We start from the raw sequence: 60948 nt of genomic DNA, 5'->3' as shown, positions 1-60948 counted from the left end.
CACGTCCAGTATCTGGATTTATATAAAGTTCCTTTTGTTTTGGGCCCGATTTGGGTGTTGGGGCGTCGAAAATCGGATCTTGCAACTTTGGAGGAACAGTTTTAGGTTTCAGCACCGAGGATTTCGGTGCCGGGGTAGAATGACATTTCGGCACAGAATGTTTTGGAACTGAAGGAGGCTTCGTTTTCGGTGTCAATGATTTCAGCTCCAAAGCGGTTTTCGACTTTGAGACTAAAGGTTTCGGCTTGGTGCCAGACTTTGGCCAACTCGATCCTGAGCCGGAAGGCTGGGTGATGTGTTTCGGTGCAAAGCCAGAGGGCAGGGCGTCAAACATCTTGTCGGTGCCGACCGTGGCCCGAAGGCGGAGGTGGGACCGAAGCCTTTTGTTTCGGCTGATTTGGAGTTTTGGTTAAGGGGCGTTCGGTACTCATGGGACGTTGAAATTGTGGCAAGTTTTCTTCCATCTCAGAGTCCGATTCTGGAATGGAGACAAGTACTCTTGTTCATCCTCGAACCCTTGTGCTTTGAATTGGTGCACGGATCCTGTTCCAAAGATGTCTGGCATGTATTCGATGTTTTGACTCTACATTTCGCGATGTCGAGCTCGACGATCACAAGTGTTTTCTTCAGTCAGAACTATCTGCACGCATCGCAGTCCTGTTCATTGTGCTCCGGAGACAAGCACAAGTTGCACACTTCGTGCGAGTCGGTGCGTGGATACTTGACGTGGCACCGAGGGCAGAATTTGAATCGAGTCTGTTCCAACAACTGCGAAGTGAACCAACGCGGTTAGGCCGGGCGACTTTCCTGAAGATCTTCGAATAGAGGTTTTCTTCAATGGATACGATACGCGGAGAAGTGGAATACGCGTTCGAAACAATACTGACGTGGGTAGAGTGGATTGGTGGCAAAAAACAATCTAACAATGGAGTCGACATTCATGCGCACTATCACCGAAAGGAGGAGTCACAAAGGGGGAGTCACCTACCTTGTGACTGGAAGGACTTCTTTGAAGAAAAACAACTTGAAAACATCCAGACCCAACACTAGATGGCAGGAGTATGCAAAGCATGTGATCTACAGCTCACATGCCTCGAACACTAAGTTTCAGAGCATGCTTCAATAGTATTTATTGCATAACTGTAATTAGTTTAACTTTGTCTTTTCAAATAGGGGGAACATCTTGTTCCTATGGAACTTCTAGTCCATTCTACCATGCGCAAGTCAGCATGAACGTGGAACTGATGTCTGTTTCTGCGCAAGTCTACAAAGCAGAAGGCATATTCAAACACCAACTCATGGGACAAACTCACACAAGACACATTGGTTTTGTCTTTTAATAATGAGGTATTTAGACTATTTACAATGAAACAATACTTACAAGGCAGTAACAAAATAGAAAAAAAATCACGTCTCCACAACTAACCTTTTCACTGCTGGAATATTGTCCTTGGGGATACCTGTACTATTGCTCTGAAGCTTCCTTCGCTCACGCTGGCCCCCAGGGCTATGCACATTTATGTGGCAACTGGTTTTAGGATACAGGTTGCAGTGGTGGGTTTTGCAGTTTAGGGATAGCTGTGGCCGGAAGCTTCATGAGACGTGACCCAGTGATCGGTTCAGCCGGACCATGCAACCCAAATCCATCCGCACATTGTCAATAAAGAGGTCGAAAAGCACTCTTGGAAGATCTGTAAACCTAGCCACCATGCGCCCTGTCAATCACTCGCCTGTTCAAACTGCATTTGGAAACACTTCAAAAGAAGCAGCAAATAATGTCCTTGTCTGCCACCAGAGGTTGTGTCCACACCCAAGTGCTTCCTAAAGACGGGTTTGACTGATGTAGCCTGAAAATATCCTGGTCTTGTTCCTGCACCGATGTACCCACAAAAAGCTTTATTGGTCGTACTCTAGGTAACAGGTGGTACCAATATCCAACTTGACAGAACTTACTTTTCCAACCTCAGATGGATCTGGATCTCTGGCCTGCACATTGCACACAGAATTCTACAGCAAATCCATTATTCTTCTGAACAACATATTGCAGCGAGTCGCAATGCACCTATGGTCACCAGCCTCTGCTAAAACTACTCATCTTGTGCGTACTATTAGGTTCTTGCATATAAGCCTTTGTGCCACAAGTCCACGCAGAGGGTCCCGCCCACACCCAACTAAATTTGCAGCTGTACCCATGTGCACGTGAGTAATATACTCATTATATAGCTTATCTTGGACAACAGTGTGTAGTGACTCTACTGTGTGCAAGTAAACGCTCCCTGCTACAGCCGTAGACGTTCTTGCCCAGTGTCTCCCTTACAGTCAGTGTTTCTTTCATTTTTAGTTTTTGCTTTTTCTTTACCTTATCTATTAATGCCCATCCTGTCTCCGAACACCTGTACCTAAAATGGAAAGAACTGAGCTGCCGCTACCACGCTGCATGTACTTGCCACAATTTCTGGATAGCCCTACTTCTATAAAGGTTACGGTAGTCTTGTTGCGAAGCACTGGTTCTCCCCCTCTCCCCTCTCTTAAAACAATAAAAAGCACAATTATTAAGGGCACCTTGACAATGATGAGCACTGCAACGTGTGACGAGGGCAGACATCCTGACTAAACCTCCAGGACAGAGCCCATGTTCTGCCAAGCAGCTGCCACAACCTGGACGCCCGGCACGTTCCACTGTGTCGTGTGGCTTCTGTGGATTACGTCAATGACTCCCATTTCCCTCCCTGGACACAATGATGAACATAACACAGAACTGACCGGTCAGACGGGTCTGAAGTGACAAATACACGGATGGTGACCACGCACCATGGGGTTTCCCGCCAGGCTCAGGTACCTCGGATCTTAAGGTCACCAGTGGATCAGTCCGCCTTTGCTCCTTACAAGTTGCACCTTAGAACATCCAATTGAGGCTATTGTGACCAGTGTCCCTGAGCCCCTCCAAGCCCTCTCTGGAAGTCACGACCAAGGGGGAAAAACAAAATAAGACATAGCAAGACGCACGCTCTAAAATGGAGGTCGGGCGTGCGCTGTGCTGCATGTCCCAATAGCCGCGTTCACGCACTGTGATTTTCATGCCCCTGGGGTGCCAGTCTGACCCATCAAGGGGACATCTCCTTCTTGGAGACCCTCCTCCACAGGCGTCTGACTGGCATGCACCACAATGGTGTTCTCGTCCACAATCTCACAGGAAGGGTTGGTGAAGGCGGACAGCGGTAGGGTGATGCGCTGCATCTCTCGCTCATACACCGTCTGCTCGTGCTGCTTCTTCAAGTCCCTGCCCCTAGGGAGAGGAAGGTTTGAGGGACTCAGTTAGTCAGTCAGAATAATCTTTATTATGTTAATAATAAAAACCATAAAAGATACAAAAGAATTTAAGACAAATAGTTACATACCAATAATAATGGATGTATGTAAAAAACTTTATTTCGGCCGTTCAGGCCATAAAAGTGCAAAAAAAAAAAAAAAACAATTCCCAAGTTTATACAACAATTACATTTTCATAGTGTATGCACAATTAAAAACACATACTACCAAGTTCAATTTTTTAAGAAAAAAGGAGCCGGACAATCATCAAATACACTTTAAAAATAGAGGGTGCCTCCAGTTGATCCTCCCCTATAGATGCTTTAGAAGTCCTCTCCTAATATGCCACATGGCATTTAAAAACCGAGATACCGAGAATACAATTGGAGGATCAGTATCATATTTTAAAACTCTAAAAGCCTCGGCACAACGAATAAATCCTAAGTTTTTACATAATTGGGTTACCCAGCGTTTGCGGGGTAGCACATATGCCGGGCAGAAAAACAGCACATGCAGATCAGTTTCAGCCGTTAGTTTACAACTAGGGCACTCACTCGAATTCTCCGGATCCCATGAACTAGTGTACTATGCCAAAGGTAAATTCCCCCATCTAAATTGCCCGTACAGTTTCCTCGCCATAGGTGGCTGGATTGCATCCAGAAAGGGTTCCTTCATGTACACCTCCTTTACTTGCAAAAACTCTCTTGTCAACCTGCCCTCTTTAGCGTTCTCCTGTAAAGACAGCAGGTTGGATTGCCTAAAATGTTTTATAAGGTCCACCCTAGAAATCATGGGACAGGATAGCTCAGGTGATGACCAAAGCTCTGGTCTCCCAAGCCTATTCGAAAGGCTTCTAATATGGGCAAACCAAGGTGTTTTACTAGGATTGAGTCTGGGGAGGAGCTCCTTCAGCTCTTCTTTAAACGCATTCAGCTCGGGAGTTACCCATAGCCTCTGCCAAAATGTCAAGGGCCTGAGGGCAATCTCTTGATCGATTGGCCTCTTACCCAAGTCCATGCGGAGGGGAACCAGTGGGGTGCTGCGTGGTAGACATAAGAGCTGTCTCATGAAGTTATTTTCTAGCTACCAATTATTCTACCAATATTAATAATAATAGTAAACACTCACGGAGAGAAATGCGTCTTGACAAAATAAAAATCAATTCAGTTAAAATTATATAAAGATCCCAGGGCTCAAAAAACATAATGAGCGTCATCAGGATAAAAAAAACCAACATAAAACTGGTAAACCATGTATTCCAAATGTAAATTAACCCCTTCTTTTTCTAAGTCTAACAGCGGACATTAAACATCTGGCAGCAAAAAACACAAATTCATTGGGTAACCTTTGTAAAAAGATGAAAGTGGATCTAGCCTGAATGGTCTCCCCTCTTAGTAAAGGTACAATAAATTATCTTCGAGCGACACAGTAAAGGATGCAAAACAGCACAAAGTGGAAAGTATTGTGATCTGAAAAATTGTTGCAAGTTCATGGATTTAAATTATTCTTTATTCCACTCAATAGGATCTGCTAGAAACCAATGCAGCTGGTTAATAAGCCTAAAATGCGTTAACATAAAATCGATGCGGAGGGTTAGTAACAGAAATAAGGTATGGTTCCGCATGCCCAAAAGTAGAGATCGAAGCATGCATCCGAACAGGTTTTGTCAATTCTGTACACTCCCTGGTAGCTGTGCTCTAGCACAGAAATGTTTATTGCCAACAATAAATCTACCTCACTAATGATCTCAGGGTGGGTATACAGGTCAGGCCGGCCCATCTCATGGCAAATATGAATAACATAATTAAGCCATGGTATACATTTGGCCTTGTCCAAGGACATACAATCCCTTAGGATAGTCCTCTTGAGTTCAGGTCAGGGTTAGACCATATTGTGATGATCCATCTTAACAAGGCCGTATTTTCAAAAAATCCGAAATGTAGCCCACCGCTAGTTCATGAACCACATAGGAGGCAGTGGATTGAGGCACTGCCAAAAGGCGCCTTAAAAATTCATTCTCTACTATTTGCACCTCTTGCGTATTTTTGTAGCCCCAAATGTCACTCGTATAAGAAGGTAAAGAGATGCATTTCTCCTGATAAATTTGAATCAGAGCCTTAAATGGCTTAGCCCCTAAGCTGCTAGCAAAATAGAAAACTGAGGCCACTGACCTGGCAAAAACATTTCTTTGAGGGACTCATTAATACAAGAACCTAAAGGTCAAAGAAGCAATACAAAGGGCTTGCACTGCTCACACACTCAATGAGTATTAGTAAAAAAACCTTCATAAATCGATATATAATATGTATTACAAATCATTCAGGGCAGAAGAGATATGGAATCCGCACGAGCTTGGGAGACTCTTCGGACCACCTTATGTATTTACTGGGGCACCTTGGCGCTGGTGGGACCTTGGTAAGTGGTCGTGGTGGACTTGGGTGCTTGTCTTACCTACACTTGTTTCCTTTAACCAACTTTATAGGGAGAGAGAGCGGACACCACAGGAGTTGGGGGACGGATGGGGGAAGTTGAGGACACACCCGAGCAATAATGTGAAACCAACCCCCTTTTCTATTAGGGCGACCACTGGGTAAACTTACTGCATCCCAAGAGCGATTGTTCTTTCCTAATAGGTGTACCCCGACTTGGGTTTCCAAGATGGCTTCTGTTTGTTATTAATCACCATGGAGTTGGCATATACACGTTGATGGTTATGTAATTCTGACTCTCTGTGTGCATATTACTGGGTGCCCTCTGCCACCATACTGAATGCTAATAAAGTTTGTTTACAAAAAATAATATGGATTACAAAGAGGGAGCGATACGTTTGCAAACCAGCAGCAGGTCGCAGGAGAGTGCATAGCACGCGATCTACAATGACACATGCTGCAAACAGTGTATTACGAAGCACCAGGAGAGAGACCAGTAAGTCTAAGTGTGAGGTTATGGGAAGAGTGTAAATCTTCTGGTGTGACTCTGTGAGGAATATGGGATACTGTTATTCCGGTAAGAGCAGTGTCATGTTGTGAGGGAAAGACGTGATATTCTGGTGCGGACAGGATAATGTGAGGGAAGCACGTGATATTCAGGTGAGAGCAGTGCGATACGTATTGTGAGGGAAGCACGTGATATTCAGGTGAGAGCAGTGCGATACGTATTGTGAGGGAAGCACGTGATATTCTGGTGAGAGCAGTGCGATACGTATTGTGAGGGAAGCACAGGATATTCTGGTGAGAACAGTGCGATATGTATTGTGAGGGAAGCACATGATATTCAGGTGAGAGCAGTGTGATACGTATTATGAGGGAACCACGTGATATTCAGGTGAGAGCATGCGATACGTATTGTGAGGGAAGCACATGATATTCAGGTGAGAGCAGTGCGATACGTATTGTGAGGGAAGCACGTGATATTCAGGTGAGAGCATGCGATACGTATTGTGAGGGAAGCACGTGATATTCAGGTGAGAGCAGTGCGATACGTAATGTGAGGGAAGCACATGATATTCAGGTGAGAGCAGTGCGATACCTATTGTGAGGGGAGCACGTGATATTCTGGTGAGAGCATGCGATACGTATTGTGAGGGAAGCACAGGATATTCTGGTGAGAGCATGCGATACGTATTGTGAGGGAAGCACATGATATTCAGGTGAGAGCAGTGCGATACGTATTATGAGGGAACCACGTGATATTCAGGTGAGAGCATGCGATACGTATTGTGAGGGAAGCACGTGATATTCTGGTGAGAGCAGTGCGATACGTATTGTGAGGGAAGCACAGGATATTCAGGTGAGAGCAGTGCGATATGTAATGTGAGGGAAGCACAGGATATTCAGGTGAGAGCAGTGTGATACGTATTATGAGGGAACCACGTGATATTCAGGTGAGAGCATGCGATACGTATTGTGAGGGAAGCACGTGATATTCAGGTGAGAGCAGTGCGATACGTATTGTGAGGGAAGCACGTGATATTCAGGTGAGAGCAGTGCGATACGTATTGTGAGGGAAGCACATGATATTCAGGTGAGAGCAGTGCGATACCTATTGTGAGGGGAGCACGTGATATTCTGGTGAGAGCAGTGCGATACGTATTGTGAGGGGAGCACGTGATATTCTGGTGAGAGCAGTGCGATACGTATTGTGAGGGGAGCACGTGATATTCTGGTGAGAGCAGTGCGATACGTATTGTGAGGGGAGCACGTGATATTCTGGTGAGAGCAGTGCGATACGTATTGTGAGGGAAGCACGTGATACTGCTAATGAGAGGGCAAAGAGGTCAATAGTTTCAGCATAAAGGTAGAATGTCATAGGTATAGCCTGAGAGCGGATTGTGAGTGCACAGTGGTGCTAGTGCAAGAACATTGTGATTCTGAGGGAAATATGCAATCTTGTTGGTGCGAGGGCAGTGTTAGATTTCTAGTGTAAAGGCAGTGTGCTATTGAAAAGGGGATATGTCATAATGCTAGTGTGAGGGTAGAATGTGATATTTCGAGGGCAGTATGTAATATTACTAATGCAAATGCAGGGGTGTGTTACTCAAATGTGTGTTGGCTCCAATGGTAGAACAGTGTGATATTGCAAGGTAAGCATGCATTACTGCTTATGTGACTCCACAGTATGACACTGCAAGATCAGAGTTTCGTATTATAAGGGGAAAATGTGATATTACGGATGCATGGGCAGAAGTGTAATACAACCCATGCTTAAGCAGATGTGTGATATTTTCAAAATAAGAACAGAAGGCTTAGAGTTCAGTGGACAGGATACTCGGTCATAAATATGGCGGACAGCCCGTTTACTAATGGGCAGTCGGTCACAGTGCCTAAGACCATACGCGCTATTTAGGGCTGACGTTCCAACACACATTTTCCCAGTACTTAATTTGTAAAAATAAAAATCCTGCCAGAGCCCTCATCAAGAGCACACTGCAGCTAGCTCCACCCATTGCCCTGCCAGCCCTTCCAATAACAGCACTAACACAACTACTAACCATGACACGCCAACAAGTGTGACAACTGAGACTATTTCAGTCCCCCAAAACTATAAGAATGGCTTGGGCTGCAGGTATCAGTCATTTTTAATGGATATTGAATTAATAATTGAATTAATCAACTGTTGTTGTGCTAATCTCTAAATTAGACAAACAGCCCCACCATGTGCCAAACCGTCATACGTGCCAGTGCTGGTATGCAGTGATTTTTCCCCATTATGAACCGCCAGGGAAAACCTAGCGGCACCGAATAGAAAACCAAGGAAATGACCCCCACATGTTAGGCAAGAACTAGTGTGTCAGGGGTAGGTATTCCTTAATTACCGCCTCCTCCGCCTTACTGTCCCTTTCCTTACACATGAGCTGCTCATGTGTACGACATGGAACGGGAAGACCAGGGCACAGAGTAATGAAGGTTACCGGTGAGTAACCTGGCATTCCCCAATTCTAACCACCCTCTGCTGAGCGGGCACCGTTATGGTGGCTTCAAAGTAGCCACTGCAAAAGGATGCTTTCTAAAGGTCTCCATCTGCCTGGCAGGGATCTCTCTGTATTGCACTGCATTGTATTTTAACATGTATACAGCGCTTACTACGCCTATGGTGGCTTCTCTTCCGCCGAGGCCGCGGAGTACCTCTCCCTGCTGCCTTGGAAGGCGGATGGATTTGCTTCCATACTTGAAATGAGGGCAAACGTCTGTCAGTGTCATTGCAACCTCAGTGTGCCAAGTGTGGGTGCACAGTGTGTTATTGCAAACTGGAGCGCAGTGTGTGAAACTGGTCCAGCTATTTTCAGATCTTTGTGATATCACGAATACCTGGGAGAATGTCATGTTGCTATTCCAGTAATGCCAGCATCAGGACAGAAGTGTGATATGTGTAGTGTGGGTGTCAAGTGTGATATTGCGAAGGCACCAGCAGTATCACATTGCCAGTGGTAGGGAATCACTGTGATGTTTCTAGTATGGTGACAAATGTTGATATCGCCAGTATGGCGCATTATGACACAGTTCCCGTGCAAGCATAGTCAAGTCATATTTCTAGTTTGGTGACTCTGCTGGGTAGTGCCTGTTTGCCCGCAGTATACTATGGTGCCAGGGCAAGCAGAGTATGGCATTGTCAGTAAGTGGGCAGGAACGGTGAGGCCCGAATGGGATATGAATAGTGGAAAAGCAGAAGACAACATTGCTAGAGCAGTGTGCCACACTGCTTGTCTGGGGGTACAGAGTAAGTGTGCAAGTGAAAGGGCAGACTGCAGTGTTGCTGATGCAGGGGCAGGGAACGACAGTGCCAGATAGTAGAGGGCGAGATTTCCATTCTGAGAGCAGTGTGGTCAGGGACATCTTACGGATTTTGGGAGCCCCTGTTCTTATATGTGAGGTCCTGTTTTGTTTTAAAAGAAACTTTTAATGGGTGTTACACGAAACAAAAACATTTCTTTGCAGAATGACTGTAATAGACTCTCACACACAACTCACATTAAAAATAAATTAAAGGGAAGGGGAAACAGTATTTTAAACAATCTGTTTAAGAGCAATTAAGTTCATCAGGGAAAGACTCTCTGCAGAACAGAGCTGGCTCTATCAGGAGGGCCCTTGAAAGGCTGGGGCCCTGGGCCAGAGCCTACTTTGCCCATGCCTTAAAACGTCTCTGGTAGTGCCAGTGCAAGGATCTTATAATGAGAGCACAAGGCACCATAGTGCTGGCCTGAAGGAGGCCGGAGGGTAAAAGACGGCTGGGGAATGGAGAGGTCCCTTGACTACGAGGAGGGTCAGCCCCAGTGGTATGTAGACCCGGGTAGAGGATGTCTCAGGGGTCCAGAGACACTCTCGAGGTATCTGAAGTGTGGCAAGCCTGCACATTCCCTAACCTAGTGGTTCCCAACCTGTTGACCGGGGAACCCTGGGGGTTTGCAACTACTTCGAAAATTGAATAATATTAACAGATTAATATAGTGTATATGAATAAAGACGTTAAATGAACATTGAACATTTTAAAACGTACTGTAGATGTGAAGGGATTTGAAATTTAGAGGCTAAAAATGACATTAGAATCCTCACGTTGATTTGTGGGAGCAGTGCGTGTGCCTCAAACAGAATGCAGTCTGCAAGACAAGTGGTCGCAACTGAATTTACAAAAGCGCCAGCCTTTCAACTAAAATGACAATTTAGATATTTTTCTTATATATGTGTTTGCACATTAAATAAAATGTGTCATCTTATTGGTATTTGTTTGATGAATACTTTTTTCTGCATTTTTTGTGCATTGTTTTGCGGTCCAGATCATCGACAATGCTTAGGCCGGGGTGCCCGGCTTCCCGTAATTGCTCAGTGGGGTTCCAGTAATGATTAAGTGGGGGGTCCCCAGATTCAAAAGGTTAAGAACCACTGAACTAACCTATACGGGACATCCCTCCCCACCGGGAGCCCCCATCTCCACAATGGCAGCCCCAGAGGTGTAGGGGTTTTCCTATTCATCCCCGTGGAGGTATTCTGGTATGATGGCTGCCGTTGGCCACCCTAATCATGGAACCGTATTAATGGTCTCCATATGCCCTAATGCTTTGCAGTTATGCGTGTATAAATTCACAGGTGGCTAGTCACGCTAAATCCCTGTTTCATGTGGTGGAACGTGCGGGTGCCCAGACTAGCCAAAAATCCTGACTGCTTTGGTCTGCTTCGAGATTAGGGCCCTTAAAGTTATCTGGTATTCCCAGGGGACTTTGCTGTGTTTACCTTTTATCTAGCACTCTGTTCCCCATCTACAATATAACTTTGGCTAATTTTGAGCCCTGGCTCATCTCATCTTCCAGGGACCTCGACTAGTGCATTAGGAATCCCTGGCTGCTGGATCCCACTCTAGAGAAAGATTACAGTGAACCTGCCTTTAGAACTCTAAACTCACATTGGAGAATTGGGTCGCAGCCTGTTGTTACCCGGATTATGGTATTTTTATCTTTTTGGACAGGTCTGTGGAAAACTCAATCACATAGCCTTGAAACGGAATCCATATTTTAGCGAGCACATCAGGTTTCCAGATCACCTAAACATTTTGAATCCGTAAAAATTGAAAGAAAAGGTTTCAAGCCCACCAAGATGTCCATCTTTTATCTAGGATTACCAACAAGCTAGAGAAGAGGTGTGCGGGTAAGGCCGTAAAGGGTTGTGTACCACATTATACACCCATGTATGTTAAAAGATTTGCTGTGGCTGAAAGGGTATCGAATTTTGGATTTGGCCTCAGTACCAAGCTGAAGCAAAATGAGAGAAGGATAGTAGGCACAAAAATTGACTATTTTGCTACCCGGAATCTTCATGTAAAAAATGTTCTACTTGATGCAGCAGTAGAACAAATAATTTGACTCAAGATTTGTGATATTACAATTGTAGGCCCAAGCAGTTCATACATTAGATTTACAATTCTTCCTCTTTTAAGATTTTGCACACTCGCGTTTTACCCTTTTGCTTATTCTTGGCCTTTTCCAAGACAAAAGCACTACGATTCCCAATGCATCTGGATTCTACAGTAGTTCAGATTGGAAGGCAACTATTAAAGGGCGGGTCTATCTTAGGTGGTCTGTGAAACAGGGATCTGTGCAGTCTGACAGGTCTGTGTCCAGCTGGACTTTTAGCTAGAAAAGATGGGAGACAGAAAATACCCTAACTGTCTGGAAAGACTCAACCTTTGTGGGATGTAAACAAACTTGAGTTTGCCTGATAATTCTGCACGTAAACTCCACAAAAGTGTCACCACTATCGGTATTTTATGTACATAGTACTGTTCTGTTTTTTCTTTACCAATAAAGGCCTATTTATTTTCAGAAGCGCACGCTCTGATTGACCATCAAGTTTATTGAGTGTTATTCACTAAACCAGTCATGCTGTGTTTGAATTCCTAACATAACTCAAGTCAAAGTGTCTGAATTCCTAACCTTCTCTATTTATGGCTTGAATTCGCGACCATGCTACCACTCAAAGGACAAAAATCTGAAGGTAGTACCATTGTGATCGGGTGCACCACTACACCAGCGGTAAACAACAGTATCCACCATGGATAATGCCCAGTTACAAAATATTACCACCACCACCCCAAGAAGAGGCATCACGCTCGCCGCACACGATACTAACCTCTTGTATATGTATCCCACGACGATGCCACTTCCTATTGCAATAATGATGACCATCATGAGGACGCCCAGCACATATCCTGTGAAAAAACATACCAGAGCGTGAGGACCTGGTGCATCCACCGCCACATGGTGGAGGACATGAAACTCAAGGGGCACCTATGTGGGACATGCGGACAGAGCTGCAGGGGGAGAGCAGAGGAACAGTTATTTGTCTTCAACACTTGTTTGGCAGCTTGGGGACCCCTTCACAATCTCTACATATCCCTGTCATCTATTTTTACAAAAGCAACTTTATGGCAGTTGACTTGAGGTCTACTCAAGAATGACCCATAGCGGATGGTCTCAAAACAGCCTCTTGTTGTTCGCGTAATCCACAAATGCAGGCGTCTCCCCTACGTTCACTATAATGTTGGGCAAAAGCCCACAATCCCTCACACATCACACCATTTTCAGATTATTTGTTATCCAGCTTTGGGTTCAGATGCATGCCCTAAAGAAAGTTTAACTGCCGACTTTCAGCTCTGCTTGTAGGAAAAGGACTCCAAAAACTAAAATAATTGTGCCAATTTTAAGGTATAAGAAAGAACACAAATGCCACTCAAGTTTTGCCCTTGACGCCACATGTGGGTTCTGGGGCCAGATGTAGAGGAACCACAAAAACTTCATGGAAATGGCTGGTCGCTAATGCAATGGCATCAGAACATGGGTCAGCTGGGAGTTTCCAAACAAGCATTTGCAATGCAATAGGTCTCGCATTTGTTAAAGTTAGAGCTGTTGGCGTTGAAAATAATAATGTTTTTTACTTTTGTTTTTTAACCTGCAGTTGAGTTATTTGCATAGCACTATTGCCACTGGTATAAAAAGCAAAAGGAAAAAACATTGTAATTTTCAATGTCAACAGTTCTAACTTTAATAAATGCGAGACCAATTGCATTGGAAATGCAGTGTGTCTTGCATTTGTTGGTGTTAGACTTATTGGCATTATAAATGCCAATGCTTTTTACCTAGCCATATTGCAGGGTACAGTACCATATCTGACCAAAAGAGGTCCCTTGGAACCTCTTCAGGCCACAAATGGTATTAAAATATGGTAAATCCATCCTACCCATAATGCATTGCAGGCAAGACAGTACCACAAGTACATTCAAATATCTATGTCCATATATATAATTAGTAGCTTTAAAATTTGATAAAAGAATTATCATATTCATTCCAGATTAGGTTGTACTCTGTGTGGAGCTGATGAAGGGAAATTTATAGAAGGTCTCATATAAATGTGAGATGCGCTAGTGAGTAAAGTAAACACTGCCAGCCTTGCTTAGGACCAATCGTGTGTCCTACCTGAAGCCCTTTAAGAAAATAGTTCCATAGTGCCTTGAGGCTGTAATTAAAACCTAGGGAGTAACAACTCATGTAACAGGGGAGAATACAAGAAGAGACTAGGCTTGAGGCTGTAATTAAAACCTAGGAAATAACAACACATGTAACGGGAGAATACAAGAAGAGACAAGGCGATACCCTTACAAAGGACAGGAGCCAATTAAAAAGATGGGTGGAAGTGGGTGGAACTTTATGCCCGTATCCTGTATACAGCATGTCTCAAAGAGACAGTGCAAGCGCTGCCTAGTCGAGACCTAAAAAGCAGCCGATACTGAACATTTAACTTCAGGGTTTCAACAACGAATATACAAAGTCTTTTAAGTGCTCCTACAAGTACCAATACTGACAAAGGCACACTTGAAAAACATCCTTATAAGTGCCAAAGAAGGTTTCTATCGATATTTTGATTATGAGAAGTGTTGAAGGCCAACAAAGTAATCCAAAACACGTTTTCAGTCCACAAAAAGGATTTAAACAAAAACAACTAGTCCCAATGTCATATTGACACACAAGAACAGGGCCAGCGACTCCGAACATCACTAGCAAAATACGAAACAATTTGACACTGAAACCCCCACAGACAAATTCAGAGTTTCTGCATCTGAATGAAGAATGTGCCTGTTCATCAGGGCATCAGCGCCGGGACACTCTCCGAGTAGCTGTGCGCTGTATAAATCCCTTTAACATAACATTAACAGATGTCCTGATGAAGGTATTTTTAAGGAACATACCACCCTCTGGTTCTGCCTCACATTCTTCTATGATCCCTCTACATTACAGAAGAACACATACTGGTCTCAAAACCTACAAACTGTTCTACAAAACAAACCACTCTGGTTGGAGTTAACAGAGCCTCCTTTGCTGTTGGATGCAATAGTTGTTTGTTGCACCATCTGGTTTCTGTGCTTCTTCAGAAAGTTTTACTAAAGCAAGGACAAACAGTGCAAAACTGCCCATCATGCACAACTTAAAAGCAGCATATCCCTAATATCAAGTCTCTAGCAATCCAGTTAGCGGAACATTATCTCGAACAAAGACAAAAATATTTTTTTTTTTTAAAACTACCATTGCCACATGATCATACTACTCTCTATACAGTTAAAGTTAAAAAACGCACCATCTTCATTTTACAAAAAGTGATCTCCCAAAGCTGTAGATGCCAAGGTTGACCTCAATGGCAGACAACGAATGGGAAGACAGTATAGAACAGAAAGTATTTCAAGGAATCTGGCGGATATTACAAAGGCTCATTTACCGACTCACCCTCGAGTTGACGCATGTAACATTTTTTTCTGAATTGAATCACTAAGTGGTTTGAGTATGCAAAGACTTGTCCTTTGGGCAAATGGTGGTGGCGAAGGAATAAAATCCCCTGTGGTATGTTAATGCTAATTCAATGACACCGTGCACTCTCCAGGGTTGGAAATTTACAGATTGGCCCACAGGTTGGTTGAAAAATATTATTAGGACGCGTGGTGCTAGGGTCACTCAGGTGCCTGGTGTACAAGTCATGAGTCAGGTAGGTCTCCAGACAGGAAAGCGGCAGATAAATTAAACTTTTAAGTGGGAGACGGGTTAGAGATTGCATTCCTAGTTTAAACACTTGAATAAATTTACCAAGGGTCCCCAAATCTTTCTTCTCTTTCGGCTTCACTCGGACCCGCTGACTGATCCCAATGACTGGCTGCACCGCTGCAGATTCACCGCGGGCCGGTAGCAAGTCAGCCGACTCGAATACTTGTGTCTTGTCGGGTTCCGCTTCCTGAGGTTTACCAGGCACTGCAGTAGGGCTAAGCGTGTCCCGCGCTGAAAGAAAATATGGAAAACGTTAGGAGAAATGTTGTATCAAGTGTCATCTCACTAAGATACTCAAGTGATTGTTCATCATGATGAGTCCCTCACCGAAACAGTCTCGTGCGGCAAGCAGACAGCCCAGGACCGTGAAGGAAATAGGTTTCGGTGCAGGGCTCATATGCAGCAAACAGCCAGGAACCTTACCTGAACATGCGTTTTCCAAACCTCAATCTGGCCCACCCAGTGTCCCCGGCCGAAGAGTTAAATCACTTAAATCAAAGGCAAGTGTCTATCCTAAATACTTAAGTGGTGGGGATGGAGGCTTGCACGCCAGTTTCCCTCTTCCGAGACGTGAGTAGTTAAGAGGAAGTGTCCCGAAATATTACACAATTTGCTACAGGATGAAGTAATAACCTGGGAGAAACTAGCAGATTTTATGAAAATGCAAACAGGGTTTTCAAAAGGGACAGGCGTTTATATTTCAATATTTTAATCCAACCGCTATCAGACTACTGGGGGAAGTAGTTTTGTGTTTGCGATAGGTAATTACACCCTTCCTCAGAAGTTTACCATTTATAGATACCACATGGTGCACCACCATATATTTGCATGCCCACGAGTGACAAAGATGGAATTTAAAATGTGAAAGATGGGGTACACACTTGCAGTTCCTTAATGGTTCAAGAAGTAGAAACACTGGTGGTTCCATGCAGGCACCATTTCGAAGCTAAAAAATTGCACATATCAGGGACCACCTGATTTACAAATTTGAATCAGGCTAGGAAAAAAGCACTTTACAAAACACAATACATGTTGTCTAAATGCTCAATTGCAACAACAGAATAAAAACCTTAAACCAATCTTTTAAATTATAGGTAACTGCTCTAGGCAAGCAAATAAAATCCACTAGACTGCCAGAAACCCTGTTTTGGTTCTCAACAATTTGCCAATAAATGTAAAACTAACTGTGCTTAAAATACAACCATTTGCAATTTATTTTTCAAATGACAATAAATTTGAAATCCAAAATTAGTTTTTCATTCGAGATGAAAGTACCATTTCCAACAGAAAGTTTTTGCAAGCTCAAAAGACTGGTACTGCACAAAGGTTAAAACGACACGGCTGCATGTAAATAAATACTGGGTACACAACTCTCAGCAGCAGAAATAATGTGTGTGACAAGACTGACCAGATCTACGATCATCTACAACAGACACAGAATACTGAAAATTGTTTTAGCTCGAACAGCATTTACAATAAGCCTTCTTCAGAGCATGAATGCTAGAAAATTATAGATTTCACAAAACTATGCTTGTTTTCCAACTCCCAAGGGCATCGTATTTGTATCTTATTTATGTCTGGAAACTGCTCTGGCACTAGGGAGTGTTGGAAATGCTTTGGTGCGACAGACTGAGAGTCTCCAAGCACTCTGAGTGGTAAAAGTGAAGGGATGTTTCAGAATCGACCCCCAACACGGCTGTAATGGGAGAGACGGAAAAGCTGACCGTTTTCCATACAACCTACAATGAGCCATCCAAGGCGACAGAGACAAAGATGGCGGCTCTGCACACTAAACACGACAGGCGTTTAAACAATGAATTTGCCGGAGAATTCGAAGAAACAGAAGCATAATGACAACCGCAGTCTTCCTGAATGATAAAAATTGATTTAAGTATTCACACAAAAAGTTCAAGTTTCACAAAAATAAAGAAAAAAGTAAAGAAAAAAAAAGTAAATGAAAAAGGCAGACAAAATGAAAGAGAAATAGGATTCCAAGCTAAGTCTGCAATGTAAGGATTCAGACTCTGTGCAGTTCTTCTGCTCTTATGTGAAATGAAGGACTTCTCACAGCCCTTTTGAGCTGACTTCCTGCCTGTAAGCCACCCCACCACACCTGCATGCTCCACTGGACAATCCTGGAGTAAGAGGAACCACCCCTCTGCTGCCCTGCTGGCACCGGTTCCTCTCCGGCATTGCGCTAGGAATTCTGGATGAATCCTAGTTTGAAGACTGGGAGCTAATACTCCTGGCTCCCTGCCTCTCCCACAGGCTCTTAGTTGGTATTTTAGGTGCAGCCTTGTTCTTGGGTGAAGGAAAGCCTTTGGACAGAAGCGCATCGTACTCTCGGGATCCCAAATGAAAACACACCTCCTGGTTGACCAGCCCTGGACTAGGCCTGCGGTCTGCCAGGAGAAGTGTACGAGACGTGTCCAAGGCCAAAATGAAAGGGACACACCTTGCAAATAGTAACATTTTTAAACATCAGTATCACAACAAGCATTCGCAAAGCCAATAGGTCTCGCCTATGCAAGAGCTGTGGGCTTTGCCAATATGTTTTAGCCATTTTGGAAACCAACGTGGCTGCGGTTTAGCATGGCTAAAGTTTAGTGGGGTTAAGGAGAATAGAATGAGGAGTTATGAAGTGGCGCAGAGTTTTGGAGCGGCATAGATTGGGATACAGTTGAGTGGCATGGAGTGCCGTGGAGTGGTGTAGAATGTTAACAAGTGTCATGGAGGGAGAAGAGTGTCTGAGTGGAAGGGAGTGGAGTAGAGTTGAATGGCGTAGAGTGGAACAGAGTGTTGTAGAATGGAGTAGTAGAGTGTCATTGAGTGGTGTAGAGCAGAGTGGAGTGACAGAGGGTGTTGCGTAGAGTGGAAGAGGGTGTTGTAAAGCGGAGTAGATTGTTGTACAGTGGAGTTCCATAGAGGGGGGTAGTGTAGGAGAGCAGAATGGCAGAGTGGAGTACAGTGCTGTAGAGTTGAGTGGCATAGAGTGGTGTAGAGAAGAGTGCAGTGACCTGGAGGGTGTTGCATAGAGTGGAATAGAGTGTTGTAGAGGGGAGAAGATTGTTGGAGCAGTGTGGGAGAGCAGAATGGCGTAGAGTGTTGTAGAGTTGAGTGGCATAGAGTGGTGTAGAGAAGTGTGCAGTGACCTGGAGGGTGTTGGATAGAGTGTTGTAGAGAGGAGTAGATTGTTGGAGCAGTGTGGGAGAGCAGAATGGCATAGAGTGGAGTAGAGTGCTGTAGTGTTGAGTGACATACAGCGTCAGTGGAGTGGCAGAGTGGAGTAGTGTGTTGTACAATAGAGTGCAGTATAGTGGCATGGAGAGGCGTAGAGGGAGTTGCATAGAGTGGAGTAGGGTGTGAAAGTGGAATAGAGTTTAATGGAGTAGGTCATCATAGAGTGGAGTATTGTGGAGCGGAGTAGAATGGACTAGAGTGAAGTGGCGTAAAGTACTGTGGTGCATAGTAGATACGCTTAGAGTGGAGTAGAGTGCAGTCCGAGTGCAGTGGCGCATAGTAGATTAGAGTGGCATGGATTGGCATAGACTGTAGTGGCATATAGTACACTGACAAGTGCATTGGCGTAGAGTAGAATGGTGCAGAGTACAATGCAGTGGGATAGAGTGCAGTGGCACTGGGTAGAGTGGCACAGAGTAGAGTGGTGCAGAGTGTGCAGTGTTGCAGAGTTGAGTGCTGTAAAGAGCAATGGTGTAGAGTGGCGAAGAGTGCAGTGGTGTACAGTGGTGCAGAGTAGAGTGACGTAGAGTGCAATGGTATAGAGTAGAGTAGAGTGCAGTGGCGTAGAGTGTTGAGAATAGGGTGTAGAGGAGTACAGTGCACTGGTGCAGATTAGATAGTCAAAGAGTGCAGTGGCTTGGGTGTATTGGTTTTGAGAGAAGTGGAGTAGAGTAAATTGACGTAGAGTTGCGTAGAGTGCAGTGGGGTGGAGTAGTGCAGAGCAGATTGGAGTGGCGTAGAGTGGAACGGCGCAGAGTGGAATAGAGTAGATTGTTTCAGAGTAGAGTGAAGCAGTGTAGAGTGCATTGGCATAAAGCAGAGTGTCACAGAGTGCAGTCGTGCAGAGCAGATTAGAGTGGCTTGGCGAAGAGTGCAGTGGTACCAAGTAGAGGAGTGTGGGGTAGAGTGCATTGGCAGAGTAGAGTGGTGTAGAGTAAAGAGGAGTCGAGTGGTGCAGAGTAGAATGCAGTGACACGGAGCGGAGTGGCATAGTGTGAAGTGGTGCAGTGTGTAGTGCAGTGACGCTGTGTGGAGTGGTGTAGTGTGGAGTAGTGCAGAGTGCAGTGGTGCAGTAGAGTGGAGTAAAGTAGAGTATGCAAACCGTGCCATTACAGACAATACATCTTAAATTCAAGTGATCGTTACGTTTCCACAGCGATACAGTTTTACAGATAAAGGTTACAGCGCACAAACGATAATGTGTGGAAATGTCGTCACCTAGTGTATTAATTTGTTTTGACCGTATAAAAATATTTGTTTCCATCAGCTTTCAGAATTACCAAAAAATTTGCTTTATTTATGCTTTCAATATTCTGAAATATCGGCACACTTCATTTAAGACATTTACATTTTGTTTTGTGCTAGAAAAAAATAGCATCGTACAGCACCCCCGAGTAGCCAGCATGATGGTCACATAAAGCCTCTTACTTTGAAGTCAGAGAAATACAAGTAGAGAGCAAGCTTCCTGAAAGACAAAACCTAACATCTGACCTCTATCTCTGAATGCACATCAAATGTGACAAGAGATAAACCAGATTTAAAAGCCGTTTTACAGAAATTAATTACTGTTGGGAGAATACAGGAAACAGGGTTGGGCAAAAAAAGTGACGCCCTCAAGCTGGACAGTCTAAAACAAATAAAGCCATCAAATGTGAGTTACAAACCCAACGCCAATGGTAGGCAATGGGCGGAATGCAATCCCAGGGAAGCTTTCGGAATGTCCTCAAGATGTTGTTAGCAAACCAGACAGATGCGCTGAATGGAAGGCTTCGACCTAAAAAGTGCACGTTCCTGTACAAGGGATGCTGACTCTACCTGCTATTCTCATTGTTACACAGGAGGGTAAAGGCCTATGTGACAACCCATGGGTGATGTGATCACATCTCGCACTATGGAGGAACCCTGCCACAACCCAAAGTGACTGATATGCCTAGAACTCTCAAACAGAAAGCTGTGCCCTAAATTTGTATGGGTAAGTCATGCCATTTTCAAACCCAAATGAACTGTTTCAAGTGTTTGATTATAAAAAAATTAAGTTTCCGTTCCTTAAAACTGGTCACCGTTCAGCCCTCTTCTAATCTGGGCAGATCCATAACTTGTGCATACGCAGGTGTCCCCAGGTACCCACTATGAGATGGGCCCACCCTACCATCTAAAGCCTTCCACTGCGCCTGCATCGAGAGTTGGCCAAGCACTGCAGGGACAATCGCCCACAGAGAGATGCTGCAGGTAGTGGGAGGAGGCTCAGATGTATGAAATACAAACTCTCCTTCTAGTATGACCACAGGCCATCAGCTTACCCGTGCTCGTTACAGGATTGCTCTCTTTCGACTTCGCTTGCTCCTTCGGACTGATGCCAGCCTCCGGCTGCACCGTGGCAGCCGCACTCCGGGATGTCATCAAGTCAGCCGGTTGAAAAACCTGCTTCGTGTCGCCTTCGACATCCTGCAGTTCCTCAAGTGTGGCCTTATGCCTCTGAACGCCCCGCACTGTAAGAGAAGAAATGGAAAATGTCAGAAGACGCTATTAAGGCAATAGTCATTACAAGACCCTCAATAGGCATCCATCACCTCCGACAACAACCAACCCTTGCAGGTGACCTGAAGGGCAAGGGAGACAGCCCAAAAGTGGGAATCTACCATGAAGTGTGATAGTTATTTAAATTAAATTTATAACACACACAAATCATCTCAAGAGGGGTATCTCTGTGCAAGACCAGGATAAAAGGCAGAAAGTAACATGGTTAGAATAGGCTAGTCTTAAGCAATTTCCTGAATTCAAAATGATCATTGCAGATTCGAATAGGAAGAGGCAGCTTATTCCAATAAAACTGGGCTAGGAAAGAACCTACAATCAGGGACTCTGGCCAAATATCTGCTTTTGAAAGCAGCCTGTGGCCACCCATTGCTGCATGGAAGGAAGATCTGTGCATTTATCCCTAAGCAGGGTTTAGGTAGGGAGTGTGGGATGCCTCAAGTACAAGTCACTGGTGACTATGCCAGCACGTGAAGAGATGGATAACATAGTTCAAAGCAAAGGATGAGTATCCGGCCACCAGCAGCGAAGGATAAAAGAGCTGGGGTAACTTGCGTACCCAGTCATTGAGAAGAATAAGGATGACCGAGTGTGTAGTAACTGCTAAGTATCTAACCACTGGCAACAGAATGAATAGAAGAGGAAGGAGTAACTGGTTAGTCTCCCACCACTTAGTATCAAGGGCTAGGTGAGTAACGAATAACTGGCCAGTATCCTTTGAATGAGTAACTCGTGATCATCCTCGTACTAAGAAGCGGTGCAAAGTCTCGATAGGATATTTACCTCCCACGAAGGGTGGGGGGCTGAAGTAAACAGGGTGTCAGGAAGTTTCCTGGTGGTGTGGATTGAGGGGTATACGTAACTGTGGATGTGTGCGCCTTAAGAGTATGGGAGAATTGGAGCAGTAGGCCTGAGTGGTGAAAGTGGAACAGTATGTCTGAGGCAGTGCAGTGGAAATAAATGTGGATGGGTGTGTGAGTGGGTGAGGTGTAAGAGTGTGGTTGGAAATTGCAGCTGTGAAGAGTTGTTCCTTAGGTAGATGCGGAGAGGCGAGGTTGTAGAGCATTGTGCCCGAGAGTCGCAGGTGTGTTCTTGGGGCAATAGTAGTGGACAGGTAGGCCTGAGATTGTTGAATATGAGGTAAGTACCCGAGAACTGTAGACCTAGAGTGGTGTTCTCGAGAGCAGCAAACGTAGACAGTGAAGATAGGAATTCGCATCTGATGTACTACCTGTTTTTCTCCCAGCCGTCAGAATCTCCCCCGCCTTTAATCTTCGTGGCAAGGGGAAAATTCTAAACCAATATCTTGTGGAAAATTGTTCAAACTCACTTTTCATTTAGCCAATTGTCCTGTGAACTGATTGTTTTGTGAAATGATATAAGCTTTGCTGTTATTGGTCAGTAGTCCTTATTTGGTTCAGGTTAGTCCAATATATATTGGAATGGATTTAGTTTGTTTTTATTGCAGTTTTTATATAGCGCAAACTTGACCCGAATCCAATAAGGTATCAGAGCGCTTTACATAGCACCAGTTACGTTACATGAGGACACACATTCATTAGGTCTCGCCTGACCCAGCGCATGCGCTGGTCTGGCGAGACTTGTTGAGAGGGCTCCAAAAAGTGCTACCAGGCCAGCCTAGAGCTACAGTGCATGTGCACGGGCGCGCGCCCCGCGCTTTACCGCGATTACTTTCACTTTAGCGGCCGCACGGCCGCTTTGCATAGCCAATGGGTCTCGCTTTTGGGACCTTATAAGTATTTAGTTATGCAACTGTTGCATGGCTAAACACTTATAAGGTCCCAAGGCGAGACCTATTGGCTATGCCAATGCTTGTTTTTTGTTTGTTTGTTAGGCACAGGGAGATTAAATGATTTGCCCAGAATCACAGGATGTTCAGCGTCATTGCCGAGACTCGAACCCAGTTCCCCAGGTCCGAGGTCGATCGCCCTAGCCGTTAGGCCAACTCCTCTTGTCTTCCCTTTTGTGTGCAGAAAAGGCTCCAATGATTAAAGTGATAATAAACTTGAAATGGGCTGTTTCCGAGGCAATGCACAGTTGTCTAAAAGACAACCTTACACGATAATAAAACAAGGGCGTTGACAACCACCAGGCACTCCCTGTGCATGCATCGCACTCTTTCAGGTTCTTTTACTCTTTTTGGCCTGTGCTTTCTTTCCCCGTCCCTGTTTGTCCGTCTATCTCTTCCTTCTTTCCCCCTATGGTGGTTTTGATGGTCTGGCTTGCAGGTGCGGCCGGCACAGGTAAGAGCGGCGGGGATGGGTGGGGGGGATAATTCGACGGAAAACGGGATAGGCAAAAATAAATAAAAAATAAATAAAACTACTTACCTTGCGTTGCCGCATCGACAATGCAGATACATGGTTTTTAATTTTTTTTATTTCATTTTACCTATCCCGTCACCTGTCGACTTACGCCCCCCCACCCTACCCCACCGCTCTTACCTGTGCCGTCCGCGCCTGCTAGCCTGACAGCTGTCACCAGGCAATTATGTGAGAATCGCTATAGAGGGGCTTTGGCTCCGCCCACATGTTGGTAGCCAGAGGTGCATGTTTTGGTAGGGCAGATGCTTCCACACAAACAATGATAGCCCTCCCCCCAGCTGTGATCATATGTATCCAGCTGCTGAGCTTGCTTGCCCTTTTAGGGACACCTACGACATTATAATTCTGTAAAAGTGTCTCAGATTAACGAGAGGATTGATGGTGCTTTTCTCTGCCAGCAGCACGCATGGGAGGAGGGCAGTCTTTAACCTACGTGGATTCTTCGGTCTGGCTTGATAGTGCAAACGCCACCTGACCTTTTAACCGACACCAATATTATTCTACATTTCTTTTCGTCCACACAAATACATATCCATTCTAGTGCGATTTATCTGAAATTTGTCACATTACCGTACAACATGCCTTTAAAGCCAGACCTACTGGCATGCCAAAGCTTGACTATCTCTTGTTTTTTTTTTCTTGTTTTTTCTCAGTCTACAAATATTTTATTCGGTAAAGGAAAATACATTTCATACAGAGACAGAAAATAAACTGTTACTTAAATGTTAGGCCCTTGACTTAAATGGTAGACTTCCTTTTTTTTTTTTTTTTTATAAAAATTTTTTAAAAGAGATACAGCTGAGACTTAAATTCTCCATACTTATAATACAGTGGATAAGTATCTATATAAAGTATATAAAAATCCATTAACAAAAAAGACCATATATTGATATGAAGCCAATAACAATATGAAAATCTGAATACAGGCAATGAGATATATATACGGGCAGCCTTTTAGAACGATCATAGCCCTACAATTCATTCTGGCCGGATAAATGGGGAAATCTAGTTTGTAAACAAGCCCCAGATCTTATTCCCTTTTATCCTGCCCTTTTTTCCTCTCCGTTCATAAAGCGCTTTCTCTAAGTTATAAATATGTAAAAAGCGGCTTTTCCACTGTTGAAAAGTCGGAGGCTGCGGATCCAGCCAGGCAGAAGCAATGCACAATCTTAAAACTGCCATTGCAATAAAGATCAACTCTTCCCCCTTCTTCCCTATTAATTCGCTCACCCCCAATAGCATAAGATGTGGTGAAAGGGGGACCCCCTCTTTTAAAACAAGCTGAAGAAATCCAGAAATTTCTTTGCCAAGTGGCTCAATGCAGGGAAATGTGGAAAAAATGTGTATTATATCTGCCGCCTGTGCCTTACATCTATAGCAATGAGTTCCTTCCACACCGCCCCATTTCGCGATTTTTGCAGGCGTGATATAGAAGTCAAACACGGTCTTAAAATGTTGAGATTTCAAATTAGCTGCACACAGCACTGAGTTCCCCAGTTCAATTGACTTCAAAAAGCGGGAGTCAGAGACCCCCAGTTTATCCTGCCATCTTTGACTACGTTTATCTAAATCATCTGGCAATCCCTCAAGCAGAGAGCTATAAATAAAGCTGTGAGATAGAGGACTATCTCTTGTAGGGAGTTAAAGTATAACTAAGTATGGGCGGGCCCGCCTGCAATCACCGTGAATGGGAGGGGGTGCAGGGGGTGAGAAGGGGAGAGAGAGAGAGAGAGAGAAAGGGTTAGAGAGGCAGTACACAGACTCGCAGGCATTACAGGCCAGAAAGCTCAGTGGGTTCATGTACACAGCGGTCTGTAACCTGAAAGACAGGTATGACTCCCGGCGGTTGGGCACAACCTTTCATCCTTCCGCACTCAGCTCTCAACAAGCCGAGTTGGGCAACAGTGGCATCTTCCAGTAACCCGACGAGCACAGCTGTTATGTGCAAAGGGAGCACAAGTCACATTCGGAAACACACAAACAAAGCACAACACAGCGCAGCCGCAAAGCACTCAAAATCTATCAGAAGTTCCTGATAAGATCAAAAGTTTGGAAAGAATTGTAAATCTTATGAAACGAGAAACTCTGGACAATATTCAACAAATAATAAAAGCGAGAGCCCACTAAGCAAAAACCACAACAGATCCATCTCCCAGCAAAGGCTCCATGTCCTAGATGCTAAAAAAAGGTCAAACCGAACCCTATCCATAAAGTGCAATCATATGGAGGAATGTACACACTCGAGTGCACACATATGCTGGTTCACGCACGTGCCCATACAAGCATGAGCAAGAAGCATCGCACGAACCAAATACATGCAAGCATACACACACGTATGACCAGAAAGATATACGAAGAAGAACCCAAGCCATAGACTCCTGGGGGGGGGGGGGGGGGGGGGGGGTACCCAGACTAAAATATATGCATGAGTGTATACCAACGCACACATGAAGGAAGGTGCGCATACGCAAGTAGGCATGCACAAGCAGGCACACGTAAACGCATCCACGAACATTTGTAAGGTATGCAACATGTTCACCTAAAATTAATCAAATATATATAAGCGTTGTTAACTACATGCCAGAAGGCACACAAAACGTACACACAAATATTATGAAAGACGCCCCCTCCACGCTGGCCCAAACATACACTGGAAGGCATGGACACACTTGCTCACACCAACGTTTGCAGAAAGGTACAGAGACGCGTAATAATGACGCATATGCAAGAAGGTACACAGAACACTCCTGGTCACACAACACATCGACAGGGATGTACAATGAGACAAAAGCTGCCACGAGCACACAGAAGTGTGCAGACAAAGATATGCAGGACGCGAGGCGCGCCGAGATTTTCCACACAGACACAGCCGCATATTAACACACGCCGCAGGACGGCTCTTCTCAGAAATGGCAGCACCGAGGCATTCTGAGAATACACGTCTGAGACAGGAGGGAGGAGGGCGGGTGGTGCACACGGAGGAGGGGGAGCGGGTGATGGGAGGGTGCGAGCCCGCGATGCTCTCTTACAGACCCCACAGAACTGGTTACGAAACCAACAGCTGAGACTGTGAAGGCACAGCATTAAAAGTGACTCGGCAGGCGGAGGCTGTTCTTGCTGTGGGTGGCATGGTAGGGAGGGCTTTGGTGAGCCACAGGGGAAAGAGAACACATCTAGGAACAGGGCAGAGGCAGGATACGAGGGTAGGGCTGGCAGTCGCCAACTGCCCCTCATAATAACCGTATAACACTTGATTGAGGTGAATGATTAGTAGAGAGGCTTCGCATTGTGTCTTAATCGTGTAACGTGCTGTGCATTCAAAGAAACATGTAAAATGTCAGGCAATGTCTCCTCACAAACCGCTGTTTATTGTTTTTTATTTAAACATTGCCACTGGTATTTACTTTTCTCTTTCTGCAGTGAGTGAATTTTGCAACTAAGTGACAATCCTTCTGGGGTACAAAGTGTGAAAGGAGAAGGCTACATTGTATCAATTTTTCCTACCACACAACAAAATCTGTATACTTGTTTGTATACTTGTAAATGCATTTTGCAAATATTTCAAAATATCTCCGGAGCAGGTAAAGAGCAAATAACTTTTGCTGAAACATCGAGTATATAGTTTCAAATGAGGGATATTTTTTCTAATTTTGAAGTGTGATGAAAACGAAGATTTTAATAGGGTCAAAACAAAGCAAGACTCTTTACTTCTGAGATAATTATGCACCGGAGGCACATTTCCACACGTTATTTGTGTGTTATATAGGATGAGAAGTAAAACTGCATACTTGACGCACGTTGATTGTGCACCTAAAAAGGGCATTTCAATCGAAATTGGGACAGTGTGAGAAGCATCACGGGACGCCTATTATTACCCTACCGTTCTCCTGCTGAATGAACGTGGTTCTTTTACTACACCTCTCCTTCATGCAGCATTTTGTTTTTACCACAAACCATGTAATTTCAATAAATAATTAATTTGTGGATTTATATAGTGCGGCTTGTCACCCGTGAGGGTATCCATGCACCGTCAATGGGTTTGGGGAGATTAAGGGATTTACCCAGATTGACATAACATGGATGACAGCACAGCCACTCTGAAGATTATTCCAGCACCACTGTCCCCACCCCAACCCCGCCACCCCCTTCACATGGGTGTCCATCAGCCACTTCCGTTCTGGTACACAACTGCACCAACGCATGCTTCTTTGTAATGCCTGAAGTGAAAAGCGCGGGATGGCTGAAAGTCACACATGGGGCCAGCGGAAAAGATGTGGACATTAAGGATACTGAGCGACTGGGTGTATTCAAGGGCGCGCTGCTGCAGTCCTGGGCTTTTCTTTTACAAATCACCGTTTCCAAGTTTGTGCGGTCACTTGTATCCAGTGAACTGATCTAGGACTACAACTCCCAGAATGCAATTCAAAAGTTTTTAAATGCAAACCCAGGAGAACAGCTTTGCACCCTTAATGACAGTTCATAGCAGAGGACATGTTACAGTTTTGTAAATACAGGGATTATGTGTACACAGAAACTGCCCAAATCACTGGTACAGAACAGGGTCAATTCCAGAGGCGCAACTAGAGCCAAATTTCGGGGGGGGGGGGGGGGGGGGGGTTTCCTGAGCAAAAATTTCGGGGGGGGGGCTGAACTTTAAGCAATAGGCAGAGTGGAGCTGCAGGGGCTCTTAGAAGGGGTGAAACAACAGCAAGGCCTCATTAACATGTAAAGTGCTCGGGTGCGGCTGCTTTTTTGCCCGGGCTGCCACACACGACGGGGGGGGGGGGGAGCGGGCTGAAGCCCTTTGGGTCCAATGGGTGTTCCGTGCCTGGTCAATTCCCTCTGCCCTGCCAAGCTTCCCATGCATGCATGATGAACTGCTCCAATCCAAGTTTTTTTCTCTGCATTGTGGGGATCATTATAAAAACCAGGACCACAAATTCCAGCATGCAAAAGAAAAACCCTGGACTGGAGAAACTACTCGCATAGCTCTGAGAAACTTTGCAGCTACGTTCCCTCAAGTATATTTCAAAATCCAGGCACCGCATTATGATAATTACCCTAATTTATGTTGGGATTTTGTTGAGTGCTACATAACACCTTACAGCAGCCTCACGCTGCCTGGGGTTGGAAGATAAAAAAGGTCGAGAGAGGGCGGGACAGAGAACAATCGAAAGATCGTGTGAAACAATTAGTAGTCAACCTGCCAGTGTGATCTCAAAAATATGGGAGTGGACAAACCACGCAGTGTTTGTGCTGTACGTGGGAAACTCCCATGGCAGGCACCCAACAACTTTAAAACGGAGAAAAACAAGTAGTAATTCCGACCCTGGCCGCTAGCTGGCAGAAGGAGCCCAGCTACGGAGTCTAAAAACAGAAAGCTGCTAACGAGTGCTTTCTTTGTGCTGCTGAGGGAGCCGGACGTCACTTTTGGAGAGCAGGACTTATATTTCATAATAAGACTTTGTCCCAAAGAAAGAGACAGGAAAGGAGAACGAATAAAAAGAAAGATAGCAAATACTGACAGAGAACGTAGTCATGAAAAAGAAGCTGCAAGTGGATAAAAAAAATACACAGGGTAGAGTAAGCAAGACTAGGCGCATGGGCATTTGACAACCCGTAATGAGGCAGCGCCAGCAACAGGCTTTTTAAGAAAATCTTCAGGTTCTGGCCGTATGTGTCTACAATGTAAGCACTGCTGTAAACACACAGTAATAGCATTCACAGTGAGGAGGGGAGTCACAAGAAGTGCTTTTCAAACTCCTTCCGGTTTTCAAATTCCTCCTGAATCTGTGCAAACGTCCCAGGCACTATAAGCTTTAGTCCACAAGGCTAATTGTTCCCGAGATGTCTGGTTGGACTATGGCGGGAGTGAGGGAGGCTTCCTTATTGGAAGGTAGTGCCCCCACACACCTGTGTGGGCGTCATGCTTCATCATCGGGCATAGCTCCTCGTGGGGCCGGTGCTGCAATGCCCCACGGGCCCCGTGAGAGGTCTCTTTGGCAGAGATCTTTTATAGATAGCCGTGATGATGAGCGCAGGTGTGTGAGGAGAGTGAAGTGGTGAAATGAAGTGACCTAAAACTACCTGAGGCATACCAAAATATATTTTCATAAGGGGTCCCCTTGGCAGGATTAAAACTGTGTGTCAGCTGTGGTAACGGAGCCTGGCAATCTCTTAAAGGGAGCTCTGGAAGGTTGACATGCCTTTGAGGTCCAGGAGGGATCCGTGGCGTTTCTCCAGGACCGAAAATAAATCAGGTGCCCCTGTCCGGTGCATAGATCTAAGAATGTCAGTGAATTCGCCAAAGATTTGAAGGGAAGTAAGTCAATACTACCTACAATCAATTAACCTATTCGCGTCTCCCATTCCAACCCCAATGTCAGGGAGCTGAGGTGCCTTGGGTCAAGGCATAAGACCGCGTAAAAACTACGATGAAAACTAAAGTTCTGCGCAGAGATTGAGCGTGTCACCTACCCCACGCTCTACCTGCCCGGAGGTGCCAGGCACTACCAGACCAGCTACACAAACCCATTAAGTATCCATCAGAATCAGAGGCGCAACTAGAGCCAAATTTCGGGGGGGGGGGGGGGCTGAGCAAAAATTTCGGGGGGGGGGGGGCTGAGCAAAAATTTCGGGGGGGGGGGCTGAACTTTAAGCAATAGGGAGAGTGGAGCTGCAGGGGCTCTTAGAAGAGGTGAAACAACAGCAAGACCTCATTAACATGCAAATGGTCTTTTAAAGACCTGTGAAGTAGTCGGGTGCGGCTGCTTTTTTGCCCGGGAAGGTGTCTCATCCCGGGCTGCTTCACACGACGGGGGGGGGGGGGGGGGGGGGGGGGGTCCAATGTGAGTCCAATGGGTGTTGCGCGCCTGATCAGAATCCTATATCACAACGCCACACTTGCTGGCAGCAAGCACCCACTTTGTCAGTGAACATACGCAGAAGTCACTTTTACCAGCTCCATGCCTCAGTAGTCCATACAGTCAAGATTTTTACTTTGCATCTCGGGACTTGGGAGTCCTGTGTATCCCATTGTGAAAGAAGGGCTTGGTTCTCAGAAAGGAACGAATACCCTGGGTTGGAACGGAGATACTCCGACCACGTGGACTTCGGAAACTGGAGAGCTCAGAGTACAGGAAGAGGCATTTTAGGAACCAAAATTAGGCCCAGGGAAGTTATTTTCTGAAATTTAGTTCGATGTATTCAACGAGGAAAGTTAAGGCTGCCCGAGGAACACAAAATAGGCAAATCTATACATTGCTGTTAAAATTTAAAGCAGAGAGGTCGGGAGTGAGACGCAGCATCTCCGTGTCACCGCAAGAGGAAGGACGGAGAACTAAAAACACTCGTCGTAATAAACAGCTTGGACAGGCCGAGATGAAACTTGCGCAATGCTTCTCGTGCCAATAAAGTATGTCTGTATTGTTACATATGGGAAAATAAAATTAAACAGCAAAACAGATGCTGCGGAGACTGTAATTTGAGTTGTTTACAGGATATACCGCTGAAAGTGAAGTCATCTCTGAGCCGGTGGCCAATGGGGGCTGAGCTCCGACGCCCAGAGACAGCGAGAGCCAATCCTGGGGCAGGAGGGTGAGAAGGGGCGGGACAGACTGCTCTGTGTGGCCAAGGGTTACACACACCCTCGGGTCACGAGACAAACAGGCACCGCGGCTCCCTCAACAAGCAGAGAACACATGGTGACTGCAGAAGTCTCAAACTTAAGGAAACTCACTTACATGTAAATGACATCTGGCTGCAAAGTCTCCCACGAAGGCAGCACGCCCCACGCACCCACACTAGTTATACAGCAAGCACTAACACACAAAACACGCACCCAATAAATGTGCAGAAATTATTTAGTCACTGAAAGTTTTGCACCCTGCTTTGTTATTCTGTGTGCTGCTTCTGTAGGCGCCATTTAAAACTAATCAAGAAGCCAGTAGATACTAACAAGACTACAACTCCCAGAATGCTCTGATATGTTAAAACAAAGTCCATGGATAGAAAATGCAGACCCAGTGACAGGCATCGGGACGCCCTACTCCGTACACAGTATTCACTCACCGATCATGTGCAGTACTTGCAGGCAATACTCGCATGTAGCACTCACTCCAGATGTATACGTGCAGAATTCACCCCCCCCACCACGTTAGGGCTCACTCCCTGCTATGGTAGCTACCTCGGCTAGAGCGACCATCGGTTAAGTAAATTATCCTAATTAGTTAAATGGAAGCAATACAAAACCACCGCACCCAGAATGCATTAGGCTGTCACATGAAATCCCTGGACTGGAACCAGTGTTGATAATGGCATGGAGTGAGGTGGCCAACATTGCTGGTGCTAGCCTGGGAAACAGACGGGCATATTTACCATGCCTCTGCGGCACTTTTTTGCTGCTGGAGCGGCACTTTTGTGACGCTCCGGAGAAGAAGTGCTGCGCCCCATGTTTACAAGGCCACGCAAAGCCACCCTGCGTGGCTTTTCATGGTTTTGTAAATATGGATTAAGGCAATGCCTTACTCTGGGTGGAACGGACAGGAAGGGTTCCACAGTGGTATGAATACAGCGCTACGAGACCTCTGGGTAGAAGTGCGCTATATAAGTACAAATACATTTACATTTACGGACGTCCCATGAGTGTTGCTGTGGGTGTTCACACACACAACACCCATGGCTTTTGACACTGCCTCAGATTTACGACAAAGCGTAAATCTGAGGCAGCACCAAAACTAACGCTTTACCAAAGCAGGCATAACGAGGAGAAATGTTCACGTTTCTCCTAGTTTTTTCCTCTCTCCATGTAAACAAGTAAAACACCTACTTTGATTGTTTTTGTGAAGGAAGGCGGTCCTTTGTGCACAAAAACAATCATGCCAGCAACACATACACCCTTGCTCCACGGTGCCAGGGTGCCTGCGTTGGCGCTCGGCTGCAGTTTGTGCACTGGCGATGGCAGAAAGGACAGGAATGCACCGTATCTTTTCTTTTGACATAGGGAAGCGCAGCTAGAAGGCTGGATGCCCTGCCCTACACCAAAATGTTGTAAATATGCCCCGTAGTTCCTGAAAGGTCAGTGGGATTAACAGATATGTTTTTCAGGACCAGCCCTATGTTTGGAGGTGGCCTGCTCTTGCTTGGACAGATGTGGTGGGACAGCAGGTGGTGTACCCTGTTCTTAGAAAGAGATTATTTACTTCTCCTATTACGTAATGGGAAAGATCACAAATACGCTACTAAATTTAAATGCCAATGCTTTTTTGGATGCAGAACTCAATATCTTTATTACTATCTCCTAAACATTAAAAAAAAATTAAAGTTTGGTTACAGGACAACCTTACACCATTCCAACAAATTTGGAATCCGTCCAAGTGTTTCTACACGTAATATAATTTAAGCCCATCAATGCCTCCACCCAAGACACTTAGTAAAGAATACACACTTGCACGTTAATAGAACTAGTTCTATGTTAGCACTTGAGGGGACAGGCACAGAGTGTGAAAACATTAATATGTTGTATGTAGCTGATTTCTGACTGCCCATTCCACCCCAGTATGGTGGACTGCATTTGTCGTACACCTGATCGAATTGTAATAAATTATTAATCAGGAAATACGAAGAAGACAAAAATTAGGTCACCGTTCTTAAGAAATTCTATTGCCGATGGCCTATTAATGAGAGAGGCAAGAGTTATGCGTTTCAAGGAGTTATAATCAAATCGATCAGCCCAGGATTGTCCGTTAGCACACAGGTTTCTATGATTATGAGAATGTTAAAAAGTGTAAAATGGAGCTCGGGCATGTTTTTTTGTATATCCCTGTGTTCCAATTGGTGTAAGTTTAATATAGGGCGTCAGAGTGGTAGTGCAAGCGGTACACCTAAATCACGCCAAACTGCCCTCAGGAAGTGGGGCTCCACCATATTGTTTCTTCCTCTCTCAGGGTCTTTTTTAACCTTTGGAGGGGTAGCTGGATTCTGATTTGGGAAGAGGACTATTACTGAGTTGCGACGTAGTGTTATTTAAGGGGGTGCGACTTCAGCTCATCCCTAAATCGGAGCAGGGTTAGGGCGGTCCTGATGGATACAGGAATATTATTCCAGATCCTGGGTGCATTGACGGAGTAGGTCTGCTGCCGTGTCGGAAATTGAGGCGGGGATGATGGAAACTGAGGAGGGGAAGATGGCGTGTGCGGAGGGATTTGCACTGAAATCAGACTGATCCTTTCTACTGCATCATTCAAAAAAGAAGTGAAATCACTTATGAAAAAATTGCTACACTAATTGTATTATCCTGAACTCTTGTTCCTCCTATATCTATAATATTTACCTTGTTGGATTTATGTAGTTGCTTTGTCTTGTCAATTGAGGTTACTTTCTGCAATTTGCTGTTTTTCACAGTTTGTACCTCTTTTTCTTACTTGTCACTTACTTTGTATCACCTGTAAAGCGCTCGGATGCCCACTAGAGTCATGTTCACGCTATATAAAATTGTATATATACAAATACAAAAAAAAATGCAAAGCGCTGTTGGCTAAAATTAAAAAATTGGCTGAAAGTGTTATACGTGACATGGAGCCATTTCTCTGCCATATCTACAAATTTGTAATGTAGTTTAGTCCATTCTAAAAACTGCTTGATTCCCAGGTACACCCAAAAGAAAACTCTGCTCAAATATTGTGCAAGGGTTCACTCTTTAACTCACCTAATGCATTAAAACAAGCATCGGCAATGCAAATCGTTTTTCTTTTAGGTGTGGAATATTTTCTACCAGCACACAGCAACAATAAAGGTATAACGTAGGCAGTGAAACCTTCCCTAACATAAAGATTAAGTAAACAAATGGTGACTGTAATAGAAGGGGTATCACATAATTCTCACCCATACAGGACAGGTACAACACAGGCAGCTAACACACTAAAGAGGGAGTGAGAGACATTAGAAGACTGCTGTACAATTTCCGAAAACAGGCATAAACATAGGAAAAGTATAAAACTCCTGGAAGAAAGAGTCACACCTCGTTCATGTTCGGATAGATGATGCTTGACTTTCGCCTACCTGCTGTGGTGTGCTCCATCAGCGGGAGCAACCCAGGGCACTACTGTTCACTTGTAGTACAGGCTCCTAGTTATGTTCTTAATGTTCTCTTTTTTTTTTAACTTACAGACAAAACCGAGTGCGAGTGAGCAAAAAATATTTTTTCTGGTGTCTCCCTACAAGAAGATTCTAAACAGGTGGGCCGAGGAAGAGACCCGACTTCTCTCTTCCATTGACATGTTTTGAGGCATGTATTTTGCCCAGAGGAGGCAGGCATCTTCCCCATGACCAGGGGCGCCTCCTCTCCTAGGGCGGAGGAGATTCGCCCCACTGCTTCTCGCAGTGCGAGAAGCAGAAACATAAAGTTGTAATAACTTTCCGTTATTAACATTTTAAGTTTGGTTGCGGGCAGGCGGGTGGGCGGGGCTGTTCTGAGAGCAGGGGGCCACTCCCGAGTGTGCAAAGACTGTTTGGTCAGTCCCCTGGAGCTTCCAAAGCCAGTCATGCACACTCTGCCCGTCTCCATGCAGGCTGCAATGCGGCCTACATGGAGAAAATGCCCCCCCCCACCCTATAAGCGATGGGCTGGGCAGCGTCCCAACCAATCACAACGCTGCTTGCAGCGTTGTGATTGGCTTAGGGGAGGGAGGGAGCCTGGCGGCCTGCTTCTGGTTCCTGTTTCTGGAGAGAAGGAGAGCAGAGAAGACGTGGGACCCGGCCGGCTGAAAGGTAAGTTTAATTATATATATATTTTTTATTAAATTAACCCCCCTGCAATCCCCCCTCCACGCGCAGCCTCCCCACCACCCGCGAGTCATGCCGGCCATGACTATAGGTATCTCTATCAAATTTTGTGAAACAATTCCTTATTTCTAGTAACCAGTCCCAGAAGAGAGGGGACAGGGCAAATTTCTACATGCACCACTCCTTGAAGAGGCCCCGGTACATAATAAACTGAGGCTGTCAACATGTGCGACATGTTTCACAGTGCAAGTCACGGTCATCGTATCCTGAGGTATGAAATAGGCCACGCCCATGCTGCCAAGTCATGCTTGCAACTGACTGGGTATGTGCAGATGGAGCGAAGAGGCCTTGAGACTACGTGCCACGCACCCAAGCATCTCTAGCCTCGCTACCAGTGCCAACAGGGCAGCGGTAGTGATACTAGGGTGACAGCCGGGTCCCATAACTCTCCACAGCGCTGCCTGTGTTGCATTCCCTCTAGAAAAGCAGCGTCATAGAGGCTGAGGAGACCAGCTTTTAGCCCAGACCCCACCCCCGCTGCAAGTGCCGCTGACGGACACATTATAGTTATTAAAAAAAAACCCATGTATTTTGAATTGCTTCACTTTAGCTCATTAGATTATATCACTGCAATGAGCGGCCTCTATTAGAGCTAGAGAACCAGAACCTTTGTGCCCTGACAATGTTATTGATGGCCCAGTCAGCTGTCTGTTCCTCTAGCACAAGCCTTTATTATTTTTGTTTATGAAGCAACATTATGGCCTATCAAACTATTCACAAGAAAGAATTGTGTACAGTGCGCATCCTGAACTTAATTATTTCAAGGTGCTCTTAAAATGGGATGATGATGAAAAAGGAGGAACAGTGAAGAAAAGTCATTGCAAAGGGTTACACAGTTTGGTCAAGCTGGGAATTTGGGATGGAAAGCAGGGACACTGGATCAGGGCCCCTCCACAGGTTTTTGCCCTGGGTCCAACAAAAGCTTCCGAGTGGCCTTGGCAAGGAATCTAAGTGCATTCAAAATATATTTACTTTTTTCATAAGATGCGTCACCTGCAGAGGAAGCACCGCATCTTCTTATTGCAGGTACAGCTTGGGCTGAAACCGTGCAAGCATCCTTTTCAGAGGACAGGTAAAGCTAGGTGCATCTGCAGCACGTGCTTTCACCATCGCAGGACAGATACACGTACGGCAGCGGCAGAGCAAGCTTTATTTCCTCACAGAACAGGCACAGCATAGCAGTAGCAAAGCAAGCGTCCCTCTCTCACAGAAGGCAGCAAGCGCAAGCTTCCATTTGCAGCACAACAGACCCAGCAGTACAGACTAGTAGAAACGTTCATCACTCACAGAACATGTACAGTTAAGACATGAGTGACATGTAGGTTACAGACAAATGTCTGAAGCAGGCCCTTAAGCCACAGAGAGGAATGTATAGTGGATGAGTGAGTGAATATGCGAGTTCTGACACCATTCTCTCTTAGGTGACATTCCACGCCAGCATCCTGAAAGTCCTGCTGCTCTCACTCAGATACCTACTGTTGATCCTTTGGGGTTCCACGCATTGAGAAGTATCCACTACCTAGCAGTCATTGTTTTTTGCAGCAGTCGCTCCACAGCCTGAATGCAGGCACACAGTTCTCGACCTCTTCAACACCTTTTGAAAGCGCCTGCACCAGGCTCTGTGCAATCACAGCCTCAGTGTTGCACCTGTTGAAAATGTTGAGGGCCGCAGGCAAGTGTCAGTGCCTCCCAGGTGTATCTCCATGCCCCGGGAAAGTCCCAGTGCCTCCCTTGTGAGTCTAGGTGCCCACTTGGTGAGTTCCAGTGCCTTCCGAGAGTATCTCAAGGACTCTTGTTACTCACTAGTGAGTATCGGTGCCTCATGCATTTTCTTGTTTCTTTCCGGTACCTCCATAACCAGAATGCAAATTCAGAACAGATGTAATGGTAGAGGCAGGAAATGGTGAAGTGAAGATGCCTTGGAGGGTGGGAAGAATATGTAATTTGTCATAGTTTTGTCCCCATGGCTCATTATTTGGACCTGCATACAATGCTGCCTTTGTCACTGCATGAGCACTGCCTGTGGTTCTATATAACGTATGCATTTGTTAACCCACCCATACATCCATACAACCACAATTTGAGACAGGCCTGTGGCGACCCTCTCACCTGGGCACGGCTGAATGCTGCACGCGCGCCTCTCGGGCATGCCCCTCTTGCCAGTCACATAGCACGAGGGTACTGGCTCATCCTCAACGTTTCTGCAGTAATTGTGATCTTCGGCGGCAGCTGTAGGGCAAGAAAGACACTATGACTCCTCTGCATGTACGACCTGCCAGATCCAGACCCTACAATGAGGTTTAATAATGCATCCCTGCATGCATGGCCTACCCCAACCCATACCCTACAATGAGGTTTAATAATGCATCCCTGCATGTGTGGCCTGCCCCAACCCAGACCCCACAATGAGGTTTAATAAAGCATCTCTGCCCTAACCCACACCCTACAATGAGGTTTAATAATGCATCCCTGCATGAGTGGCCAACCCCAACCCATACCCTACAGTGAGGTTTAATAAAGCGTCTCTCCATGGGTGACCTATCCCAACCCAGGCCCCACAATGAGGTTTAATAATGCATCCCTGCATGCGTGGCCTACCTCAACCCATACCCTACAACAAGGTTTAATAAAGCATCCCTGCATGCACGGCCTGCCCCAACCCATACCCTACAGTGAGGTTTAATAAAGCGTCTCTCCATGGGTGACCTCTCCCAACCCAGGCCCCACAATGAGGTTTATTAAAGCATCTCTGGATGCACGGCCTGCCCCAACCCAGACCCCACAATGAGGTTTAATAAAGCATCTCTGCATGGGTGACCCATCCCAACTCAGACCCCACAATGAGGTTTAATAAAGCATCCGTGCATGCATGGCCTACCCCAACCCAGACCCCACAATGAGGTTTAATAATGCATCCCTGCATGCGTGGCCTATCCCAACCCAGACCCCACAATGAGGTTTAATAAAGCATCTCTGCCCCAACCCACACCCTACAATGAGGTTTAATAAAGCGTCTCTCCATGGGTGACCTATCCCAACCCAGACCCCACAATGAGGTGTAATAAAGAATCTCTGCATGCATGGCCTACCCCAACCCATACCCTACAATGAGGTTTAATAATGCATCCCTGCATGTGTGGCCTGCCCCAACCCAGACCCCACAATGAGGTTTAATAAAGCATCTCTGCCCCAACCCACACCCTACAATGAGGTTTAATAAAGCGTCTCTCCATGGGTGACCTATCCCAACCCAGACCCCACAATGAGGTGTAATAAAGAATCTCTGCATGCATGGCCTACCCCAACCCATACCCTACAATGAGGTTTAATAATGCATCCCTGCATGTGTGGCCTGCCCCAACCCAGACCCCACAATGAGGTTTAATAAAGCATCTCTGCCCCAACCCACACCCTACAATGAGGTTTAATAAAGCGTCTCTCCATGGGTGACCTATCCCAACCCAGACCCCACAATGAGGTGTAATAAAGAATCTCTGCATGCATGGCCTACCCCAACCCATACCCTACAATGAGGTTTAATAATGCATCCCTGCATGCGTGGCCTGCCCCAACGCATACCCTACAGTGAGGTTTAATAAAGCGTCTCTCCATGGGTGACCTCTCCCAACCCAGGCCCCACAATGAGGTTTAATAAAGGATCCGTGCATGCATGGCCTGCCCCAACCCATACCCTACAATGAGGTTTAATAAAGCATGTCTGCATGCATGGCCTGCCCCAACCCATACCCTACAATGAGGTTTAATAAAGCGTCTCTGCATGGGTGACCCATCCCAACTCAGACCCCACAATGAGGTTTAATAAAGCATCCGTGCATGCATGGCCTACCCCAACCCATACCCTACAATGAGGTTTAATAATGCATCCCTGCATGCGTGGCCTGCCCCAACCCATACCCTACAGTGAGGTTTAATAAAGCGTCTCTCCATGGGTGACCTATCCCAACCCAGACCCCACAATGAGGTTTAATAAAGCATCCGTGCATGCATGGCCTGCCCCAACCCATACCCTACAATGAGGTTTAATAAAGCATGTCTGCATGCATGGCCTGCCCCAACCCATACCCTACAATGAGGTTTAATAATGCATCCCAGCATGCGTGGCCTACCCATACCCTACAGTGAGGTTTAATAAAGCGTCTCTGCATGGGTGACCCATCCCAACTCAGACCCCACAATGAGGTTTAATAAAGCATCCGTGCATGCATGGCCTACCCCAACCCATACCCTACAATGAGGTTTAATAATGCATCCCTGCATGCGTGGCCTGCCCCAACCCATACCCTACAGTGAGGTTTAATAAAGCGTCTCTCCATGGGTGACCTATCCCAACCCAGACCCCACAATGAGGTTTAATAAAGCATCCGTGCATGCATGGCCTGCCCCAACCCATACCCTACAATGAGGTTTAATAAAGCATGTCTGCATGCATGGCCTGCCCCACCCATACCCTACAATGAGGTTTAATAATGCATCCCAGCATGCGTGGCCTACCCATACCCTACAGTGAGGTTTAATAAAGCGTCTCTGCATGGGTGACCCATCCCAACTCAGACCCCACAATGAGGTTTAATAAAGCATCCGTGCATGCATGGCCTACCCCAACCCATACCCTACAATGAGGTTTAATAATGCATCTCTGCATGTGTGGCCTGCCCCAACCCAGACCCCACAATGAGGTTTAATAAAGCATCTCTGCCCCAACCCACACCCTACAATGAGGTTTAATAATGCATCCCTGCATGAGTGGCCTACCCCAACCCAGACCCCACAATGAGGTTTAATAAAGCGTCCATGCATGCATGGCCTACCCCAACCCATACCCTACAGTGAGGTTTAATAAAGCGTCTCTGCATGCATGGCCTGCCCCAACCCAGACCCCACAATGAGGTTTAATAAAGTATCTCTGCCCCAACCCAGACCATACAATGAGGTTTAAAAAAAATAAGCATCTCTGCATGAATGGCCTGCCACACTCCACAATCACAATGAGGTTTAATAAAGAATCTCTGCATGCGTGGCCTACCCAAACCCATACCCTACAATGAGGTTAAATAAAGCATATGTGCATGCATGGCCTACCCCAACCTATACCCCACAATGAGGTTTAATAAAGCATCTCTGCATGCATGGCCTGCCCCAACCCAGACCCCACAATGAGGTTTAATAAAGCATCCGTGCATGCATGGCCTGCCCCAATCCAGACCCCACAATGAGGTTTAATAAAGCATCCGTGCATGCATGGCCTACCCCAACCCAGACCCTACAATGAGGTTTAATAAAGCATCTCTGCATGCATGGCCTGCCCCAACCCATACCCTACAATGAGGTTTAATGAAGCATCTCTGGATGCATGGCCTACCCCAACCCAGACCCTACAATGAGGTTTAATAAAGCATCTCTGGATGCATGGCCTGCCCCAACCCAGACCCCACAATGAGGTTTAATAAAGTATCACTGCATGCATGGCCTGCCCTAACCCAGACCCCACAATGAGGTTTAATAAAGCATCTCTGCATGCGTGGCCTACCCCAATCCATACCCTACAATGAGGTTAAATAAAGCATACGTGCATGCATGGCCTACCCCAACCCATACCCTACAATGAGGTTTAATAACACATCTCTGCATGGGTGACCTATCCCAACCCAGACCCCACAATGAGGTTTAATAAAGCATCTCTGCATGTGTGGCCTGCCCCAACCCATACCCTACAACGAGGTTTAATAAAGCATCCATGCATGCATGGCCTACCCCAACCCAAACCCTACAATGAGGTTTAATAACGCATCTCTGCATGCGTGGCCCACCCCAACCCAGACCCGACAATGAGGTTTAATAAAGCATCTCTGCATGCATGGCCTGCCCCAACCCAGACGCTACAATGAGGTTTAATAATGCATCCCTGCATGTGTGGCCTGCCCCAACCCAGGCCCCACAATGAGGTTTAATAAAGCATCTCTGCATGCGTGGCCTACCCCAATCCATACCCTACAATGAGGTTAAATAAAGCATACGTGCATGCATGGCCTACCCCAACCCAGACCCCACAATGAGATTTAATAAAGCATCTCTGCATGCGTGGCCTGCCCCAACCCAGACGCTACAATGAGGTTTAATAATGCATCCCTGCATGTGTGGCCTGCCCCAACCCAGGCCCCACAATGAGGTTTAATAAAGCATATCTGCCCCAACCCACACCCTACAATAAGTTTTAATAATGCATCCCTGCATGAGTGGCCTAGCCCAACCCATGCCCTACAGTGAGGTTTAATAAAGCGTCTCTCCATGGGTGACCTATCCCAACCGAGGCCCCACAATGAGGTTTAATAATGCATCCCTGCATGCGTGGCCTACCTCAACCCATACCCTACAACGAGGTTTAATAAAGCATCTCTGCCCCAACCCACACCCCACAATGAAGTTTAATAAAGCATCTCTGCATGCCTGGCCTGTCTCAACCCACACCCCACAATGAGGTTTAATAAAGCATCTCTGCATGCCTGGCCTGCCCCAACCTACACCCCACAATGAGGTTTAATAAAGCATCTCTGCATGCATGGACTGCCCCAAACCCACACCCCACAATGGGGATTAATACATTCACTCCATCTTATTTTCCATTAATGTAATTACTCTCTTTGGGAAAATAACCAGAACAAATAAGGTGATCATGTGGAAGTTAATAAAGCAAGATTACTATTGTTCAATTTACAATATGTGTTTCAATAAAGAAGCAACAAAAATTACAGTATGCCGTGTGGCTTTAAAACACACTATGTTTCCATATTCCCAAAAAGTGGAAAAAATAAACTGGCATTTGTCATGTATTTGTTAAGCATTATTTGGTTACTTTTGTAGACGGTAGTCTGCAAGTAATCTAACGTGGCATTGACAAACCATGCCTGTGACTCACAAAACAGTAACCATGGGTGCGTGTGTACAACAACCCCTAACTTTTCTAATACACTTGGGGTCTCATCTACAAGAAAATGATACAGCGCTGTGTCGTGAGTCATTTAGCTGCGCCGTGCTGTGTTATATTTAAAGCACAGGAATGCGTAGTTTTAACAGCAATACGATGCATCCCTGTGCTTTCCCCTGCACTGGCGCACAATTGGCTGTCATGCGCCAGCACAGGCACCCGTGCGTCATTTTTTAGGGGTGCTTGCACTGCTGGGATGATTGTTATTGTGCAGGTAGGTGTCCCTTCCTGCACAAAAACAATAATTAATGGAATTTTCCACTATGAGTGCTGCAGAAAGAGGAAAAAACGAGGAGAAATAAAAGTATTTCTCCATTTGCACCATTCCTACGCCTCCTCTGGGAAGGCGTAGGATTTTGACACATTCACAGTTTTACAAAATGTTGTGAATCTGAGAATGCATCAAGTTCTATGGGTATTTTGTGGAAACACCCTTATTAACACCCATGGAACGTCCCTTTCACGCAGAGTAAATACAAGGCCATTAAAATTCACGCAGGGTGACTTTACATGGCCTTCTAAATATGACAAGCCCATTGTGCTGCCGGTGCATCAAAAAAAGTGACGCACCGGCAGCGCAACTGGCTTGTAAATAAACCCCTTAGAACCTAAGAGTGACCTCCAAAGGCCAGCAACTTACCAACTGGCGACGAGAAGGGTGAGCTCTTCTGCACCTCCCGCCAGTTCAGGCAGGGCAGTCCGTCTGCTGCCACCTGCTGGGTGCCCAGGTAGGTTGCGCCATCTCTGTGAAGACAGTCTGCAGGGCAGAGGGGAAAAAACAGGACATACGGTCATTTATTGTATCCAGCGCCTGCATACCCTCACAAGTGACAGGCAGTGCTCTACAAATCCGCCTTACATTACTCATAAACCCCCCTGCTTGGGATGGACTATTTCAGTTGCAGATAAAACTTCCTGAATAGGAGGGAACCTCTTAAACAGCTTTTGGGTATCATAATTAGACACTTCAAGGGGTTTCACAGAATAGCAATGCCCCGACCCCCTAAAAAACACACCCCAACATACTCTAGAGAGTCCTGTCCAGGTGACACTGGAAATCTGACCCTATGAGCCACTGGTCACCGTAACTTCCATGACATCATGCCCGTAGGATACCTGTAACCTCCAAGAGCCCCAATTTAAAGGTGTCCTACTCCTAGCTAATCCGACCCAGAAATATTCCATTAACATCCCTCGCAGAACTAAAAGCGAAAGAATTTTTTTCGTTTTGAGGGGAAACCCGTGGGAGTGTCGTGGAACTTCAAAGTGCCCCCAAGTAATGGGTTCTGTCAGATAATTTTTTTTTCAATTGTATACTCTATAAATTGATTTCACCTAAAAGAATGTATCCATCCCACTACGCGGGAGAAGGTCAGTTTGTAGTGACTCAGATCGGGAAGAGATGCTACAATAATCTCACCAGCACCTTGCCGCTGATTGGGAATAACTCGGGTACTAATAAGGTATTCCCTGATTTAACAAGCATTTTAAGATGTTGCCAGCGACTGTAGAAGCCTATGAACAAGTGGAGAAGTGTGGGAGAAGGTCATTCACAGTCTTTCTTCCATTCCAGGGTGCTCCACATCCAGTCCTGATGAAGACCCGTTTAGATGCATAGAATTTGCACATTGGGTTGAAACGTCGATGTTTCTATATGCTGCCTGTACTGAATTTTTATTTTCTGGGCACAATTAAACAGATGAATCAGGCCCATTATAAAAGAGAGACTGTAAACTGATACAGATTGGACAGGCTGTTTTCAAAGCACTTACATTAGCTATTTGTTAACGATTCTGTTGTCTTGCACGAGCATTTTTTCACTTTTCACATTTGGAGCACCTATGTCCGAATCAAATTGTCATTTGTATGTATTTCAAATACATGTAATTTTAATGAACCACTCAAACATATGTGTTACTTTAGATTCATTCTCTTAGGTGATATCAATTTATACAGTATACAATTAACAAAATTTCGTCCGACAGAACCACTTGTGTTTATGTACTATACGATTCCAGGGTTCTGAGGAATACAGGGTTACACCATTGATGCTTGAAGCCCATGTATTAGGTGGCACATAAGTTACTCCTGTTTTTAGAAAACATCACTACACATTCTAGGACTGGCTTATGATTACAATTGCAATTTTTATGTAAGTGTAGTAAGTGGCCATTAAGTCCCAGAAACACATACGGTACGTTTGTAAAATGCACATTTACCCTGAAGGGTATCTTGGCGCTGAACAACTTATGTTTCTTGTATTCCATTTCAACTGTACTCATTTTAGCAACCTCGAAAGGATGAGTGTAAGATTCGAACCTTTGACCATGAGGGGGAACACAGATCCCTGCAGTGGATGCATTAAGCCACTGAGCCACCACACCCAGCAAAGTGTTGTTGCCTGAATAGCTGTCCTTGGGTGATTAAGGCACACATCTGTGAGATGGGGACACTGGACAACTCTGGAAGTCACCCACCCCAAGGGCATTTAGTTATCAACCTCAGAACCCAGGAAAGGCACCACTCCCTAGGTTCAGATATTCAACAGACCCTGATGCCAGGCGAGTACAATGCTTACAAATCCCCTTCTCTCTGAACACCATTTAACCAACATACGACCCTCGTGACATAGTCGTATCCTGTGACTTTAGAAAACATAAACCCATTTCTATCCCCAAATCATATATGTTTTACATTCTCGAGTCTAGGTAATCTATGTGTAGTGGGCTGGCCCCAGATGTTCAGGTGATGAAGTAGACGTAGCCGAGAGGATTTTATGTAGTTTATTAAATCCATAAGTAGAAGTAACAGCAAGCTAGAACAAGCCCAGAACAGGCCCCACCAGGAGCAGCCTCCTAGTTGCTCAGCCCATCTTCCCAACTGTCTCACACACACACAGGCACCCAAGCATTCCACTCACACTAACATTCTACGCGGAACACTCACACTGGCTGAGTAGCTAGGTACAGAATGAAAGGGAACATATTAACATGACCTGAGGATTATATTTTGAAAGAGATGGCATTTCAAGAAGACATGATTTTATTAAAAGTGGGAGCTGAAGTGTGTTTTCTACTCATTGTGTCTCCCTGTCAGCGCTGGTCTGCCACTTTCCACAGCTTCGTGTCACAAGGAAAATGCAGAGGTCATTTCAAGTGCTTTATGGATTTTTATTGTGCCGTATAAAAGGACATTTTCACAGACATTGGAAAAGAAGCCTTCAACTTCATTCTCTTGGGAGTATATGTATCGAAAAAATCCCATCCTCGTCGCCATAAATGTAGTGGGCTGGCCCCAGATGTTCAGGTGATGAAGTAGATGTAGCCGAGATGATTTTATGTAGTTTATTAAATCCATAAGTAGAAGTAACAGCAAGCTAGAACAAGCCCAGAACAGGCCCCACCAGGAGCAGCCTCCTAGCTGCTCAGCCCATCTTCCCAACTGTCTCACACACACACAGGTACCCAAGCATTCCACTCACACTAACATTCTATGCGAAACACTCACACTGGCTGAGCAGCTAGGTACAGAATGAAAGGGAACATATTAACATGACCTGAGGATACTACACTATGGATCTAAAAATTCCTTACCTAAGAAACCTACAAATTCCATACCAGTAACTTCAGGAAACATATTACCCCTATGACCCCTAAGGTCTAAATATTTCATGTTCTCTGACCACCAGGCAGCATATTACTCCGAGAGCGCTATATGGTCAATGTTATCAGATCTCACGGACCCTATTGCCCCCTAGATACTTCGGATTACCTGAAGCCTGCTTATCTATGTCTGCCTGAGGTTCCTTGAAGTCTCCACCCATCTGCGGGAAGTAACTTGATCACAAGATTCCCAGTTATCCAAGCTCCTCTAACTCAGATTACCAAACTCCCCTCCCAAAAAAATGCACTAGATAACCAAAACATCTATAGCCCATACCATCTCACGCCAAGTAACCATTGACTACTGTATGGAAGAGGTGTGGCGCAGCGGCCAGGGTGCCTGACTCCGGACCACAGGGTTCACGGTTGATAGCCGACTCTGGCGGCAGGTTAGCCCAGCACCATGTGACTCTGGGCAATAGCTCGCTTAATCTTCCCGAGGGCCCCCAGCGCCGGGACACCTCTCTGGAGGTAGCTGTGCGCTTTACAAATGCTGGTGTTTACATTTACTGGGACCCCTAGTATCCCAGATTATTTGATGGCGCGGTACCTTCAGCTCAGAGATGTGAGCCGTGGGGCTCCAGATTACGCTTTACCCCCAGATCCTAAGGGATCGCAAATTATCTGACCCCAAGTGATCTAAAGACAGGGTTCTGGAATTACCCTTTTCCTGAAGCTTTTTGTTCACAATTATAGATCTGCAGCAGTTACCACATAACCAACCGTTGCATAATTTGCACTTCTACTAAAAACTGATTTTATTTCTGGCACCAACAGATCAAAAGCTACAATGACAGCTGTCCAGACAGAGCAACCAAGCTCCTGAGACGTAAAACGCAGTTGACTGGTCACCTTGACTCTGATTGCTGTATTTCGCCATTAGCTAGGTGGAAGTGTTGCCCAGATAGTGTTAAGATCCGCACTGTTGGGCCTTTGGGGTGGGGAAAAAAGGGGAAAAACATTGAAAGCCATAAGAAGGTCAACCTTACAAAATAATTTGCACAGGGTGGGAAAAACAAATTTTATTTATAAAAACGTTTTATTTCCACATTCAAATACATTTCTTTCGCCTTCAGCATACAGCCATTAGGTCCCCCAACATGCCTTCTGTAGGGCCATGTTGAGCAGAGCAAAGTACCCTCTATACACTCCCTTCACTAATGGGCCAGTACTGTCTGGTACGGAGTACCGGCACCCCTCGAATTTGAAAGAGAGAGTACCTGCACTTCTCAGGAGCAAACAGGAACTTCAAAGAGTGAGTACCTGCACTTCTAGATTTCCATTTAAAGCACTGCCCCAAGTCTGGTTTAGGTTCTGGTGTAGGGGGGAGCCCTAAACTTGGTTGTCACTGCCAACTCTGGAAAGTCCTGCACCCTTGTGCAACACTGTAAAGGAGCTGTGGGCAGGGCCGGACTGCCCGTACCGGGCATCGGGTGTTTCCCTGGGAGGCTGGAAAGGTGGCGGCCGGTTTTGCAGCGGTGGGGGCCAGTTTTATTAGTGGGGGTCGGTCTTGCAGCGGTGCTGCATTATCGGCCACTGTAACAAAAGCAGCAAGCAAGCTTATCCGGTCTCCCGGGGGCCAGGCTGTGCTGCCCCAGGGGCTGGTCTCAGAAAATTGCCAGGTCCCCAACCCAGCCCTGGCTGTGGGGAGCAGAGGCAGTCACTATAGGGCAATCCCCTCACACACACACACGCCACCGTCCCCGCCTCAATGTCCATTGTCCCCTCACACACACGCCACCGTCCCCTCACACACGCCACCGTCCCCTCACACACATGCCACCGTCCCCTCCTCAATGTCCATTGTCCCTGCCTCATTTTCCGACAAGGCTGTAGACAAGAGTGGCCCGTGCAGGTAAGAACAGTGGGCCCGGGTTGAGGGGGCAGGGGAGGATTCGACTGACGACCACGAGGGACCGCGTAGCTAGGGGGGGGGGGGGGGCGGTGGGGGCGGACCGCCCCAGGCGGCACTATATTTAGGGCGGCCGCTCGGCACTGGTGGACCGTTGCGGCTGCGGCGGCCTTTATAATTTATTTAGGGACACAGTGTGTCACAAAATAAATTATAAAGTCCGCCGCGGCCGCAACGGCGCGCGCGGCACAGTTTTAAAGAGTGCACTGTGCAAGCAGCGCGCTGCGCACTGCGCGCACCTCACCTACCTGGTTGTAGTGCAGAGTGCGCCAGTGCGTCAGCGCCTGCTGCTGCATTGCAATCCGCACCATGACGTTGATCATCCCAGCCTGCTCCAGGGCCGTCAATCTTGGAGAGCGCGCTCCAGCGCTACCAATGACGGCCCTGGGCTACATTTTTGCCCGGCCCTCGCGATGAGAGCGTAGCGGTGACGCGTCACGCGCTTCACCACTACGCACTCTCGTGAGGACCCAATTGTGGCCTGGGGCAGTCTGCAGCGACAGCGTGGATAATTCATTTTATATGCAGCCAGGAGAAAAGAAGTTTGTTTATTCCTAATCACCTTTCCTGACCCCCGCAGCTGCTTATCACATCAGGCTGTGGCACAAAGTTTGACTAATGGAGTAGTAGGTAAGAGAATGTTTGAGACTCTACTTATTTTTGTTTTAAAACTATGTGCAGGCCCAGCAGGACACGTACTTCGTGTGCGCTTCATTTAAACAGTTTTTATCATTATCATGGCTGATGCTGAGCAGAACAACAATAAGACAATAACAAATGTCCCAATAACGCTGGTGATTAATGATCTGCTGGAGAGCAATAATTTGTCTGTTAGTAGTTTTTAAATGCAGATGAACTGTATTTTGTGTGGATAGCTCAGTGGGTTACTGCCTTTGTCACAGAGATCCCCCTGTTACTTGCAGTTCAGAAGTTACAATCCTAACATAGGACAGTGACCAATGAACTGTCACCAAAGAGCTGCATACAATACAAACATGAATGGTATAGTTTTTTTGTTTTGTGATATAGTTAGAACTTCCTCAGTCTTTCATCATTCTAATGTTGCTAAAATGAGTATGTTTGTTTGGGCAGAGATACGTTTTTATCAGTAAAGCTGACCCCCATCGAATACTCTTTTAAATCCTAAGGTTGTGTTTCCCCAGACCAAACCCTCTCAAAATATACTGTCCACCAGTATGGATGACATGTGATTCCTACACCTTGTAATCCTCATTGGCTTATGTGACATTCCCTGTAGACTGATTTACATACTTGTATGATTAATTGTCTCTGTATAATGTGTTCGTGGTGTAAAGTGCTGACACACTACACTGATATGAGTAGCGCTAAACAACAAATGCATATGAGAGAGGGGCTACGGAGCGATGAGGGGCACTGGTGGAGGGTGGCAGTGAGGGAATCTGAGGAGGAGGTAGTTGGAGGGGCTGTGGAGCGATGAGGGGCACTGGTGGAGGGTGACTGCAGGGCTCGAGTCGGGGTACCAGGCCGGTGGACGGCGTCCCCTCACTTATTTTAACGGGAGTTCGATTACTGGAGCAAATGGAGCCACACATTTACTCTTTGGCCTCTCTGGGGCGAGATCGGCGCTCATTCAGAACGCTGCTCACGTGCTGGCTTCTCTGATGCAATGGCATCTAAGGGGTGAGCGAGGGGAGGCAATGAGTTTGATGGTGCAAGCTACCTTTCGTGACATCACTTGCTGTTGTCAAGTCAGCGTCCCCCCACTTCTTTTTTTAGGACTTGTGCCCTGGGTGACAGTGAGGGAATCTGAGGAAGAGGTCATGGTGTGGAGGGGGAGCTAGGGTGAGATGAGGAGCACTGGTGGAGGGTGGTAGTGAGGGAGTCTGAGGAGGAGGTCATGAGGGGGAGAGGCTACAGAGAGATAAGGGGCACTGGTGGATGGTGGCAGTGAGGGAGTCCAAGGAGGAGGTCATGAGGGGGAGGGGCTATGGGGAGATGAGGGGCACTTGTGGCGTGAGGCAGTGAGGGAATCTGAGGAGGAGGTCACTAGGGGGGCCATGGAGGGATGAGGGGCACTGTTGGAAGGTGGTAGTAAAGGTATTTACGAAGAAAGAGGTTATTAGTGTGGCGCCAAAAAAGACTTTCGCATCAGCGCTAAAGCCGGCCCTGTCATGGCCTTTCTGTTTTTGTTTATTTAATTAGCAGTCGGGTCATAAGGGCTACTATGGAACATACTTTAAAGTGCATGCTAATTATATTTACTGCTATATTCAATGTTTTAAGTTTGAAGGTGATTTTACTAATGTTTTTACCGGGAAAAAGCAAAGTGGAGCCCGATGGTGCCTGCTATGGGGCTGGGGCCCAAGGTCAGCTGTGAGATAAGGTGCACTGGAGAGGAGTAGTGGATAATCAAGCCTGTAAGGGAGAGCGTTGCCGAGTCCAGGGTCAGGTGGAGGTAGTAATGAAGAGGGATTCTCCCTGAAGGCTCGCACAGATGGAGCCTGAGTAGTATCACTTGCCTGATACTCCCACCTCAGAAACCTCCTCTTCCCATCAAAGGAACATTACATGGAAAGTGATAATATTTAGAAAGAGATTTGGAAAAGAGTGAGTTTTACTGGTCCTATTTTTCTTGTTTCTTCTGAATATTCAAGAAGAAGAGTTTGTCCCGGGTCTTGGATAGAGTTGAACAAGTTCCCATGGCCCCCACAACTGTGTTTAAGGATTGTGATCATAATGTGTCGCCCCTCCCTGTATTTTAGCTTTGGGCCCCCAGGCAGGCTGTGCACCATGTGTGTGCTGAGGCTGCTGTGAAGGAGAGATGCACTATTACAAGCTGGTTTTGGGTCCCAAGAGCACATGTCTTTTCATTCCCAGGGAGTTGGTTGCTGCTGCTTGGAAGTAATGACAGGGAGCGACCCCTGGTTGTTGCCTTTGGGCCACCAGAGTGGGCTTTGTATCCGGTCTGTGTTGGCAAGGTGGAGCTGACTGACCCCTTTGTGCTGCGTTTAGTTTTAAGGGCACACAGTGAGTCATTCCCTGTGAAAATTAATTTGCTGTTTTTGAAAGCTAAAGAATCAGAGGCTTCGACACTGTTAAGTTGGTTTTGGGTCCACAGAGCACATCACGTTTGTGCAGGTCCCCACTGCTTTGGGGGACCATGATGTATGGTCATTTAATGTCAGCTGTAGATGAAGGTTACATGAATAGTGTCATGTATGTGCATGTTTGTATTGTGTTGAGGGGATTACCAGGTAATTGTTCACGCAGCTCTCTGATGGATGTCACATGCGGTTTTTCTGAGTCCCCAGATAGACCATGCAGTCTGTGTGTTCTCTTTTGTACTGCCAGTCACCGGTGTATTCAACTGTGTAGCCTTGGACCGTGTCATGTATGTGCATGTAACTTGCATGATCAAGGTAACTATTAGCGGCGATACTACGTGTCTCTCGGACCTCCTTGAAGTGCATGCCGGGTGGGGGGGCGGCAATCTGAGGGATAGCCCCGGGCGCCACAAGCTCTAGCTACGCCACTGGGGAAAAATGTATAACTAATTAATATTCCTCGAAGGCTGTCGAAATGGCCCCACCTGTCCCTACCGCCCTTACCTGCACGGGCCGCAGCTAGCAGCAGACCATCTCCATTAATGCACCCAGGATCTGGGATAACTTTCCTATATCCATCAGGACCGCCCTGACCCTGCTCCAATTTAGGAAAGAGCTGAAGACACACCTCCTTATAGAGCACTACCTCACGACTCAGTAATACTCCACTTCCCCTCTCAGAATCCAGCTACCCCTCCAATCACCTGTTCACTGTAGCTTCACCCTGGACCATGTAATGTGTACTATACGCATATTTACCTACATCTGGAGCACTACCACACAGCACTACCACACCGGTGGTAGGGTGACCAACCGTCCGTAAATTTCACGGACAGTCCGTAATTTCGGCCGTCTGTCCGTTGTCCGTGAAGGATTCTTTAACGGACGCCATTTGTCCGTAATTTTAACCGGGCACTGGTCGCACCACACTAAAGCCGGCACAGCTTCCACCCACCTACTTGCTTGACTCTGATGCTGTTGAGGTCGGGTGTAACAGACTCCGATGCAGCACCAAAGCTCAGATCCCCAGCAGCACTGGAGAGGCCCAGCGGGATGGCCACCCTCACACCTTCAGCCCTTGATGAGCTGTTAAGAGGTGCTTGAAGGTGACTGAGGGAGGGGCTGCAGCTTCGGGAGCAGGGGCATCTATTCAGATGCAAACAGCCCTGAATGCTCATGTCTCTGCAATTTAGAGGGGCCTCACACATTCCCTTTCTGCCCAGGGCCCCAAACATCGTAGAACCGGCCCTGATTACACCACCTGATTACACCGAGGCAGCACGTGGTTCTCATCACAGAGTTTAATTACTGTTACTAAATTGTAAAAAAACCTCGGTTCTGCAAACATGCAGTCTATAATGTAATAAAATAAAGAAATGGCACAATCGCACCCTCACTGATTAACAAAGTATGGAGGACAATCAGTTAAATCAGTTCTCTTGGAGTATCTCCTTTAAGTACTGTACATCACAGTGGGGGATGGCAAAACGAACATTTTAGAAAGAGAGCCTGTCGTCTGGTTGTCTTGTCCAGGAGGAGGTGAGGAGCCCTATCCCACCCTGGAGGGGCCAAGATGATACGAGAATACTGCATGCCCACCCCTGTGCCCACCCTGGTGGATCCTGTTCCCCCTCCTGTGATGGCTCCTGCCCCCCCCCCCATGATGGCTACTGTCCCCCCATGTGGTGGCTCCTGTCCCCCCCCCCCCCCAGCCTGTGATGGCTCCTGCCCCCCCCCCCCCCCCCCGGGTGAAGGGTAGCTGGATGGGTAAAAGGGTGGATGAATGAGTGAAAATTTGGAGGATGAGTGGGTGGATGGATGAGTGAAATGATGGATGGATTGATGAATTGATAAGTGCAAGGGTGAATGGATGGACGGATGAGTGAAAGGGTGGATGTAAGGATGGATGAGTGAGTGAAAGGGAGGGTAGGTGGACAAAAGGATGAATAGATGAGTGAAGGAGTGAAAGGATAAATGGATGAGAGAAAGGATGGATGAGTGATAGGGTCAATGGATGGATTCATGAGTGGATGAGTAGATGGATGGGTGGGTGGACGGATGGAAGGAAGGATGGCTAAGTGAAAGGGTCGATGGAGAGAGAAAGGGAGGATGGATGGATGACTGAAAGGGTGGATGGGTGGAAGGATGAGTGACTGGGTGGATGGATGAGTAAGTGAAAGGATGGCTGGATGGGTGAAAGGGCAAATGGCTGGATGAATGAGTGAATGGATGGATGGGTAGAAGAGTGGATGGAAGAGTGTACAGATGGATAGGGTGAAAGGGTGGATGGATAATGGATGGATAAGTGAAAGGATGGATGAAGGGATGGAAGGATACATGATGGATAGGTTTGTAAACGGTTGAATATGTTTGGATATGGCTGGGCTTACTTATATACTATTGCGTGACCTCCTCTGATGTGTCTGTAAAACTTACCTATTGTCCTGAAGTTTTGTCCTGAATTTTGACCTCCTGTCCTGAATTTGTGTCTTGAATTTTGACCCTTTGTCCTGAATTTTTACACTCAACGTCCTGAATTTGCACCAATTCCAGTTGGTCACCCTAACCGGTGGTGAGATTGTCCGGGCAAAAGGGGGGCTCAGTTTGGAGCACCAAAGTCCTGCGGCCGGCCATCTTGGGACCTTCTTAGCCCCGCCCTCTTCACCTCTTTTAAGGCTTGATGTTTTGACTCTTCGAGTGCCTTCTAGGCACACACTTACGCAACACACCTGTAGTACAAATCACGGCTCTGCACGGCCGTTCCTTGTTCGAAAGAGATGAACTCGGGGCCCTGTAGGGTGAGCAGAGCCAAACGTCAAATCGAAGACGAGTTTTGAAGAGTATTTGGGATTTTCAAATAAAAAAGGTGGTGCACCATTTTCCTACAAATATTGGATACTTGTAGCCTTGTTTCGGCAGACTGCAGCACAGTGTGCGCTTTTTGCCCCATTTCATGCTCAAAAGCAGAATTGCCACTTTTAATGAAATGGAGTTTCTGTTCTTCTAGGCGATACAAATCATTGTTGGTTAAAACGTTTTGAACAGCATTTTAAAGACACTATGTAGATTTCTTTCGTAAGAAAAGTTAACAACTTATGTAATCAACGTGTCTTGAAATGGAAAAAATAGCACCATACTAACGCCATAGGAGGCGCAGTGTAATAACACGCCTTCCACACGTTTCCCGCTGATTGGCTTATAATGTGGTCACTCATGGGGCCCGATGTGGTTCTTCATTGTGACGTAATTAGACATATTACTTACCTCTCCATTGTCAAAAACGTATTGCAGTTTTTTAAAGTTATGAAACTGTTGACTAGTTAACTTATATAATATGTTTCGGGATGTACAAGCGCTTAGCCGCTTCCCTGACGTCACAGGTAAAGTGCTGTAATATTCCAGAGGATTACGCCTCTGCCATATATAAAAACAAATAACATTACCTACCTAAAACTTCTCATCGAGTACTTTACTGCCCCACCATCTGCACCGCCCGCCCCCTTCCACCAAGATTAGGGTGACCAGAATTTTAAAGCCAAAAACCGGGACATTTCACGAAAATAGAAGAAGGACTACAATTTTACTTCAAGCGATGAGAGTGCTCCTCAGCAGAGAATTACAGAAATGGCAGTAAGAACATACATAAAAAGCAATTTTTAAACCCAGTAGCTTGCCTGTTAGTTAAATTGCTTTCTTGAAACAACTGCTAACTATCCCTGCTTTGTAAAACATAAAAAACACCTCCCACCGTTTTCAGTTGACCCTCTTCAAAAACTGGGACATGAGCTACATTTCTTGAAATTTGCTGGGACAGCTGGTTAAAATCTGGGACCGTCCTGGCAAAACGGGGACGTCTGGTCACCCTAACCAAGATGTCAACAGGACCATAACGTCAACTAAGCCCCTCCCCTTAAGAACCAGTGAGCCCAGCGCCAGGTGGCCTTTTTATCAAGCACTTTTTTTTTTTGCATATTTATATAGCGTGAACCTACAGGTTCAATACACATATTTTTGTTATTCTAATGAAAGGCAAGTCCTAGTTATCCCGCTCATAGTATGATCTCCCAGCCACATTGGGTAAACGCTGTTCTGGTTTTGAACACAAATCTCACCCAATTCGATAGCTTTGTCCCAAATAATTATGGGGAAATGACAATTGCTCAAAATAATGTATCCGAAATTGCACAAAAAATGCAATTACAAAACCCTACAAAAACATGTTCAGCCACTCCGAACCCGACCCGAATTTACAGGAATCGCACAATAAAAAAAAATCCTAGATAATGCATTGTAAATGTAACAACCCCCAAAATATCCCCGAAGGCTGCAAAGGGGCCAAGGTGGTCTAAAAACCAGTGAACTGGTGTGTTGAACCGATAAGTATTCCCGGGACCAACCAGACAATGACGAGGAATCTGTCCAGATGCTGCCCGAATAGCGTTAATGGCATCTCTCTATCATATCAGGTTTCCAGCCCGGGATGCCTGTGAGCATGCACAGATGCGGCCTCCCTGCGGTGGGAAGGGGCGGCCGAGCCCCCCGCACCATATCCAGCCTCAGCTAGTTGGAACTGGCTCGTGTACAATGCAGCACACGTGCAGTTCAGGGGGGAGACTGCTTCCCCAAGTCTGACATTGATGGCGCTTTCTTATAGCACGGAAAGCGCCTAGAAGCTGCTACATAACACACTCCCTTCTGACGGCCCACATGATGTCTTACCTTCAGTGCCCAGTGCGGAGTGCAGCAGCAGGCAGCTTAGGACTAGTCCGTGCATTAAAGCAGTCATCCTTGCCATGGAGGTTAGTGCCCAAGAGGTGGCCGTGCCAGGGAAGGTGCCCGCCTCAGGGGAGAGAGTGTCCACAGGCGCTACAACAATTTGGATTTACAGCAAGAAATGCCATGGGTTGCCAGTGTTTTTGAGATGCGAGGGTGGGTAGCATGAGAGGTGCTACCTACTGGATCCGAGGGATAGGTGCCAGGCTCTGGTGTGTGCACAGGGGAGATGCCAGGCTCTGAATCAGGATGAGTGCACAGGTTGGGTCTGGATGAGGCTACGTGCACAGGACAGGTGCCAGGCTCCAGACCAGACTAGACGTGCAGGATAGGTGCTCGCCTCTGCTGCAGGTCAGACTGGGCGCACGGGAGAAGTGCCATGCTCTGGGTCATAATGGCTGCACGAAGGGTGCCAGGCCCTGGATCGGGCTGGGTGCACATGAGAAGTCCCAGGCCCGGGGTGGGAGTGGGCGCACATGAGAGGTGCCAGTCCGTGGGTCAGGGTGGATGCACAGGAGAGGTGCCAGACGTCGGATCAGCGTGGTTGCACAGGAAAGGTGCCAGGCGGTGGATCAGGGTGGGTGCACAGGGCGAGGGTGAAGGATGCACGGGGTGCAAGGCAAGTGGCACAGCGCGGGGCGTGCAGACGCTCCCTGGATAAGAGGTGCCCGGCAGCTGCTCCTATCGACCAGAGGTGCGGGCTGAGCTCCGGGTGCCAGGCTCTGCTCTTTCTGCCTCGTGCCCTTGGTGTACCCTGGCCCTTCCCTGTCTCTTCTCTTGGTAAACAGCCTCTCTCTGGCCCCGGCCCTCCCTCATCACTGCAGTCAGAGGCGGCTGGCAGTGCAGTGGCGCCCGCTGGGTCCTAGCGCTCTCTGCTACAGACAGCGAGTGAGGGAGACGATGCACTTAACCCGCCCCCAGGGTTCAGAGACAAGCAGCACAACACTGCACACGCCGTGCACCCTCAAGCGCATCCACCCCAAAACACATAGTTGCTAAGGGGCCCCATGTCACGAGCAACAACTTTATCCAGGCCCAGTGGTGGACTTTTTAAAAAAAATGCAAAACGGTGGGCAGTGCACTGGAACTTTTAAGTCCAAACTACTAATGCGAAAACAGGATCTGCGAGTCGCGGCCGGCGGTGTTGTTAGCTAAACAAACAGGGTAAAGGTGCCACGCTACAAGCAGTGCATACAAATGTATCAGAGGGCAAAGAGAGGAAACTAACACTGTCTGTACACAACCGGCTCTCCTCAAACGACAGAGATGACCCACAACCCACATATCTCAAACTGGGGTGTCCCTGTCCTCCCTAAAAGCCCAAACTCTGGGTAAATGATAAACTGGGAGCCCCAAGGTCCTCTCCCTTATCAGCTCTCTGCAAGCCAGGGCTGCACAGATAAGAGTCTGTTAGTGAGGGGGTGGAGGAAGGCAGCACGTGCCTGCAGGTAAATGTATCAATTAGTGGAAGGAAGCAGGAAGGACCAACCTGACCCTACAGTCCTCCTGGGCGGAGGTGTAATAACACACCCACCCGGGGACAGGGGTACACTGTCACCCCCCCCCCCCCCCCGAGACAGGATTGCTAAACCAACCGTTCACTTCCTACTGACACCCCCCATTAACTCCCCACGCCGCACACATATATGTGCTGGGAAAATAACCTAGGGGCCAAATAACTGGTGGACATATACTATATTGAAAAATCGAATCATAACATGTAATAAATAATGTATGGTAACTTACCCCAGAAGAGGAAGCACAGAGACCCAGTATAAACTGAACATACAACCAGCCCCAGCAAGGTCCAAGCACTTATTAGGTCATTGCGCCACGCCGGAGGGCTGCGCGTGCAGGCTGTAGGAGAGCAAGTCAAAGCACACGCGCACACCGTCCCACCCTGTAGGGTCCACCCTGGCAATCATGCACTACCGACATGTTTCAACTTACACCAATGCATGCACCAGGGGTCTCGAGGAAAAGCAGGCGGAAGGACCGACACTGGGCTTACCACCACGGAGGGCTCCACCGGTGACGCAAAGTCACCACCAAACAAAGAGCTAGTGCACTATTTGGTTTCAAGCACTCCGGACTCATGGGGTTCTCTGCATCATCAGCTTAATGCACAGATTCAGGTGAGTAAAAGTGCTGTGTCTTGAAGCTTTCTTGAAGAAGGACCCATTCTTGGTTAAGTCATCGCTGTCCCTAAAAGCAGAGACAAGGCTTCCTTTGACCGCGGTCTCCAACAAAGGATAGGGCTGAAAATGAGAGTAAACATTTATCCCTCACAATGTCGGTCCCCGACTAAAAACCTAGCTCCTTTCGTCATCTCAGGTATGCAGGCCCTACCTCGGTTACTGACCTTGTCTATACGCGTCCTCTTTTAGGTAGTAACGGATTTAGGAGACACGAATGCTAGCCGTCATGAGTGATGATGAGGGATGGAATTCCAAACTGGATACTGTCCACACACAGGGGCAGGATCTGCTGAATCATTGCTGGATCCAATTTTTTAGGACACTTGGAAAGAGTATCCGAGTAATCGAGGCAGTGGTTTCGGTAAGGATCCTTGAAATAAGAGCACACGCAGCTTTGGGTTGGTTGAGACCTGGAGGTGGATTCCATAGACATAGAGGCTGAAGTGGCGACTCCCTCGAGTATCGCCATCGCTTTCCTGTTCGGTGTTGGTAAGGAGTCTGCGGGCACCGCTTGCTGTTATTCTGCTATTGAATAAGGACAACACCTGGTCTCATGGGGCTGATGTCAGGTGCTTGTTCGTTTTTTTTGCTTGGTCATATGTTCCATCGAGCGGTTTTCGACAAGGCATCTTTTGTAGTCTGAAAGGCATTTTCCTGTAATGGATACTGCAACCATAGCACACCAGAGTTGAGTTGTTCTTTTAATCTCAGTCTATAGAGTTAGATCATATTTCTGATGCACCTGCTTCATTAGTTCATCATACTTTCAAAGCTCCTTCTAACAAGGGCTGAGGATTTTCGGGATTCACTTGGGGGAAATTTTTTGAGAAATGCCTCTGATGGAGAAGAATTTCCTGATAATGAGATGTTCGGGGTGAGGAACTCACATTTTTGTTGTTGTAGCATGAACTCCTTGTTCCACCGCCTTCACAGAACAATATGCATGCCATCATTTTATTCCTTTATGGATGAATGGCAAACACTGGGCTGTCGTCAATGACATTGATCGTCCCAGCCAATCCAGCGAGAACTTCAGGAGTAGTTTTGAAATGTTTGTGCCATATTGGAAATACCAAACATCGGGCACGTATAGCACCCAAGCTATAAATGGGTGGAGAGGATTGTGATATATCCAGTGTCAGGACTTTAACATCAGTTTATGGTAACAGGAATAGAATTGGGTTGACACAGACCAAAAACTTTCTCCATTGCACAGGTTTTCTGCGACCACAATGCTTCTAATTAGTCTCCACACCTACTATTTAAGGATGTGTTCCTTGTGTTATGGGTTTTAGGGCAGGACTATTCAAAATTAATAAATTAGTGTTTTCAGTATGATTAGTACACCCAGGTTTCCATTTTTACAGATTTTTACAGAAAAATACAGACTGAAAACAACATGATTCCCATCTGTACTTATTTTTAATAGCGGAAAAATACTGAAAATTGTGCTTCCTGTGAGTGACCCTCCATACTGTCTTTCGTAAATTCCAGGTCAACAGCTGAGCAGATAGACAGCATTGGAAGTTAAAAACAGGTTGAGATTTCCCTAAATGCAGACGTATGTTAACATATATTTGTATTATAATGCTGGATATACCTGCAGGTGTAGTGTTTTTCTATCTTTGGCTACTTAATTTGCTAACATGCGACAGGCATCAAAGTATGGGCACGTGTTTATCATTTAACTAAATGGCTCCATTTATTCTCTTAACACAAAGTAAATATGGATAAATCCCAATAGGATGACCCAAAAATAAATATGGATAAATACAGATGGAACAGTAAAAAAATAAATACCATAAAACCAGGAGCCCTGTGTATGGTTCAGGCATTTTCAGCTGTGCGGCCATTCTTGGGTCTTTGGCCACGTGTCAGATATCCTGTCTTCTACTTCAGTCAAGGTCATCACAGACAGTTACAGACCTGGGCTTCTAACCTAATAATCTTTGCTACCAGTTGTTTTAGTTTAATGAGTTAAATGGAAGCAAGTCAAGACTACAACACCCATAACGCATTAGGTTCATCCATGAAAGCTCAGTAAAGGAAGAAGTGTCCATGATAACATGAGGTGATGTTGCTGCTCTGCTCGTGGGCTGTGCACGGCGTGGCTGCTCATAAGCTTGGACAATACCAATAAAATGGGTGACCTAGCTCCTACGTACGACTAGTCCCCGAATTGACCAGGATCAATCAATCAATCAATCAGGATTTATAAAGCACGGCTAATCACCCGATCGGGTATCCAGGATCGCAGAGGAATACATCAGTTTTCTGCACCGTGTCCAGAACCGCTCCAGCTCGCTTCCAAGTGCTGCACAGTAATCCCATGTCCCCCGCTGTTGGAATCATGCAGCTTTTGCTCAGGTTTCACGGTGTCCTTAATAAAACCTAGGTTTTCTGTTACGTTAGAAAGAACATTTCTATTTTCAGTTGGGCTCACATTACACTGCAGCTCCTGCTCCAATGCCCAGAGACTTGCTTGCTGGGTTCAGTCTAGAGCGGCCGAGGCATCCGCTCAAGGTCACACGCTCAGTAGGTGGAACAATGTCAGGATCTCAAATCTGCGAACCACTGAGATGAAGGCAACACACAGGGACAGTGCAGGGATGTTCTGCACTACAGGCAAAATATCCTTTTGCTAATGGAATGAAAAATCAATTTTTCCTCCATCCTTATCTTTGTAATGTATAGCCTCCTAGAAGTGATACCCTAAGGTGACTCCCTTAATTCTCTTTATCGCAATACCTAAGCTGACAATATTTGAAGTTTGGTATGGTGCTGCAAAACTGAAATACTGATGTGCCAAGGACTCTTAAAAATATCACACCAGTGTGGGGTCAAATACTGGTCTCCCTACACTATATATCTTCAGACACCTCAATCCCCGTCAATGGAGGCACTGGCAGGCATGTCAGAAGTTGTTTTGTGGAGACAGGATCAACAAAGTGAAGTGGGCTCTTCATAGGTC

At 46.3% G+C, this 60948-nt stretch overlaps 1 protein-coding gene across 1 annotated transcript; it reads right to left on the bottom strand.

Moving 5' to 3' along the window:
• Window positions 1-1323: 1323 nt before the first annotated feature.
• On the bottom strand, window positions 1324-56658 carry PIK3IP1 (phosphoinositide-3-kinase interacting protein 1). The gene is made up of 7 exons (XM_085634387.1): window positions 55726-56658; window positions 42987-43103; window positions 37453-37572; window positions 20923-21111; window positions 15425-15613; window positions 12426-12504; window positions 1324-3286 (listed from the first exon to the last, which is right to left on the bottom strand). The coding sequence occupies exons 1-7, from the start codon at window positions 55799-55801 to the stop codon at window positions 3076-3078; spliced, it is 981 nt and encodes a 326-aa protein (XP_085490513.1). The 5' UTR covers window positions 55802-56658; the 3' UTR covers window positions 1324-3075.
• Window positions 56659-60948: the final 4290 nt, after the last annotated feature.

This window comes from Triturus cristatus, chromosome 11 (genome assembly GCF_964204655.1).
Source record: "Triturus cristatus chromosome 11, aTriCri1.1, whole genome shotgun sequence".
NCBI classification, from domain to species: Eukaryota; Metazoa; Chordata; class Amphibia; order Caudata; family Salamandridae; genus Triturus; species Triturus cristatus.
The sequence above is the reverse complement of the archived record's forward strand: the minus strand, read 5'-3'. Positions and strand labels throughout refer to the sequence as shown.

Excerpts from the sequence above, each read along its gene's own strand:
- PIK3IP1 (XM_085634387.1), bottom strand. The coding sequence starts at position 55,801 with ATGGCAAGGATGACTGCTTTAATGCACGGACTAGTCCTAAGCTGCCTG. Across the intron at positions 21,112-37,452 it reads CAGCATTCAGCCGTGCCCAG|TGCGGGGCGTTCAGAGGCAT; the intron begins GTGAGAGGGTCG and ends CTTCTCTTACAG. Across the intron at positions 15,614-20,922 it reads CAATCCTGTAACGAGCACGG|CGCGGGACACGCTTAGCCCT; the intron begins GTAAGCTGATGG and ends ATTTTCTTTCAG.